Source organism: Clupea harengus, chromosome 19 (assembly GCF_900700415.2).
Source record: "Clupea harengus chromosome 19, Ch_v2.0.2, whole genome shotgun sequence".
In the NCBI taxonomy this organism is placed as follows: domain Eukaryota; kingdom Metazoa; phylum Chordata; class Actinopteri; order Clupeiformes; family Clupeidae; genus Clupea; species Clupea harengus.
Genome location: NC_045170.1, coordinates 16,612,216 through 16,684,304, shown reverse-complemented (window position 1 = coordinate 16,684,304; position 72,089 = coordinate 16,612,216). Strand labels below are relative to the sequence as shown.

The window sequence follows — 72,089 nt, the reverse complement described above, 5'->3', positions numbered from 1 at the left end:
TGGGTTGCTAATGTGAGGTGCTGATAAGGAACGCATTCAGAGTGGAGGCGTTCAGCAAGCAGGCACACACACACACACAGACAGACAGACACACACACAGACACACACACACACACACACACACACACACATAGGCAATACAATAGTCTTTAATTAACAAGAGAACCATAAATGTTTGAAACAGACTTGGGCAAAATATCTTTCTACTTTTTCAGAGAAGCCACCCTCATATAGTAATGATGGACGATAGACGGACAAAGGCCCTGGCAATGCCTCAAGAGTCCCTGACATGATCCAGCCATGCCTGCAGCACCTGTGTCTGCTTAAGGTCGGACACTATGATTCAGAGGTAGCACCCTCATGATTTATCCAATATTATCATTATTTTTCTAGGTTTACAGCGTATGAGAGCTTGGAATGTGGGCCAAAGAGTGAAAATTTGCAGATAAGAGAAGCAGACTTTACCCTGAACTGATTAGTTGGTTTGTGTGAACAGGAAGGCCTCTCTCAGCCAACGATACATCACGTACCACAGGGTCTCTTACTCCTGGCAGCAACACCTGTCATTTCAGGACAGTGAAGAAGAAGTTTCTGGAAGCAGCCAACCATGGCACCATTTCTACCACCACACCTAACGTTGAATAGACTTTGACTGCGTTGTTGTGATGTTGAAATAAATGGTTGATTTGAGATTAACATTAACATTTGAGATACTCCATATGCTTTACACATGCTTTTTCCCCCATGAACAAATCTTAAAAAAAAATTCTCTAATCTGTATTGCATAGCCAGCACTGGGATAGTTTAGTCAAAGGTGATCTCTGGCTTGCACTGTCCTACAAGCGCAAATACCACCCAGTTCTGTTTTTTCCAGCGCAAACACTGACATCAAAGTTTTGTGGTTGCACAGAGGGGTTCCCAAAGATAGGAGATAAACACCGACCTTTCCCTCTTGTAAAGACGTAATTTCCTAGACCAATAAGGGAATAGGCGTCTGGAAGGTTTGGGTGGATGCGTCTCTCTCCTCGCTTTGCTGGAAACGTAACATTTATTAAAACATTTCTTAGTACAACCATATTTAATCTGACTCCATTTTCTTTGTCTGACTCCACTCTATTAGGAACACAGCCTTAGCTCCTAGCTTTTAATGTAAATTGCTACCGGGTTGTGCAGGCTGATCTCCAACTCATTATTTTGTACACCTATCGTCTGTAATATGAATTCCTCCCTTACTTTTTAATAACCTGTTTTGTCTTGGAATAGTGTCGCTTAGGATATTGCCACGGCCGATTTACATCTTGACACATTCTCCGACACAGGCTGAAACTATTCTGGATCTAACTCAGAGGTCTTACAGTCCTGTTACGGGACCTTGCAGCTTGTTAGTTCGACTTGGTTCAGTGACGGGCGCCAGGCTTCAGTACGATTCCGTATAACCATTCGATCCAGTGCAGAGGCTGGTTGGCAAACCACCGCTATATAATACAATTAAAAGTTCTCTGTAGCATGTCTAGTCCAGTTGAGATAGCCAGTACCCTCAAAGTTTTACGCTTGTGGCCACTTTGGGCATGAAACTACCTGAAGCCCGGGATCCTATACAAACAGTCCAGAAACACATTGACTAAGGAGATCAGAGTAGCAAAGAGAAGCTACTCTGAACAGCTGATAAACAGGTTTTCAGCTAATGACCCTGCGTCAGTGTGGAGAGGCCTGCAGGACATCACTAACAATAGGAAAACCTCCCCCCACTCCATGGAGAACCCTCAACTGGCTGACAATCTGAATGTGTTTTACTGCATGTTTGGTCACCCCACATTCACACCCCTCACCCGCTCCAACTCAGACTTCACACAATCATCTGCACCTCCTGTTATCACCTCCCCCCTGCCTCCCCACAGGCATTGACGGTCTGTGAAGAGGATGTGTGCCAGCTCTTTCAGAGACAGAAGACAAACTTCCTGATAGATAAGAAGCAGCAGGTGAGGCTGGGTGAAATAACATCCAGCACCTGGTCAGTCTCCCTCAGGGATGCGTGCTCTCCCACTGCTCTTCTCCCTCTACACAAAGGACTGCTTCTCAGTAGACCCATCTGTTAAACTCCTAAAATTTGCAGACGACACATCAGTCATCGGCCTCATCCGTGATGATGACAAGACTGCATATAGGCGGGAAGTTGGTCCTGTGGTGCGGTCGCAACAATCTAGAGCTGAACACGCTTAAAACCATGGAGATGACAGTAGATTTCAGGAGGAGTCACCCAGCACTGCCCCCCCTCACCATACTCAACAGCACTGTGTTGGCTGTGGAATCCTTCAGGTTTCTGGGATCCACAATCTCCCGGAACTTGAAGTGAGAACCCAACATCAACACTATCATCAAGAAGGCCCAGCAGAGGATGTACTTCCTGCGTCTGCGTCTGAAGGACAACCTGCCTCAGGAGCTGCTGATCCAGTTCTACACTGCAGTCATCAAGTCTGTTCTCTGCACTTCAATAACTGTCTGGTTTGGATCGGCCACCAAACTGGATAGGAATAGACTCTAACGGACAGTCAGGTCTGCAGGATAGATCATCGGTGCCAACCTGCCCACCATCCAAGACCTGTACACCTCCAGAGTCAGGAAACGGGCAGGAAAAATCACTGCACACCCTGAACACAACCTATTCAAACTTCTCCCCTCTGGTAGACACTACAGATCACTGTTCGCCAAAACCTCCAGACACAAAAACAGTTTCTTCCCCCTCTCCGTCTCACTACTGAACAGCTAACCCACTGTAGCATATACAGTATATTTATCCCTGCACTTCTTGCACTCTCCACTTCTTTGCACTATTGTTGTGTTACAATTCACAGCTCCTGTATATAGCCATTCCGCCTTGTATATACTTTCTTAAACTTCTTAGACCGTTGCACTGTTTGTTTTGTATTGTGTTGTAATGTATATTTTGTGTAAGCACACTGAGAGCCACTTTACCAAGTCAAATTCCTTGTTTGTGCAAACTTATTTGGCCAATAAAACCTGATTCTGATCTGTGGAAATACCAGAACCTAAGAGTACTTCTCTAGTTAAGAATTTCTTAAGAGGGCACAGTGGGTCAGAATTACTAGTGTATTAAGTCAGGTACAAGTGACTACTACAGTTTACAATCCAACAAGTCTAAAGTGAAGAATGTAAGTCTAAAACACCACATGAAACATAAAAACACTTAAAGAACATGAACATACCTGGCTGCTTAGAAGTGACTACTGGATACAGAATCTGGATACAGAATGTTCCTGGTTCTATGAATATCTTCCCCTTAAGTACCCATTTATTGCTCCATCTGGCCTAATAATTACCCCCATAGATAAGGGGTTTCTCAAGATGAGAATCACACATTAACAACCAAATGGAGGGAGTTCTCACACAAAGTTGGGGTGTACCCCCTCCAAAGAGAAATACCTTTGCACTCTCACAGAGACCAGAATTATCAGGTCTCTGATATCCATGTTTTAATTAATATATACAGCTGTAGAACTGAGACAATTTTCTCACTCAGATTGAGACCATTAAAATGAGTTCAAACATTATACAGAAATCATCTTCCAATGTAACATTTCAGTTTCACACTCTTACATTAATTTCTCTGTCCTTAGTTTCACCTCAGCACGGAAAAGTACGGAGAGAGAACCAGAGACAGAGGTCTGAGATAAGAGTCTCTGCAGGGGGGTGAGAATTTAAACAATTGCGACAGCCTCTGGGCCATGTGTATTGGGGGCACAATAAACTAGCACCTAACCCCCGACAAATGAGTAGTTAACCAGAGGAGATAGCCCTCTGGGTTTTTTCCGTTCCAAAAGGTCCATTCCTGACACCTGTGATTTTTCATCAGGAATCCATTCCTGCCTTACACTCTTCCACTGGTTTTTGACAAATTACAAAAAAACTGGAAGTGCAAATCATGGGACAGTCCCCAGAACCCATTACCTTAGACTTAGCTGTTTTGAATTGCATGACAATAGACATGAATTAGCATGCTAGAAAGACTTTTATCAGTGCCAACTGTTTTTGTATGCCTTTCTCTTTCTCTTTTCCTTATGGCAAGTTTATTTGTTTGTGTGCTCTAATCTTGTTGGTCTGGTTTTTCCAAATTGAATACCCTTTACCGCTTTGTTTCTCACGTATTAGCTGGTGGCTGAGAAGTGGTAAGAACTGGCTTAATCTGCTTGAGTTCAGAAGAAATGTGATGTAATGTAGGAGTAACATCCTGAGCTCTAGTGATTCAGACACACATGACTTCAGTGAGACTGGATGGATAAAGCACTTAATGGGCGAGCCTTGGCCGTGGTACGTCACTGATAGGTAAATACCTCTTGTGATTTTCAGCACGTGCCATTTCATCTGGCTGTCGTCAGAATATTTTGCATGGGAAAGCCCCGCCATGAGTTTACACGTCAAGAGTTAGACTGACAGAAAGTGATTTTCTGATGTTCCTGAAGCATCCAGTGATAAACAGAGTTTCAGAAAGTATGACCTTTAATGAGGAACCATATTAAGGCCTATATTAATGCCTGTACAACTACCTTTACAAAAAACTGTGAATGGTTCTCCATTCTCCAATTTAGAACCACCAACCAGAATTACATGGTATTCTATCTAATGAAAAATTGGTTGAAGAGACATCAAAAACATGTTGTATGGCATGGAGAAAAGCAATAAGTTGTTGTTATCTTTTTGGAGCCAGACAGGGTTGAAAATGTTGTTGGATCAAGGGCATTGTCAAATAGCTGAAGGAAGGTGAATAATAAACTAGAGAATGAAAAGCCAAAACCGCGTTCTGTTTTTTTCTTGACGTCCTCAGGATGTTTAGATAATCTATTAACGCCTCACCAGAAAATTTAGGGCAAGCTGTGTGAAAATCAGCAGACTGTCACTTGACACACATTTGCTGGTCAACATAGCTGGTGCAATGTAATGAGTTATGCTAACATTTTGCAACAGTTCGAAACTGTCACCACCTCACGTCCACAATTCTTGCCATGAGTCATTCTCAGAAGGAGCTACAAGGGCCTCTCTGTGTTTTCAATATTGGTGGGGAGACAGGGACAGGTCCATTAAGTGACTGAGTCAAATACTTCACCTCACATCATCCTGTATGACCTTGCATATTGTTCCTATGTATAGGCTAGCCGTCCGTTTCAATATTGTCTGTATATATTTTGTTAATCAGGCCAACAAAAAGTCTGTCCGTTTGGATCAAGAGCAGTGTTTGAATTAGACCAAGGCTGGCTTGGGGGTTGCTTCTAGATACGTAAGTGTTACTGTATGTTGCATGGCACTGCATGTTACATGTATATTTGCATGTTTATAGGCTAAAGGATGATTGCAAAGGTATGTACAAAAATACATTTTAATGAAAAGGTATCAGGGCAGTCTCCTGACATGAATTTTGTTTTTCATTAAGATTGGCCATTCACACAGGCATGTATTGGCTGCTGAATTCTGACTGGCCGTTGGTGGCCATTTTGTTGAGCAAGCCGAATTGAAGTTTAGGAGATGCAAATGTAGCATACAAAAGGTATAAGCATACAACATTTTTAAATTAGCTGGTGAAGTGCTAGACTTTTTATTTGAACATTATTCACTAGGTGGCACCCCTTCACAAATGAATTGTAATGAGCTATAGGGTAATGTGCCTCCAAAAGTTGAGCTTGCCTTTGACATTTTATAATTTTTGGCTGAACGGTTTCCAAGCTGTTTCCGAGCCCAAAAAGTGTTTTGACCCTTCCCCACTTCTGGGGGCGCTAGCACCAAGGGAAAAACACACCTAAGGTCGCAAACCTTATATTCCGTATAAAACATGTGGGGTTACGGGCATATCAAATTTCATGTGGATTAGAAGTCTAAGTATATGATACTGTCGACCAGCAATTGGTGACAACATTCGTGTGGATGGTTCTAATAGTTTGGCCATGGGTCATGTATAATAAAGATTTTATTGATGCAATACCTGTAATTAGGTTGGCTGTCTAAGAAGACAAGGCTGTTTCAAGATCATAACATAATCTTGCCAACCCAGCTACAACAACAATTGGCCCTCTTTGTTGGTGTAAAAACATCTGTGATAACATGGAAAAATAATTGCTATCTTGCTATCACTTTCATGTTTATTCACTTAGTTACTGAATTACTAGTTGCACTTGGCAGTCAATGTTTTTATAGTTCATCAGCTTAGTTATAAACAAAATGGTTTTGAAACTGTAAATCATGTTGCTCTGACTAATGAATAATTTACATTGTATGTATGAAAATGTGAAACTATTGCAGGTCTTTTTAGTTCAATGTGAGTTTAACCTAAAATACAATGTCTTTGCACAGTCACAATGGAACGACTTCACATTTTAAATGCAAAAGTACCTAGAAATTACAAGATCAGAAATACTACCTGCAATTCCTCGACAATGGTAAGCATGGGGAGCAAGTGGAGTTTGGACATAGGGCTCCCAAGCAGAATCAATAATACTCTGAACTCTGAACAAACTTACTTTTCAGAAAATCTACTCAGTTTTGTGGCTGAGAGTTGTGGGCTCCCATTCCCACCCATAACTTCTGCTGCTCATAATTTGAGTTTCATGGCACGCTGCCATCAGTTCAGTCCCAAGGGCTGTGGTTACCCACACTTGGTTTTACAAGTGCTTTTACATATGATGGTTGGATGTCTCTCTCTCCAGCCATTCTGGGTTACGGTGCAAAGAATAAAAAAAAAACATTATGGAGTTTTGGTCTAAAACAAGTAAGCTAACTACCTAAAACGCTTCCAAAAACCTTCCATACACGAGCAACAGCCCATTTGGCACTAATAAAAGCTTGCTAACATGCTAACCGGTGTCTTTTGGTAATATAGTTAGCAATGTTGCGCTGTGAAAAATGTTCTTACATTTTGGTGGGGTGTTCTATCTGGCACCACAGAACTAGATAGCGCATAGCCTGGAGGGCTATTGGAAACATCAGGTCTATTTATCTGCCCTTCACATGACCAGGTATCATCAAAATACATTTGAAGATGATATCAAAAGCAATTGCTTATAAAAACATACCTCAAAAACTGGCAAATTCCTGCATAATGTTACTTTTAGGGAGAACACTAAGCCAGGAACACAGCCCCCCTTCACCCACTGACAAACCTGGCCTGGCTGCTAGTAATGCATCCTTACTACAGGTCATTGTGTTGCTGGATAAGACACTACCATTTACTGAAATGGAAAATGCACCTTACCTAGCTGTGTTGTTATCTAGTGTTATGACCTTTAACAGGAGGCCTGTATGTGATTTTCCAAGTGTGGCCTACCTCCTCACCAGAAAGAGGGGGCTCTGTGACAACTGGCCGCATCCGTAACTCCATAGCCACAAGAAGGGTTTCGCCGCACAAAGCTGACATCAATGCAAACTGAGATCTTACATAACAGCCACAATCCCATCAGATGGAGATAGGAAACAACATCAAGTAAAAGCCTTTTAAAATGTTTGGAAAAAGTACACCAAAAAAAAAAGTCTGTAAAAAAAGATATCTGTAGATTAAAGCAGAAAAACTGTCTGAAACTTTCTGAAAGTGTGCCTAATCAACGAAATAAGGTTTAAAAAAAAATGAGGAGTGCCTTGAACTTGCTCGTGTATCTTGGCTTATTATTGGAGAATTTACCATCAAGTCCTTGTGGTTTGTGCCACATGATAGTCACTAGCAAGGAGAAAACCAGGAATCAATTGTTCATCTGTCCCCTAGACCATCATGTATCAATTAAAGGGGGATGCCCTTGAGGAGGAAGCTGGACTGAAAGAGAGAGAAAAAAAGAATTGCTTCCCCACTGTGTCACAGGTGGTTCTATCGTTGTTATTCCTCACACAGGAAAATTAGGCCGGAATCTCAGATGAAAACAAGCACATGTGTAAACACCACGTCTTCTCCAGCACAGCTGGACCAAGAGCCATTGCAGGTCTCTCTGCTCTAGCAGGGGGCATCAGGGTCCAGGGCTTGTAGAACTACCCCCAGAAGAAGGGTCAGTGAGGGGACAATTATGCAACCACCAGGGCCTGGTCTGGTCAAACGGCCACTCACCTCCCACATCAAGGGGGAGGGGGAGTCTATCAAAAAAGATGATGTCCTCTATAGCCTGCAGGGATGGATGGGTGGAAAGAGATCTAAAGGCTTAAGACAGCAGTGGGTAGGGTCTCTTATTTCATGAAGGCCATACAGAGAATAAGAAATTGCTTAGTATCTCACAACAAGTCTTGTGCAGCATCAGAGCTGCCATTGACCGGGATAACACGGCTGTTGCTAATGTTAAGTCCAGAAACTAGCGTTATGTATAACAAAACACCAGAGACTTAACAAAGATGCCCTATAAAAAAGGGTTAGAGTCTGTTAATCATTCTGTTGATATCTTAGCTGATACTCATGTGATGTTTGGGTGATTTCTCCCCCTTACTCCACCTCAGGAAACAAGGTCATATCATCATTACATTACAGGCACCAAGGTTGTAAATCAAATGTTACTCATTGTCAGAGGTGCGCCATTAGCCTAGTTAATCTAATCATAAAGAGCCAGGCAATATTTTGTATTCATTATATTTGTATTAATAATTTCTTATTATTTTATTATTTATTTGACCTTTATTTAACCTGGAGAAACTCAGTAATGACAGACATGACATCAAAGTTGTAGGTCTATGTAACACATAAAGGTGATTTTTAAAGAAATTAAAAAAATGGGATCACAAATTGGTATATTGATAATGAGAGAATATCCAATGTCAGGTTACAGAATTTTCAAAATAGTGTCAAACGAGTGTCAACAATCAATAATGAGTCAAATGACAACCACAATCACAATATTAAACCAAGATACAATCAGTTATCATGAGTAAATCAGAGTCAGAAGTCATTTTGGTCACACTTTATTTGAATGGTCCTCTATAGACCATCTACAGATGCTCAGTTTATAAACAAACTGTTGTTTGGATCTGTTGAAACTCTGTTAACTACAATGTATGATTAAGGTTAGGGTTAGGGATTGGGTTTGTGATGTTCATTGAACAATTAGAAATACTGAGCTTGAATTTCAACAAGACGTCTGTGAAGTATCTGTGGGTTGACTATCCAAATAAAGTGTTACCATACATTCTTCAAATACATTATAAAAGTTGTTACATAATTTTTTTTTAATAACATGTACCTACTACAGTACAGATGTGCCCAGAAATCAAAAGAGGGCATGAATTTAACAGAGCATGAGACTTACAGGGAAAAAAATGTTCCTGACTTTGTGCAGTGTGAAAATTACAGGACCGCAGTTGAGGGTGACTCATTTGACTATATCGCACAATCACATTCCTCAGTGGCTTGGAACTCGATGCTCTCTGCACTCAGGGACGAGCAAAAATGCACAGCAACATAAGGTCTTTCACAGGCGACCATACATGGAATTCTAAAAAAAAAATTCAAAAGATAAACTGAAGTACAATGTATTGGATTAACCAATACTACAGACATATTGGTGGAACACACCGACACTGATAACACAGCAATGGTCCAATATGAAGTGTGTATGCATGAGTGTGGGTTAGAGAGATAATTTAGAATGGCCAAGTCATACAATATTAAAAAAAAAAAAAATCCAAATATGTGGCCTATTATTGAAGTGAAGTGACGCGAAGTTTCCCAGCCTAATTCAAATTATTTCATTTACAGTTTCAAACGTAGCATCATGTCAAATATGACGAGGAAGTTATTTTGAATGCATCTGACACTGATCTGAACAGGGACGACGACAACACAAACTTTAAGTAAGAATTACAACGAACGTTTCTTCTGAAATGGTCCCTACCCACGCTTGTTATTGTCATCTTCCTCGTACTACGGTCATATGCTAAAGGCGTCTCCCGGACATGACTTTCTACACGTCGTAGCTTGATGAAGACGTGCAGAACGTGACTGTAGTGTTATGGGGCGGGGCAGACTTCAACTATCCGTCTTGCTCCAGGGGCAGTGTGTGAAGAACAGTTTATCATTTTACGATGCGGTCTGTCTGGTTTTTGTCCCTTTTTTGACCTTCCCGACTTTGTGGGTTTGGTGTTGAAGTGGATACGTGTAACACACCTCGTGCACAAGTGCGAATTTGAAGACCACTTTTTCGTTGATGGTGTTTTGATCGTGTTGTTGTGGCATACTACAGTACCCACCGGTCATGGTTGTCATTATGTTAGCAACATTCTGTAGCCATGACGTTGAAATGTATGTTGGCATTGCAGTGAAGGTTTAAACAATACAATGCATACAGTTTGGTTAATGCCCTGGTACTTTGGCAAGGAAACTAAACTCATGCGGAACTGTAAGTTGGATGTTGAGAGAGCTGTGATAACAGTACACAAGCCGGAGTTAAATGCAATAAGTGAATGATGAAAGTGTCACAGGCTCATAATTTGACACTTGTCATTAACTTGCAACAGTGTCTACATATTACCTGGTTTTCTCAAAGCTGGACACATTCGTACAGGTTGCCCACCATCAGGCGCAGACGCACCCGGGCTCAGTCTTAAAGTGGGCCCAAAAATGAATAATATCGCATCGTGATCGAGTCGTGACACGCACAACAGACAAATTCAGTTTGTTCCTGCTTGAATAAGGTGGCCTGGTGTCCCGCTTTGCGTTGTTCTGCATAACATTTTGGCCCTTTGTCCCGCATCCCGCATATGGAGAGGTTTTTAATTGTCAGAAATTAGAACTCACGGATGCGTTCTTTTATCCGTTGCATTGATTTTGAGATAGAGATAACTTCTACTCTATTCAATTCAAAAGCAGCAACCTGGCTCATACAAATGTAACATAGTCAAGCTTTTCTAAAAGACTGGCTTTAATCTAATGACTGAGAAGGGAATCGACTCGAGGACACACTATTGGTGTTTACCAACCGAGAGGCAGAATGGAAAAGTTTCTTATTTAGTTTAGTACAGAAATTATATAAAAATGTTCGGTTACCTCTCAGCGTTGGTAACATGTCCCACACAAACAAACTACTCGTCCCACATTTGGTCTTTTTTTCTGGCCACCCTCTGCTTGGACAAGCTAAAAGCGTTGTCAATGGTTTCTTGCACCTATTCCAGTGGCTCAATCGGTTAAGGGCGCATTCTCATCAAAATACGAATTGCCATTGGACACTTTACTATATGCCCTGCCCCCGTTAGAGCGCTATCCTCTCTCAATTCTAAAATAATTTTGGTTTAGAGTGTTTTTGCGTGTGACAAACACGTCCTAAAACAAAATGTCCCTTTTCGAATAACGGAAAGAACATAAACGGCACCTGAAGGACACAAGAAGAGATGTGGAAAACACCAAGAGTGTCCTCCCTCTCTCTTATCTAACATTTTCGTCGCTTAAAGTACAGTCTTCTGTACATTCTGAGGCTAGCAACACCCATGTCAGCACATCCATCGTCTGATGATCATCTTTTGCCATATCTGGCACCCTTGCACAGGAGGGTCACGCTGGCCCTGCCCACCATGATGAGAAATTTGAAAAACTGTGGTGACAACAGCCATAGCGAAGGGGTGCTATAGGAAATAGATCAATATCAATCACATTAGTCTGTATGTCTTCCAGAAAGTATTAAAACATGAAAGTAACTTATCACTCATGTGTATAATACAAATACAAAAATACAAATATCACACCAACCTTCACCTACCAGAAATGTCATGTATATGGGAAAACATGCTGTCAAATTTAAAGGTTTCTTTTCCCTTGGAAAAAACAAAAGTGTTGTTTAAGTGTGATATCCCAGATGTATGTCCTTCCTGTTTATGCTGGAAGCAGAGTGAAACTAAAGTGTTACAATCCAAATGGACAGTGGCACTCGTGTCAACCATGCATAATACTGTATAGCCTACTATTGTGAAGACAGCAACAGAATCTCACAAAACGGTTTCGTTCCCGTTGCCTTGGGGCACATGGCCTACTTTCGGGTCGGTTTAGCTTTTGATAGTTTGTGTCTGGCTACGCATTGACACCACTGTTGAAGGGGAGTCTGTGCATGTCTCAGACAGTCCTTCTGGCTGGAGTAGCTCTGATGCAGCTGTGTTGACATTAGCCTGAGCCATTCCCATGGGTTGGCGAAGGCATGTGTACAGCACTGCAAGATTAGGATATTTTCTGCAGGTTTACTACATAGATCCTTTTCCATGTATCTGTTTAGTTATAATGATCATTTGTTTACTGTTTACAGGCTTGCCTCTCATTTCAGAATTACAGGAGATTAGCTGGTGAACTTGTGAATTTGTCTACTCATGCATTATAAGATTATCCTTTAAAGTGAGATAATGGAGACACTACCCAGAACTGCAGTCACTGTAATGCTTAGGAATTTCTTTGTTATGGATTATGAAAGTCAAATAAATGAATCAGTTTTACAGGAATACACATGAGCATATTACATATGAGTTACGTTATTTCATGTAATTCATTTCTCAGGGTCTGTAAACATTTGAGGCCAAAAAAAACCCCCTGTTTGATGCCCCCATCTGGCAACAACAGAAATGTAATCAGTAATACCATGCTTTTTTTACTCAAAAACATACCACACACTTATATTGCATGCCTGTGATACAATAGACTGTACCACATCATGTGCAAGAGGGGGAACAATACAATAATTATCTATTGTAAAAGCTGTAGATCAGCACCAAGAATGGAGAATGCAGGATGAGGAATTGTGTGGTCTGTGTTGCTCCCCCGTCAAAGAGTCTCATGGGCCAGGCTATCTGAATGTTTGCCAGGCTGGCTCTTTCTGTAATCTCTACTGATCAGTCAGTGTGTGTTTGTGTGTGTGTGGGGGGGGGGGGGGGGGGGGGGGGGGGGGGGGGGGGTGGAGGGGTGTCTTAATCTAGGGCAGTCGTCAGTAATCCTGTCCAATGCAAGAATGCTGTAGGCAGTGAATGCTGACAACGGCAGCCTGAGCTCCCACACATGTCTCCTGACGAGCTCTGCACTAAGACTGTTGCTGCCCTGGGGGCCCCTTAGGTCCAATAGCCTGGCGATCATATCACAACAGTGGCACAACGACAGACACGCGACTGTGGTACTTCTTGCACAGGATCTCAAAACTGCAAAAACTATTTGAAATGAACAAGTGGTTGGCATGGAATGTCTGACTGAATTATTTTAGTATTGTCAACACATGCAGAGGCCTGCTTCAGTATGCAGTGACAGTTGGATTCTGAAGAACAAGCACTGCCTGATGCTTTTGTGTGGCATTCAGTCAGTTACATTACTCAAACAGCTTGTACATTAGTTGATTATATGTTGTTGCCAAAGACAGGCACAAACACATTCAGCAAATGGCATTTCAGCATTTCTTGCCAGCTACTTTTTGCATCTTTATGAATCTGAATCTCTGAGAACTAAAAGTGCTACAAATCACCCCGAGACAATAAATCCTCCACTTCAAAATGATCAGTTTCTCTGGATTTACTATTTATTGGTATGTGTTTGAGTAAAATTAACATTTTTGAACAGTTTTATTCTATTAACTACTGACAACATTTCTACCTAATTTCAAATAAAAATATTGTCATTTAGATTATTTATTTGCAGAAATATGACTACTGGTCAAAATAACAAAAAAGATGAAGTATTTTCAGATCTCGAATAATATAAAGAAAGTTCATATTCATTTTTAAACAACACAATACTAAGTTTTTAATTTAGGAAGAGTTCAGAAATCAATATTTGGTGGAATAACCTTGATTTACAATCACAGCTTTCATGCGTCTTGACATGCTCTCCACCAGTCTTTCACATTGCCGTTGGGTGATGCCACTCCTGGTGCAAAAATTCAAACAGCTCGGCTTTGTTTGAATGCTTGTGAACATCCCTCTTCCTCTTGATCCCATTCCAGAGGTTTTCAATGGGATTCAGGTCTGGAGATTGGGCTGGCCATGACAGGATCCTGATCTGGTGGTCCTTCACCCACACCTTCACTGACCTGGCAGTGTGGCATGGATCATTGTCCTGCTGGAAAAAACACTCCTCAGAGTTGGGGAACATTGTCAGAGCAAAAGGAAGCAAGTTTTTTTCCAGGACAGTTGGCAAGGTGTCATGAACCATTTTTTGCTCTGTGAATAGTGCATTTTCTGCCATCTAGTGTTCACTAGCTGACAGTGCCATATCTGAATTTGAGAAGCAATGGTTTCGTGTCCTATGACGTGGGCGCCATCTTGTGGTTTACTGTTTTACAACCTCATAACTGGGATACAATAGTTCACCCTGTGTCAAGTGATAGTCTATTGGCTTACTTAAGCAACCTGACTTTACAGTTTGATTACATCAGCACAGATGCTCTGACAAACAAATGTGCCTCTGGGACTTTCCTAGGCTGTGAACCTAACAAGAGATGTACCACCCTGTTGTTATATTCAGGCAATACAAAGAAAAATAAAAGGTATTCTACTGTATATGTTGCTTAGTGTGTCAATCAGTTATCCGTTATGCAATTAAGGTAACCTGAGGAACCCATCGGAAAACAGGACTGGCCAGTTTCCTGAGGCCAGATTATTATTATTAGGCTAGTTAAGGTGTGCCAACACACATATATAAAGGTGCATCTCAAAAAATTTGAATATCGTGGAAAAGTTAATTTTTTTCTGTAATTTAATTCAAAAAGTGACTCCTTCAATATTCTAGAATCCTTTCACATAAAGTGGCATGTTTCAAGCCTTTTTTGTTTTAATGTTGATGATTACCGCTTATAGCTCATGGAAATCAAAAATCCAGTATCTCAAAATATTAGAATAAAACATTCACTATACAGAAAAGCCGACCTGAGTAGAGCTCTGATCAGCTAATTAACTAAAAACACAAAAAAACATGTTAATTTATGCACTCAATACTTGGTCAGGTCTCCTTTTGCACAAATTACTGAATCAATGCGGCGTGACAGGGAGGCAATCAGCCTGTGGCACTGCTGAGGTGTTATCGAAGCCCAGGTTGCTTTGATAGCGGCCTTCAGCTTGTCTGTACTGTTGGGTCTGGTGGATCTCATTTTCCTCTTGACAATACCCCATAGATTCTGTATCAGGTTCAGGTCAGGCCAGTTGGCTGGCCAATCAAGCACAGTAATACCATGGGCAGAAAATCAGTTACCAGTCGTTTTGGCACTGTGGGCAGGTGCCAAGTCCTGCTGGAAAAGGAAATCAGCCTCTCCATAAAGCTTGTCAGCAGACGGAAGCATGAAGTGCTCTAAAATCTCCTGGTAGACGGCTGCCTTGAATATGGACTTGATAAAACACAGTGGACCAACACCAGCAGATGACATGGTACCGCAAATCATCACTGACTGTGGAAACTTCACACTGGACTTCAAGCAACTTGGATTCTGTGCCTCTCCACTCTTCCTTCAGACTATGGGACCTTGATTTCCAAATGAAATGCATAATTTCCACTGAGCAAATGTCCAGTTCTTTTTCTCCTTTGATCAGGTAAGGCGCTTCTGACGTTGTCTCTGGTTCAGGAGTGGCTTGACACTAGGAATGTGACACTTGTAGTCCATTTCCTGGACACGTCTGTGTGTGGTGGCTCTTGATGCACTGACTCCAGCCTCAGTCCACTCCTTGCGAAGCTCCCCCAAGTTCTTGAATTGGCTTTTCCTGACAATCCTCTCAAGGCTGCAGTCATCCCTGTTGCTTGGGCACCTTTTCCTACCACACTTTCCCCCTTCCAGTCAACTTTCCATGAATATGCTTTGATACAGCACTCTGTGAACAACCAGCCCTTTCAGCAATTACTTTCTGTGGCTTACCCTCCTCATGGAGGGTGTCAATGAGTGTCTTTTGGACAGCAGTTTTCTCCATGACTGTGGTTGTGTGTACTGAACCAGACTGAGACAATGAAGCTTCAGAAAACCTTTGCAGGTATTTTTAGTTAATTAGCTGATTAGAGCTCCTCTCAGGTTGACATTTCTGTGTTTTAAATTCTTTATTCTAATGTTTTGAGATACTGGGTTTTTGATTTCCATGAGCTGTAAGCCGTTATCATCAAGATTAAAACAAAAAAGGCTTAAAACATGCCACTTTATATGTAATGATTTTAGAATACATGAAGGTGTCACTTTTTGAATTAAATTACAGATATTTCTATACAATATTCTACATTTTTGAGATGCACCTGTACACACAATTTCTGACCATGCAAGACTTTATGTCTTTGAGACATTTTTCTTGAAGGTTTTGTGGGCCCCTGATAACATACCCAGAAGTGTATTTGGAATGATATATATAAAAAAAGGTGTGCATATATCCTCATTTCATTTGATATCTTGAACAAACAAGAAGCCTGTGATTTAACACAAACAAATTGAAAGAAACATTCTAAAGTTGACACATATGCGCAGCATTTTTTTAAATGCACTGCCAATGCGGACACCACAACACATTAGCATGTACATACATGCGTTTACTCGTGTTTTGTCCATGTGAATATTAAGAAACATTAGCTTAGCTAACTTTACAATTAATTCATTATTGCGATTACAAGGAACAACATTTCTAACCTTTAATTTAGCTGATCCTACCCTATTATGTCTAGGCAAACTGTGGCATTTTAAGAGGTGGATTGATTAAACCTTTGGGACGGATGAACCTAATAATCTTGATTGAGTTCATGTGAATTCCTAACATTGCACAGAAGTTGTCTTGTGAATTGCAAACACAAGTTTAATGTAAATGTAAATGCCTATGTGAACTTTGCGTGAAGTGATAATGATTGATGCAGCTTGTTGAAAGAAAGGGGGCAGTCTTATCCTGAGTACAAGCCATGGGACCGCCTCTATACAATTAGAGCAAGAACTTCTATCATTGTAGATAGTTGTTTAATCTCAAACAATGAGCATCAACTTTTTTTTGAAGGAATTAATGGTAGGGAACATAAGGGATCAGAGTTGCACCAGTTTGTGGTTTAAAAATGGCACTTACAAATGCCACCTTATTGCTTTTATAAAAATGATAAACACAGAATTTATATGTAATAAAAATATGTAATCATAAGAAAATAATAGTTTCCAGCATAATGTAAAATATGACTTCCAGGATATTTGTATATTGCTAAACATTTAATCAGCTGCTCCTGTTCATCTCAGTACCAACTCTCATCACTTACTCCCTCTTATCTAGTCCTTACAGAGAAAAAGGATAAAAAAATAAAAAATAAAAAAAAGACCAGATGGAACAAAATGTAGCAGGGGAAAAATCTATATATTTGGCAGTAAAATACTCACATCAAAACAACTCACACACACATATCTATTCATTCATTCATTCATTCATTCATTCATTCACTGAAGAACAGTAATGAGTGTCAAGAGCATGCAGACACAAATACAATTTGAAATGGCCTGTTAAAAAGAGTCATCTTACCCAGTCCCCTCTTGGTACCACACAAGGTCTTGCATCATTTAGATTAATTTGCCGTGCAAAAACACAGGGCTCCGAGATATGTATGGAGTGTTCATCGTGTACATCTAACTGTTCTTACTATTTTACTTGATCAGCACCATGCAACGAGTAATTTTCCTAAATGTTCTTGTTCTGTATTGTGGGACCCAGCATTTGATCTCCAACATTTTGAAATATGAATAACTAAAAATCAATGACCAAGACAAACGGCAGTACGACGATAGAAGGGGTACATTTCGTTGCGACAAAATCACACACACAAAAAAAACTTGTAAGGCATTCATTCAAGCTAAATTCGAGTATAATAAAGTTATGGTCACGCATTTGAACTGGATGTCGTAGCATTGGACCTAGAAATTAATTTGCTACGGAGTGCATTGTTATACATTGAAACAAAGCTCAATCAAAAATTCCTGGAATCAAATGTATTCGCACTGAGAGACCATCTCTTCAGGGCAAACATGTGCTCGTGATTAAAATAGGGAGATATACCTGCCGTGGGATACACAACGATAGGAGGAGACAGGCGCGCCCTTTTGCAGAGTTTGTCGGCGTCCGGCGTGTATACATCACGTTTCGTGTCATATGGGTCGTGGTACGTCAGACAACCACACTGTGGGTAGCTGTGAATGTCATTCTCTGGAAAGTCTCCAAATGAAGCCGTGGGTTTGATACCCCATCCAAACTTCTCTTTCGGAGAATAGACACATCCCTTGCGTAAAAAGTTGACATCTTCGGTTGCATCAGTGTCTAGAGTGCTCGTAGAGCGAATTTCAGGGTCTTTCCTAAGAAGCGATTCAATAGAAAACGAGCTGTTGAACTTTGCAGAGCGTTTGTCCTCCAACACAGGTGGCGTTTCTGTCGACTTGACTCTGGTCTCCACGGCATCTGACTCGGCTCGAATTCTGGAAGACAATCCTGTCCAAATATCCCGCGTACCGCTGAAATGGCGGCGAAGCATCTTTGGCGTGATCCGACTTTCGTCGACTTTCCAGTAGTTCCGTCTTGCATTTGGGTACTCGGGGTTCACCGGAACCTGCGTCAGATAATATATTGGGCACTGTAGATTACGTTATTTCAAGTGAACCAATTCTAATAATAATACAAAATGTGATTAAGTTAGTCAAGTAGCCTACACACCTTCACAAAGCAGTCGTTGGATGACAAACAAACACGGACGTTATTTTCCAGACCCTTTCTTTCACCGGAGACAAATGCGGTCAAACTCTCCATCAGCTGTTAAGATAAAATACAGCTAATTGTAAGTACCAGTGTGAGAGGGAGAGCAACATGTTTCCATTTTACCACAGTTTGCGAACATCGTAAACTTACCTGTCCAAATGTCAGCATCTTGTTCGGAGAGTTTTGAATGACATGCGCAATTAAACCAAGATAGGTGCTATACTTCTTTGAATAGCGTTTGTATTTCCTCTGTGGTGTCCAGGTGGATTCCTTTTTCAGAACTGGTGGTCTGTATGTCTGTTCCATGACGTGGTGGATCCAACAAACAACGGCAGAAGCAGTGTCACAAGTTTGAACCTCGTCAAAAAGTGGACTGAATCAGTGTGTAACCTTTGGGTTTATATTCAGCCATATAGCCTAGATCAGACCAATCAAAGGTGTGCATTCCATGCCAAGCGAAAGCTTTTCAGGCAACAAAAGGTGTTAAACGTCGGTGGCCAGGTGGGCATGCCCAATAGGTAAGCTAAATAGTTATTTTGCGTATAAGTGCTCTTTAAGGAACACCTTAGTTAACATTTGCATGTGCAGAAGTAACGTTAATGTTTTAGTGTGGAAATATTTGAATTTGAAATGATTGCATTTAGCCTAGTGAGAACCAGTGCATATACGAGAGCATCGAAGTCTGATCAAAGTACCATCTACCACCCCTTGTGGTTGCGTAAAATGAGGTTCCTTGGCGCCTGGTGCTTCCAATTAACACTATTACGTGATTCAGTTTACTATGAAACATAGACTGCAGAAAACTGAAACGGTTCATGAGCATTGAGCAATGTAGGTCCATATCATTTGCAGTTTTAGACAAATGTACAACAGTAACTTTCAGCAATGTGTTATTTAATTCAACAATCAACATATATTTACATTTTTTCTTGCAACAGCTGTATTTTAAGTTAAACTAATTATACAACCTTCAGAAGTTTTTAGTCCTTGGCTGGTAAGTCTGTAAATGTAAATGTCCAACACTCCACATAAATTGGTCGTTGCTGATTGCTAATTGCTAATAAAATACATTTTGAAGAAATGTTAGCTGTTGCTGAGCATAATTTCAGATTATATTACTCCTGTGTAACCAGTACTCTTGGTTGTTTCGAGAGTATTATATGGACTGCACTGCAGCAGCCATAGTGTCATACCTATGAAGCCATGTGAAAGGTTTTCACTATTGGAAGAAAACAACTGACATATGTGTATCTAAGAAGTATACTTAACTTGCACTTACAGTAGTTACATTCCTGCACTTTTTTCTATTTCTTATGTAAAATAGTATTTATTGTTACACTAGGTCTCTATTGCTTATAGCTTGACTGTTCTCTCCCTTGTACGTCACTTTGGATAAAAGCGTCTGCTAAATGACAAAATGTAAATGTATGTGGACAACAATCTGACAGAATCAGGGGAACACACTATAGCAAAATGTAATATAATAATAAAAATGCCCTCATCAGCAGGCGATTTTCAGAATTATACACTAAGAAAGAATTCAACCACATGAAAGACTTGGCTAATGAAAACAATCAATCTAAGTCATTTTTGTTATACAGGATTTCTCCCCATTTCTGTTTATGTAGCCTACTTTCATACATTAATGTACTTTTATTTATCTATCCTTTATTAAAGCTAACACATGGTTATGATGATAAAGTTAGCCTAATACATTTAGAATCTATTTCCTGTTTACGCACTTTTACATGCCATTTTGATGAAATTACTGCATGCTGTTAATTCCTAACATTCCTCACTAATTGTCATGAGAGGTCCTATTTAGTGTATGCATTGTCCGCTCTAAAGAGGTGAAAATGGGCACCATTGAAGGTCTGTCTGAATACCTTTAAGAGTTAAAGGGGCTAGCATGTCAATACCCCACTGGGGGCAGGGGCTGGAGCTTAAACTGGCTTACATTTCGCTGCAGCTACCCCTACTGGTGGTTCTGTTTGGCACTAATTAGTGCAGTTTTACAAGCCTTCTAAGGACAGTAATGAACTGATAGTTATTCTTGCTCCAGAACAGCTGATCATCTTTAGGACATCAATACAAACATTAAAAGTGCAAGCATAATGTTCCACAGGGATCATCCATACTCTGGGCTTCTACTCTAGGGACAGTAACCTATCCTATAAAATCCTATAAAAAATCTCTTGTAACATATTTTCACATTCATTAACTGGTTAACTTGTAGGTGATGATGCTGGATGACATAGGGCCTACTTCAATTGGTGTAAATTTCCTTAAAAATCATAAGATCATCAAACCCCTCAAAAATGGAGCTTCTTGACATCCATCAGTTAGGCTACATGGTAAGGCTCTCACGGCTACCATAAGCATGAATTACAAATGAATAAAACCTTGATAAATCTATTTTAATTAATTGTAATATAATATTTGATTATAAAAGTTTGCAGTTTCTTGTCATTTTGAGGTTCAACCAGTGTCCGCGTTCTCTCGATCCCCACAAGGCGGCGCTCCAACGTAGAATAGCCTTTCAGGGGGAGGAACCGCATTTTCACCAAGACTAGTCTGCCAGAGCAATCACATGGGAAGAAGCTTAGATATTGTATTTGACAGCAGTTGTTTCAGTTGTCTGAGGAAACACAGCGCCGGTAAGTTCTGTTTTTTCAGAATGGCATCAAAGTGAAGATAGGTCACTGTCTTGTAGTGTTATCCTAAATGTAACATGTACCTTGTGCTATTCTTAGATGAGCGTCAATCGTAGGAGTTTGCTGTCTCGCTGAAACCGGTTTCACTGACAATTTCATCGACAGTTGTGTTGTTAATCTGAGATGCCTCACCCGTGGGAAGGCTTTATCCCAAGCAGTCGACTGAAATATACAGAGGTATCTTAGCTCTTTTGGTTAGCCACCAAAAAATAGGCCTAACGACAAAAGTAGCCAGATTGTTGTCAAAATCAAGAAGTAAGCTTATTCTGCTTTCTGTCTGACATTTCCCCTCTGGTACAAGGCTGCGCTAAATCTTGCTTGATGCACAGACGTAAAATAGCCAGGTCTAATGAGGGGATTAGGAATGTCTGGGAAATGATATTTCTCAACAGGAAACGTTACTGGGTTAGTGTTTCAAGCAGGGTTTCCTTTGCTGAAATACTGCAAGGATTTTCACAACTTTTCATGAACATAACAACAGTGGTTACAAACGTCAGATTCCGGGTTTGTTTGCAGCGTCAGGTTTTTAGAGTCTGTATTCATGCTCACTTCAGTGTGATGGGGTATTTGAAGTGTGGCCAGGTGTGAGACCGCATTTAAGGTCATGGACCCTTGTGGCAGCTACATTCAAGGACTTAGTTTCTTTTTAAAAAGGTTTTGATTTTACACATGCAGTGCCGTTCCTCTGGTTTAAAGAACACCCTTCTGTGTATACATTTGAGATCTGTTTTGCAGCTACAGTGGGTGGTGGCGTTCGGAAAAGTGTGATGTGTACATTTGGAATGAAATAGTGGTGTATGAAGGTGGTATCTAACAGAAATTGCATGTTTTTTTGTGTGTAAATATGGGTATGAGTTCTCAAATGCACAGTTATTCTGAGCAAAATTACATACTGGTCATACTTAATTTGCTAGGTTTAGACAATTAAAAAGTAAATGAGTTTTGATGAAAATATGACTAACGGCTTGTGTTCACTGCCGTGTAAACTGATTGGTGAGAGGTGCTGAAAGAAAAACATTGTAATCACTGTAATCAGAAAGTTTTTTTTTAAGGAACAGAAACCATTGTAATTTAAAAATGGTCCGGCTTTCATAGATGATTGAGATCTACAAAGCCTGAGTGTGCTGACTGATTGCTTGGGCGTATTGTTTGCAGAGTGACATACCTGCAAAAGCAGCATCTTGCATGATGGAAATACTAACTTCATGTCAAGACCGCATATAGTTGCTATTACAGTGTTTGTTTGTGACAGCCTTTTGGAAAAAAGAGGTTCAAAAGAGCCCATTTTTCCCTTTGTTGACACACAGCAGTTTATGAGAAGGCTTGCATGAAAATTTTGATATACTTTCACCACAAGAGGGGTCTTAGAGCATTCCTCCTTTTTTGTGGGGAACTGGGGGGAAAAAAGCGAGTGCATTCTCAGGGCTGATGTGAATTCGACAGAGCTTCCCTCAAGAGGACCCCCAAATAAATACTTCCACATGACCTCTTGTTCCCGTGCCAGAAAAAGCTCTCTCCCTCCCTCTCTCTCTCTCTCCCTCTTCTCTCTCTCTGTGCTCAGAGTGATGTGCTGGACTTTGACACAACTTGCGATGGTTCAGTTTGCAGACTGACCCTGACTTTGGGGCTCCCGCTTGGTCAAACAGGTCTGTCATTGGGCCTCCCCGTAAGGAAAGAATCATAGCTAGCATGAAGATTAGGATTTGACATGAGAAAATGAAAGCTCCAGTGCTAGACATGACAGCAAGAGGTCATTTCAAAACATATACTGCCCGCTGCTCCACTCTCATAGCAACATCCGCAGTTCTGTTCCCCCAATGACTCAGAACCAGCTAAGTAGCATCCTTCTTCTCAACGCTTTAAAGCTCTCTATCCAGAAGTGACTTTTTTTTACAATTTTAATATGTTTAATAACATCTCCCATGTTATTTTAGATTTACTGTGCCTCATTGTGCACTCTGTGAACATTCAATGAGAACTTTTTCAGACACATACAATCTGTACTTCCCTGTATCGTGTGAATGGCATATGTAGACAGGACATTGAGTGAGTTCCTCCATTTCCTTATTACGGCACAGTCCATTACTTGTCAGCACATTACATGTGGAATGGTTGTTTAATTAGAGTTGATATAGGCTATATAGTTTGCAGAGTAAAAACAACATTACTGAATGGGATAATGTCAACATCTGAAAAGAATAGTCTGTCTAATTAGGCTCAGTATATTTCTACTGATAGGGTCACCGAAGGCCCTGCAATGAAATTAAGTATTATCAAATGACTACCTATGGAGAACGATGACAGTGCTGTATAGTGTGGAGTTTTGGTTTGGACGAATCATTTTTTTTCACGAGAGTTCGGAAGCCACTGGAGATGTAAAATTGTGTAAACATGAGTAATGGCATCCCCCTTTCCCCCTCCTCCACCTCTCCTCTCCTCCCCACTCTTCTTCGTGCCCAGGATCCTTATCCACCTCCATGGAGAGAGATTAAATAAACACACTCCCATCGCTGCCTTTTGAAGGCCTTGCCAGAACTGATGAGCATCTCAACAACACTTGACCCGAGACTGGTTTGAGGTCACATGATGGGATGTTGATAAACAGTTGTTAGCCACACACAGAGAGTGATGGGGTAGGTAGCTGCGGTGGTAGTGGCGGTTCTTTGCCCCTTGAATGTGCTTTGATCAAACTGCCAGTGCGGAGTTGCACGTAGTCCATAACCCGCCATGCGTTAATGAGGGATTCGGTGAAATGCATTCTCCATGTTCTTTCCTCAGACTCATAGATGTGTTTATAAATCAATAGCCCTGAAGGGACATGGTGGTTAAACAAACAAACAAACAAACTTGAATAACATACAAGCCCAGCAGATTGAGACAGTCTATGATTAATGCTACTCTGATCTGAGTTTGGTCCCTGCATAAGAAGGCCCCAATGCAAACTCCTATTTGTTGGGATAGTATCCAAGTGATGCAAGAGAATAACTTTATATTTTGCTGTTGTTTTTAAATACCCTTGGGCAGGAAGTGAGATGTTAATGAAACATTACTTGATGCATATAGCTTGAAATAGGTTTCTTGACCTATATGTGCATGCATGTGGCTAAATGTATAGCCAAAAGGCATCCTGATGTGAGTATACTGAGGAAGACGGCAGAGTAGTAAACAAATTTGTCCACACTCATACAAAAACATTAATGTCAGTATGAGGTAGGCTATTCAGATATAATGCATTTTGTATGACAAACCGGCAATGGCTGTATGAATGTCCATTGATTCTGCCGACGATATTTCCCACTTAACTGACGGGTTGGATACGATGAACTGAAGGGATTGGTGTAGGTTTGCTTGCAGGGTCTATCCAACCGGCATTTATGTTTCTGTTCTGGGAGACAAACATGGTATTTCCGTATAGACATGAAAGAGTTAATCCCTCACGCACTTGTATAAGACAGCGGTTATTCCCCCTTCCCAGCACTGCTTTAGGCGAACGTCTCAAGGCGGTAGTGTTCATAGTAACCGCGCTGGCTCTTGAGGTTTAGCTTCAGTCATACACCAGTGGGCTGAACAGTGGTTGCTGTTCACAGAGAAGAATCCACCCCGGCAACCCTAATTTGCTAAAATCTTACCGATGACAATTCTGGGTATCGTCTCCCTGAGAGAGTGCCTCTCCCTTCAGGAGAAAAGCTATTATTTGAGTGGAACATATTCTAAGAACTTCAATTCTGGAGTTCCAGAATTAGCAACTATCCGGGAAACAATCAGCATCCTATTTTACATACTGCAGCCCAGTGTACTGCCTACTTATCCACACCATCCACCAGCACCCCTTTTCTACCTTGACTGGCATTAAAACAAATAGTCTTCCTGGTGTGGTTCAAAGGATGTGTGCACGCAGATATGCATGCCACGGAGTCGTCTCTTCGAGTAAAATGTGTTGCTGATTTTTCTTCCTTTTTTTTTTTTATGGTGAGGTCCGTGTTAAGCTCTACAACTCCCTGATCCTGTGCTAATCATTTCCACCAGTGGAGATGTTTAATCTGTGCCCCACCTCAGCCGGGTTGATGTGCTTTGTTGAAGCTGGGTGGTCTTTGCCCGTAAAGGGCAACGGGTGCGAGAAGATATACCTCACTTCACTGCTTCTCCAAGTTACATATGAAAATGGCTCCTGAGTTGTCCCAGTACACATGCACAGAAATCCCCGGCAATATGCGTGCAACTGGTCGAGCCAGATAGAAGTATTTAGAGCAGGAGATCAGGTAAGTAGGTCAGAATTTTTTTCCCTTTTGTTTCTTAGCAGAGGCAAGAACCTACAGTGTCAGCTCCACTGCTGAGGTTTTTTTTTTACTGGAGATATTTGATCATGCCTTGGCTGTGTTTGCGACTGTCATAACAGGTTACGTAGGAGTGGGGGGGCCTACAGGGAACATACATGGTGTCAAAGTTGGAGAAGTAGTCAGGGCGATGAGACTTGTGGGTTAGGTAAGAGGCTGTTATGTAAAAGAGGGTCCCCCTGGAGCATCGGGCATCAACTCCCCCAACTACATTTAACCCCTCACCTGCCTTTCCACCTGCAGAGCTGTAACAGTTTAGTTAAGCGGTGGTGGTTGTTCTCTAAAGCGGCCAGAGTATTGAAATGACGATGACACGCGGATGTGGTTATGGTGGCCTGCTTGGGGGAATCGACACAGACTGCTCATGCTGAAAAACAAGCAATCCAATGTTGCCAAGGGGGAAAAAGTGATCTTGCTTTTGTTTTCGGATTTATTGAGGAACACGTCAAGAACTTTGGCACCCGTAACAGAAAACTGCTCCCTTTGTTGAGTTTTCCAGATTAAAGCAGGGGGAATGCGTTTTTCGCTGCACCCTGTACACTGTTGCTGGGATACTGTAGCATCATAAGAAGTAGCAAACAATGAATGGCTAGTATGTTATATCCTGTCAAATCGGACGTTATTTAGACAGGTTTTGAATAGGAGACTGTTTGCAAAACAATTGGCTACTCTAAGACCCTGGAGCTGTTGTGTTTTATGTGGCTGTTCAATGTTCCCGTCTCATGAAGTGTTTATAATAAAAATCCCTCTAATTAATCCATTTGGGGGCCATGGCTGGCTGCCCGATCTTGCTGTGACGCAAGTCTGTGATTAAATCATGAGGAGAAAAAGGGGGAAAAATGGGTGGAAGCGTTCGAGGAGGCTGGATTCATTTACTGTACCTCCCCCCCCCCCCCCCTCCTCTCATTCTCTCGTTCTCTCCCTCACTTCGAAGCTTGCGTGGGAGATTGCATTTTTTTGTCAGACATGGTGGCACTGAAGACAAGAATGCTGAATCTCATTGGTAAAGTTGTCAATTCTATGGTCATGGGTTCCGGTTCCCGAGTGCTCAAGCACTAATATGTCGTAGACATAAGTGTCTGCTGTCAGCAGTCACATTGCAGCGGTTCTTACCTTATTTTGGACTCGCCATCTGAAATGGCCAGCATCAGATCACCCCATTGAGATATTGAGATTGGTTCTGCTAGAGCTTTCTTCCTGTTAAAAGGGCGTTTTCTACAGCTACCCTGTTAAAGGGAGTTTTCCACAGCCACCATCACTTATGTGCTTGCTCTAGGGGGTGCAGGCTTCATACTCTGTAAAGCAAAACTATGCTCATCATAAACAAACAAGATTGAAATTGAATGAAGTGTAACATCTAGCCGACCTCTTAGCTTTCATCTGCCTTACCTCTTCAGGGTACGAACGTGTGCCCAATGAGAAAGTGGCTGATGGAGCAAATTGTGTTTAAGTTTATGAGGAAGGGGGTTCTGTGAAAATGTCACAACACTGTAAAGTCATTTGGCTCTGCAGGGGGGTTAAACAACAACAGTGAAGATAGCATGCGTTGAGCGGAAAAGTCCTGCTAAAGCGAAGATGCAAGATTTGAGCTGCGGCCAATTAAACTACCCCAGCAGAGAGTCCCTGTGGAGGCCCTTTTTTTTTTTTTTTTTTTTTTCACGCTGGCATTCTAGGTCACTAATTGAACACAGACATGATTGTGGCAGTGGAGTTCACTGTGGCAGTCCTGGAGAGATGCACAGACTCTCACCCCGAAGCTGGGTTCACTGGGGAGAATAGTGGCAGCGGAGAACATGACTGTTTGTGGTGAAGTGACCCACACACTCAGGGGAGACTGCGTGTTGACTGAGGAAAGGGCTTTGTGTGTGTGTGTCTGTGTGTGTGTGTGTGTGTGTGTGTGTGTGTGTGTGTGTGTGTGTGTGTTTCTCTCAGGAATCAGTATCGAGGTATACCCCACCCCCCCTTCCTCTTATTTTTTCACAAGACTGAAGGTCCAGCTGTGAGTCTTAGACAGGAAAACCTCTGACATCGGAATAACATTTGTGTGGCGTTTGAAACCTCCCAGCTGCAGATCAGGGGAATGTCCCAATAGAAAAAAAAACGTACGACAGGAATGCACTACATACCACCCAGTTCCGTATCACAGCTTAAATATGTGGGATTCTTTTAGGCCGGGAGTTTTATAGACTTTATAAAAGGCATGTTCAGCAAGGTTCCAAATTTAAGACAAACTTTGTTCGTACACAGACACACACAAATATGTGTATGATGATTCACTGAAAGATAAAGTTGCACAAATGTCGCAATCCCCAATTCTATATTGCAATCAGGGAGTGTGTACCACCGCAAAGGGTCTGTCCTTTCACCAGTAGGTCAAAGCAAAGGGTCAGGCTCTCATTGTGACCGAATGAGCCAAGTTTTAGGGTTGATATGGAAGACCTTATTTCACAGCAGATGTTGGTCCAGCGCGGGTGACTCCTCCGGGGAACGGAGCCATTGGCCGTGACAGATGACGTGTCACTGACCCCTTCTGCTGTCAGGGCCGTCCCCACAGGTTTGAGCACGCTCAGTGAGTGTCAGCGATGGGGCCCTGGAGATCGGATACGGGATTTCCTGTGGCGGAATTCTCCATCGTCCATCCGCCACATTTCGGCATTCCTGACCTTTTGATTACTGTGGGAATTCACATTCTGTGAAGTCTGATGACGGAGAAACAAAATAGCAAGAAAGAGAGAGGGGATAGAAAGGTTAATTTGCAGATTGTTCAGAGCAGTGGGACTGATCAGGATGTGATTTGCTCTTTACATTTGCTTGCATACTAATGCAATTCTCTAATGGTGTCTGTGTGAATAAGAGAGAATGAATAAGAGTCGTGTCATCTGAGGAAGCCATTGCTGGGCTGCTCTGCACCTGTACAGGCAGTGCTCACATCCTCCAAACACACAAAACGGTTCAGTGATCCCAAGGTTAAAAACAAATTCAGTACAAAAACAAGCTTTGTGTTATTTTTCAAGGCTGACTCATGTCGTTTTTTATATTCACTTCTGCTTATACAAAAGGCAAAGTGCAATAAGAAGCGTCTGGTTAGTAATTGCTAGCTAATGGGTGTTTCTTGTGTGACCCCCTAAAAACATCTTATTTGCGTAGAGTGAAATTATATGTCTCGCACCTGGGTGTTTAAGTGTTGGGCCTTGGCGGTTTTTTTTTGATCTGTGATGGACGTGACCACTCCTCTTCCATCACTGTTTCAACTAGTCTGGAAACGCTCTTTTGACTCGACTCATGGCTTTGAGGTCACGGATTAAGACTTCTTTGATGGGAAATCTGCAGAGTTGTACGAAGGCCAAATGCAAAGTGAAGGGTATGCAAGAGGAGACAGTTTTCACTGGAACCAGCCAAAAGCCATCTTGAAAGTGACCCGTTTTTATAAACAATCAGACGTGCCTCACTGTAAGTTTCACATCGGCCATGGCATTGTGGGATGTTTCTCGAGGACTTCCAGAATGGAACATCTGGGAGGCCACTAAGAAGTGCACGTTTTAGGGGGGGCCCGGTTGCGGTACACTGTGATTGCATCTGACCTGCTTATTTCAAGCTCAGGCTGTGCAGGCAGTTTGTCATGTTGCTGAGATGGAAGAACCCAGCTCAAAACAACCGCTCATTGTGTGGCGTTTTCCTACCAGGTCACACCCAGGTGAAAATGCCAAGTGCAAAGCTTCAGCCCAGTTATTATGCTGACCAACAGTGAGCTGACATGAACCTCTGTATTTTCAACTGGGGCAACACTTTGTAACTCCACGGCAATCATTTAGTGACTTGCGTTTTGCAGGGCATAATTTCTTTTAATCTGGCCCTGAGGTGTGGACCACATATGGCGTCAACAGCTGCGTTTCCCAGAGTACAAACAAGGACAAAGTGAATGCATTTCAAATCTTACATTGGCACCATACACATTATGTTAGTACCAAGTCTAACCAAAAGTGAGCTGTTTCCTGTAAGGGCACATAAGATGGTCAATGTCTTTCTTCCCTTGCGCAGGGAATAATGGCCACTGTGTGACTTAAGGAAAGTTGGCTATTGTAGACTATTGCCCTATACCATACAAGGGTGTTTTTGCTTTGACCGAATAGATTGCTGTGAGTGTTAGCAGCTGCAGCTGTGACACCTGTCATATGTACAGTATTATTAGGAAGTTAAATGCCAAGCTGTTCAATAACAAAGATGGAAGAAAAACACCATTTGAGTTCCTCCCATTGGTTCGAAGCGGGGTTGCAACACTCCCTCCAAATAAGTTACTTCATCACAACAGAGCCACATGAAACCTGAAGACCACAAGGCCTTTTAGGGAGCGCACACACGCACGCGCACACACACGCGCGCACACACACACACTCACATGCACACGCACACACATGCACATGCACATGCACATGCACACATGGCACCAACACAGTCCTATTTTCCACTGGCGGGAACTGAACTTAGAAGGTTATTAAAAGCCAATCTAATGTGCAGCTGTTCAACAGCCCAAGTATTTTAGGAGTAATGAGATTATGGCTTTTGGTGGCTTGTAAAGCAAGTGCACCTCCCCATTACTGCTTTTATATCTGAAGACAAGTGCTTTAAGCCACGTTGGTGGGTAAAAGAGGTTGACTTGCACAATGACTTGGAAAAGAAATTCCTCTGCCTAATTACAAGTCGAGGTGATGAATTGCTCTGCAAATTCTCAAGATCCCCATCCTTCAGAGAAACATGTTTACATGCTGTACATAAGGGGGTGCATCCGCTTGCTAACAGCATGTCTGACGTAAACCTTGACATGCACACTGATGTTGCAGTGCTTGCATTCGTTTGAAATTGCTCAGAGGCCAGCCGCATTCCCGCGGACCGGTGTGTATGTCGGGGCCTAAAAGGACAGGGTAGGGTAGAGTTCCTCCAACGATAGCACACCGGGCCATAACCTTTCACCCCAAATGTTTCACAGTTTGCCACCATCGAGGGAGTTTGCTGTGTTTATGCAACTCTGTCTCCATGGGGATTTTCCAACTCCATTGCACCACAAAAGTGCGCTGTAGCACTTGGTCCTAGAAATGTAGCACCTCCTTAATTGGAGCCAAGAGGACTTTTATTTTAGAATAGTGAAGACACTTTGATCAAGGTGGCAAATTATTGCTTCAACCACACTTCAAGAGTACAATACAGCCATTTTAATTTAGTCACATATTTTAAGTCCATCAACTTTTGTCAATATGAGTGGAATGGCGAGATGAGCTGCAAACATCTTATCAGTCACAACAGCAGTAGACGTCTCATTTGAGTATCACTGGGCCTACATGAATTCAAAACAAGACCCTCCTATGTCCCTACGTCTTGGCCCAGCTAAATGCATCAGAGGGCAGCTGCTGGAGCTATTTTTAGAATGCAAGTGCCAGAGAGCACACCAGGTCCACCCTCATCACCACCATGAAGTGTTTGCGAGAGCCTCCTGTCAAAACAGACTTTCCAGGCCTGGCCATCATGTGCAGGGCCGAGCAACCTGACACATAGGTTAAAGGCAAGCGTCTGCCTGGATTGGACCAGTCCGCATCCAGCTAAGCTGAGCTGAGTTACTACCTAGCCCTCAGGACCTTAATGTAACAGTGTTGGAACTTCATGTACTTGTCTCTTCCTGAAATGGACTGAGTTCATAATTTTTAAGAGGTCCATCAATATCAACAAAGTCTAACATTTAAAGGTCAGTCACAGTTTGTAGTGCAGTCAGTTGACTTGACATGAAAATAGCAACACGACCTATCGGTTCCACCATGTGGGCCAGAGGCATGCCGTTGTTGAGGTGCCAGATCCTGAGATCTTGGTGTCGTCTGGAGCAGGAATAAACCCCTGGGGGGCCCCTTGGAACCGCTCCGCTAGGGTCCGCAACGTGACCTGAGGGGCCACGTGTACCGGGAGCGGCTGGCTCAGCGCACAGGTGACCCTCCGAGACCAAGTTTGTTTTGCACACTTTCTCCTTGCACACTCTATCGCATTGGCAGCTGGTGAAGATGAGGCGGTGCGTGTGGCGAAGCGGAACCATTCCTTTGGGTGGCCTGAAGTAAACCCAACCCTCCAAAATCCTGGCTGTCAGTTAAACTCTACTGCTTCACTACTTGCTCTGCTACTTTAATCAGTCTTATTTATTTAATGTACAACAGCACAGTAAGGGGACCAGTGCTTTTTTTTTTTTTTTTTTAAGATTGTCAGTGGAAATGTTCCTATTGTTTTATGGGGGAAGAAGCTGCGTAATTGATCTTGACTTTGGTGCGGTAGTATATCTGAAGACTCACCATATGTAGTTGACTACGTCTGTTGCTGTTTACAGATCCAGTGCAACTCCAGTGTATTACCTGAGTACAGCTTCTCTAGCACAGTGTCACCCAATTAACTTCTCACAACACCTCTGTCAGCATACTATAACCTACAGGGATTTGTCCTGTCCCCCACCACCTCCAAAGGATCACACCCTCTGATGATGGTGTCTTTTGAAGACCTATCTGTGTTTGTTTACCTGTTTGCACTCACATGCTCATTACAATTGCACAGGTTGCTGAGTTATATTTTACCTCATTTTAGGTGATGAATAACGGCTTGTCTGCTTTCTTAACAAGGCTGGGAAACAGAATGATTTGGGGGGGGGGGGATTGAGCTGCAAAGACAGAACATTCTCCATCGTGACATCCATTTAAAGTGAAATGCGGTTACAGGAGAGATTGGAAACCAATTGTCCACTGGCTATAATGACAAGTCATATGCTACAGGTGGCATTGGTGTCTTACAGCTGTCTTTAACAAAGAAGTGACTAGTGGGCATTATTCCTGTCGACCTCATTAAATTTGCTTTTTACTTATGTCTGTGAAATGTCTCTTTATTGTGCAGTGACTTTCTCAGGCACAGTAAATAATTGTTGTAGGGAAAAGGCAGTTGTTTATTTCTTCTTGTTTTTACCTAGGTATTTCGGCAAAAGGGTTTAATATCCCTTACTTCCCAACTAATACGCAGCGACAACTAGTTTACGAGATTAAAATCTAGACCATTACACCCCTTCCAGGCAAGATTTACCCCTACTGTCGTCATTACTTCTGCAGGACAAAAGAGGAACATGTATGTGGACACGTAGCCAACATAGGCTACTACATTTTAAATATGGTCGCATGTAACCAGGCTACTCAATATTAAACTGCTTCAGTGAGCAATGGGTGTGCGATGGGTGGTCCTGTGCGTTCTTACAGGGTAAGGTAGACACCCCATGCATGACACGAGCAGATTCCTGTTAGCTTAGCCCCGTGTGGTGGAGCGGGCAGCCTCGACAGGATTTGTTTGTATTAGAGACTGCTGCTGTTTAGTCCCTATGGTTTCCCGTAGACAAGGCATGATCCCGCTTGGGAGGCTGCGTTACAATAGCCGAATGTAATTTACGGGAAAGGATTATCAAAAGACAGAGCACACTGCATGCAGCAAAAGACCCTGGTTTGGCCACGTCTGCCGTAAAGCCAAGCGTGCCTCCGAGCCTCCGAGCCCCGAGCCGGATGGTGTGTCTCGCCTACAGCTACGCCGCTGCACCGAGAACAGTAGCCCGCCAAGCGAACAAGTTGTTTTATTATATCTGTGGAGATATTTTCAGAAAGATTTTTTTTGTGTGTTCGAATGATTAACCAGGACAAGAAGGCAGAGAGAAGTATCACATTTTCATGCATGGTTTCTGGAAAGTCAAAAGAGGTGAGGATGTGAGTGGTGCCTGGGTTTCCGTCTGCACCGGGTTTTCTGTTGCACGGATTTCAAGTTCTATACCAGATGGTTACCGCACCCGAAAACCCGAGTTCCATGTGGGCATGAATTGTCTTGGCACTTTAAGCGAACCCTAAGAACGCTGAACAATGCTAAATAACTTGATTAATTACATTTTGAAAATGTGAACGATATGGCAACAATGTAGCCCATCTAACTCGTTGAAAATAGCCTAGTTCTTGCATAAGAGGGCTGCATCGCTAATAAAGGATATTTTGTTGCAATAACGGTTTCATAAAATTGTCTTTGCAGTGTTAGCTGGATGTGTGCTAATAAAATTAGTTAACTAGTTAGTAATCAGTTATTTTGTTTGTTTTAGCCGTCTTTAGAGTATGAATTGTGCAAACAATTGAGGCATACAAATTCCATAAAACGAAATAGATTGTGTCTTAGTTTTAAATCTCACACTGATTGGTGACAGAAATCATAGGTTTTGCTGCGTTTGTTACAAAATACTTTTAAAATGTTTCTTAAAACCCCAGTGGTAAGGATTGTGTTATTTGTTTCCTTGCACATCTGTACATTTTAGAAGTATACCACTTGTCTAATTCCCCTCCCCCTTTCTCTCACCCCAAACTCCTCTTTCCTCTACGCCCATGCTGTCCGGCAGCCCCATCCTCCTGTCAGTCTGTCGTAGATGGCGTTCCTGCAGAGGGCTGGAGACTACTGTCACGCGCAACATCCCCGGGTGTGACTCTGTGGGCTTTGTGACACGTCTGGCACCCCCCTGCACCCCAAATCTGTGGATTTGAAAACCAGCGTCAACCTCCCAGGCCCCTGAGGAAGCTCTCTTCACACCCTCAGTGCCCTGCCTTCTCCCCGGATGGGGCCACTGTCCTTGCTGCCTTTTCAGCAGAGGGACAAGAGTCTCTAGGATCTTAAGGACTTCGATAAGATTGTGTTTTTACCAGACGAAGAGAACCAGAAAGGCGATAAAAAGATATTGAAGATCCTGAGGCGTGGAAAAGCCTTTTTTTTTGTCAGCCAACAGAGGACTTGCTCTGGCCAAACAGTGTCATCTGTGTTTTAAATTTTTTTGGACGCTTTTGTAAATACATAGATCTTGTTGCCACTGAAGCAAGCATGGCTCCGATGAACAGGCCAGCTCCCGTGGAGGTGTGCTACAAGAACATGCGCTTCCTCATCACCCATAACCCCACCAACTCCACCTTAAACAGCTTCATCGAGGTGAGGCGCTTCTCCTCGCTCTCCTTTGCCCTCTGTCCATTGCCTTCTTCTTCCTCCTCCTCCTCCTCCTGCTGCCCGTCCTCCTGTTGTCGTTATGATTTTGTCTCCATCTCTTCGTCCATTATTTGTTTGTTTTTTCTTCCTTCTGGTCCCCTCCATTCACTCCTCTATCCTCTCTGCCTTGTCGTAGCTATCTCACTCTTTTTCTTTTTTCTTCTTCTTCATTCCTCTGTTTCGGTCTCGCCCTCTTTCTCTCTTTGTCCCTGTCCCTGTCCATCCTGCTTCTTGTGCTTTGGCTTCACACTTCTCCGTATTTGGCTGTACATCTGCGCTCACGCACCAACCATCCCCTAAGAAAAGGCGAGCTGCTGCTGCCGCCGCCATCGCGTGGCCCTCTGCCTTTCCCTGTCCCTACTCCCCATACGCGTATTGCTCAGTGGAGAAGCCAGCGAGCGAGTTAACGCAGACGGCCACAGAAGGCCCAGCTCTATAACAAACACGCTGCATCCACAAAGCCCAGGCTGTTGCCATGGAGACCCTTCCCAGTGCTGCCTCGGTCACATGGCACGGACAGGGAGAGGAGTGTGCAGCGGACAATGGGACCCCCCCCCTCCGCCAACACACACACACTCTCTCCCTCTCTCACACACACACACACACACACACACACACCACCCTCCTCCTCTTCACACCAGCATAGTTCAGCACAGCAGGGCAGTACAACTCGACTCTCCACAGCCAAGCACAGCAGAGGCACAATGGAGTTCAGCACAGTTCAGTCCTTTACATGGTCCTTCCCCTCTTCAGCAGTTCCCATAAAGAGCAACACATCATAATAACCCCGCTTCCTAGAAGCACTTCACTGAGCAGCGCCCAATATCTATTTGTCTATCCGCACACAGCTATTTTCTTGCCGATATGTCAATGACATTCTTATCCACTCAACACTGGTGTGAACTCTCATATCTCTCTCTCTCTCTGTTGCTCCTCTCCCTCCTTTCTTCCCCTCCTCTTCCCACTTCTCTCTCTCACTCTCTCCAGGACCTAAAGAAGTACGGCGCCACCACGGTGGTTCGAGTGTGTGAGGTGACCTATGACAAGACCCCGCTGGAGAAGGACGGCATCACAGTGGTGGTGAGTGGCTTGCTGCTGCGCCATGTGGCTCTCGATCGGCGCCACTGAGGACGTGCAGCTCGGGGGGGGCAAGGGTGCTCTTGTCAAAAACACAGGAGGGAGGGGAGGGGGGGGGGAGAGGAGAGGAGAGGAGAGGAGAGGAGAGAGAGAGAGAGAGAGAGAGAGTGAAAGAGAGTGAAAGAGAGAGAGTGAGTGAAAGAGTGATACGGGGAGGAGGGAGGACAGAGAGTGGTTGGGTTTGTTCACAGCAGTCCAGGGGGGGGGGGGGGGGGGAGGGAGGGAGGGAGGGAGAGGAGAGGAGAGGAGAGGAGAGGAGAGGAGAGGAGAGAGAGAGAGAGAGAGAGAGAGAGTGAAAGAGAGTGAAAGAGAGAGAGTGAGTGAAAGAGTGATACGGGGAGGAGGGAGGACAGAGAGTGGTTGGGTTTGTTCACAGCAGTCCAGACATGCATGTTGAAGAGCAGTAAGAAAGGAATGGAGGGAGAAATGGCATGAGAAGCAGGGGAATGTGTAAAGAAGGTGTTAGGGAAAGGAAAAGCAAGGACAACACAGACATGAGAGAACAACGCGAGGCCTGGCATAATAAGCCGGGGGGGAGGCACGAATGCAGCACGCTTGTTAAGTATGACCACAGTGGGAATGCAAAAGAGTTGAAATGATCAGCAGAGAGGCGAAGGCGAGGCGAACTTGGAGGTCACAGAAATGAGAGTTTGTAACACCACGCCTGGAGATGCCCCCTTCACCCATCACCCTCCGTCACCTTTCTGTCAGCCTGTAGCATTTCGTGAACAGATTTTGGGGGAGATGAAAGGAATGGAAGTAGACAAATTTGTTGGCTAACATCTTGTTGTTGCAGTCGATGTGTTTGTAGTGTACCACATCACAGGGATGCTAGTGATGTCTTTCATCAGATGAACACTGGTGGTGTGTCTTTGGTGTGTGTGTGTGTGTGTGTGTGTGTGTGTGTGTCTACATACTGTCTGCTGGGTCTTCTCAATGGCTTTTGAAACGCTTTTTAATCCTTCGATGAAAACAGAAAAATAGAAATGCTTTGTAAACAATGTAGCCATTTTGTCTTGTATGAGGTAATGTGTTGCGTGAAAATGTTTAGAGATTTTGCTTGAAGTGGTGTCCACCTGTGGATGTTTGAGCTTATGAAACACAAGCATCAGAGATGACACGCGGAAGGTCTGTTCTGTATTGTCTTGTGAGAGGAAAGAGACTGATAAAGGAGCAAACAGAGACAGAGGGTCTTTAAAACTCTTCAGCACATGCAAACACACGTGTGAAAACATTAACTGTGTGTGTGTGCGTGCGTGCGTGTGTGTGTCCTGCTCTCCCCGCCACTCTTCTCGTTTCATCACAGGTTCGCAGGTTCTTGTGAGTCACATATCTGTGCTTGATGCTTCAGCATCAAGAGCCTCTTCTCTTCTCTGTCTCTTCTCTTCTCTTCTCTATTCTCCTCCCTTCCCCTCACCACATTTCTGCTGTTCCTATCTCTTCTCTTCTCCTCTCTTCTCTTCCTCTTTTCTCCTTTCTTCCCCTCCTCTCCTTTCTTCTCCTCTCCAGTCAGTCACACGTGTTACTTATTACCCCTTCGCAACGTTTCGAGGTTGCCATGGTAGCCGTGGAGCAGAGCCCGCTCTCTCCGTGTGGCCTCCACTTCAATAATTTTTTTTTCTCTCTCTCTCTCTCTCCCTTCCCTCCCTTGTCCTTGCTTTTTCATCTCACTCTCTTTTCTGCAGACATGTTTTCTCCCAGTGTGTGCATGTGTAGTGTGAAAAGGATAGAGAGAGCAAATGAGAGAGAGAGAGCGGGCATACGAAAAGAAAGAACGAGTGAAAGGGAGGGAGATTGAAGGGCATGCTGTTGCATAAGCAACATGGAGTCATTGCCACTGTGTTTATCAGTGGAAGGGGAGGAACTGCGAAGTGCACTGGCCAGGCCTTGGCTGCTGGAGGAAGACCTCATCCTACACCCTCCCAGGGTTACGTACATATTAAAGAGAACTGTGGGAAACGTCTGAAAGCTTCATTCCATTAAGACGAGGAAGGAAGTCAAACTAATCAGAATCTCCAAGAATAACTGAAAAAAAGAAGAAAAAAAAAAGCTAAAATGAGCACGACTCTGTCGTCGCTCGCCCCCTGTAGCTTAATTGTGGGTGTGTTTTTGTTTGTTTGTGCTTCCAGTATAGCTAACCCAAACGGTGGGGTATTTCTGGACAAATTGAGACAGAGTCTCACAAAAACATGTTATGTGGCAGAGACGGCAACTCACGACTCACTTTTGAGACACACTTAGCGTCTCAAAACAACAGTTTCCAGCTCTTGAGAACTGACAGACGCACACGCACAAACACACACACACACACTTTATCCCCCTCTCTCTGCTCCAACACCTGATTGAGCTCATCAGGTGGTTCTAAAGGCCCTGGTGAAGCGAATCAGGTGTTTGCAGCTGATTAAGACCATTGAGAGGGAGAGAGGGAGTGTGTGATCTAATGTGTGGGGAGTTGGGTATGGAGAAGCATGGCTCTGAGTGCTAAGACTCACAGGAACATTTGGACACTGCTTTGTTTAGTGCGTGACAGCAGTTGGTGGAGTGTGTGTGTGTGTGTGTGTGTGTGTGTGTGTGTGTGTGTGTGTGTGTGTGTCTGTGCCTAGCCCTTTCCTCGTGAGCTCCACACGTGCCTTTTAATAGTGTGCAGGATTCACGAGGCCACCAGCGCCGACGCGTCCCGCTGCTTTTGGAGGCGAATGTGACCCCCCCCCCCCCCCCCCACCCCCACATACATCACCTCCCCACCCCCACTCCCCCCACACAGACACACACACACACACCCACCTCTTCAGATTCCTAAGTAGGCCACGGCTGTTTTCCTGTCCTGATTTACGTCACAGCAGACACCCACCCACCCACTCCAGCATGCCCAGGAAAAGAGCAGAAAGGAGATCCACCTTTTGCATCCCTGATCTCTACACGCTGTCTGTCTGTCCGAAGCTGTCTCCTTCCCTCCCAGATCTCTACATGCTGTCTGTCTGTCCAAAGCTGTCTCCTTCCCTCCCAGATCTCTACACGCTGTCTGTCTGTCTGGAGCTGTCTCCTTCCCTCGCTGCCATCAAAGGCCCTTTGTCTAAGGCTCCACACACCTTCAGGAGGTGTGACTGTAGCAATTAAACTGGTTTACAGTAAATTACTTGCATCTGTTTGATGCTTGTGGCTGCTTTAGGTTGTAAAGTGTGTGTGTGTGTGTTTTGCCCTTGAGCTTTTGCCTAGCTTTCTGCTGTCCATCAGTAAGCAGCCACTGGCGATGAGTAATCTGCATGTAGCGTTATCTCTGTTGCCGGTGCCATGAGTAAGCCCCTTTAATCAGAGCAGGCCTGCGTCAGAGCTACAAGTGGGTGTGTGTGTTTGTACATGTTGGTTATTGTGCGGTTTCTGTGTATGTGCCACTTCAAAGACGGTGCTGTGTGTGTGTGTGTGTGTGTGTGTGTGTGTGTGTGTGTGTGTGTGTGTGTGTGTGTGTGTGTGGGGTGTAGGGTCAATGGTGTGGAATTCCCCCCACCTCATAAATGAAACCGCGTGACTCACCCTTCACCTTAGGGTCATAATAGCAAAGGTACAATGCAGGAAGATGCTCTCTCTGTGTGTGTGTGTGTGTGTGTGTGTGTAAAACGCATGTACATATACAACCCCCCCCCCCCCTCCATACGAACAGACACAAACAAACATACGAGCACACACAACTCTATGGTGTTGTCCCCTTCCTGACTGCTGGTCTCCGTCTCCTGTGTCAGGACTGGTCCTTTGATGACGGCGCGCCCCCTCCCTCCAAGATCGTGGAGGACTGGCTGAGTCTGCTCAGGAGCCGCTTCCTGGAGGAGCCCGGCTGCTGTGTGGCAGTGCACTGCGTAGCGGGACTGGGGAGGTCAGTAACACTCACACTCGCTCATACACCTGAATCGCTCTCAAAAACACACATTAGGTCTTGAGCAGACAGTCACTTATGCATATAAACTGACATAGTAACTCAGTTGCACATGAAGCTCACACACTGACACACTCATGAAAGCTTTGTAGGGTATGTATGTCAGAGGGTATTGACATTCACTCAGCATGCAGAACACAATCAAAATGAGTCGCGGCTCTGCCATGCACCGTGGAACTGCTAAGCACAGAGCATTGCTGACCTGTAGGGTGGCATCTGCTATCAAGGGTATAGGCGAATGAGAATGCATTTGAAGGCCTACATTAACACAAATACACACACACACGCACGCACTCACGCACGCATGCACGCGCACACACACACACTCTGTCACACTCTCTCACAACTTGATATTTTTTTTCAGCATGTCTATGCAGTGTACTATTACCCTACGTTCACACAGTATACACCGTGTCGCTGGCCGCTTATGGGCGGTCCTGACTTGTGGTTACCAAGTAACGGAAGCAAACAACTAGGCTAGACATCAGTTGGCTCAGGGAAAGCTTGTCTGTAAGCTAGCTACAATGACTGACAACATGCATGTATCATTTGTTTTCGGGAACATGTGTCACGCTGGCTTCTCTCTCATTGGTAGTCAGCCTGTGGCCTTGCTCAGTATTCGCATCGAATGGACCTCTAGACCCGTCCCGCTTAGTTAGCTTTGCAGCGGCCACTTGACTCTTAATTGTCGCTGCAAATCGCTAACTCTCATTGAAGGTGAGTGGCAGCCGGTGGCTTTGTCTCTCTCCTGTGTCCTATTAACTCTTCCAAAGGAGATTGATTAGATTATGGCCTCTACTCTGCTAGCCGCTGCCGCCGTTGACGGCCATTAGGTGCCTGCGCCGGACCCCTCGGCCGTGGCTGCCAGCGCCATGCCAAAGTCAACAGCCCCCGAAGTGCCCCCTCTGGGGCAGTAATCCCACTGTATTATTAGCAGGAGCAAGGGGTGAGGCCTGAAGACGAAACAGGAAGAGACTTTCTTTTCTTAAAAAAATAAAAAAGAGCGTTTGTTTTTACTGTCCCTCTTAAACACGTATGGCCTTTCTGTGACCTTTTCGCAGGGGGAGTGGGGGCAGTCGGGGGTGGGCGGCAGAGGTTGGGTGGGAGGGGACTGGCCTACACTGACTGGAGCTAATACTCTTTAATTGAATTTGGTGTTCCCAACCCATGTGGGTGTAATATATATTTCTGTGTGTGTGTGTATATGTGTGTATATATATATATATATATTTTACACACTCACACACACACACTGACCCCTCCCCAGTCTCCTGCCAGAGTGTGGTTGTGCTTGTGGTGTGTCCTATGCGTATTGTGAGGGCCATGTGAAAAACAAACGACAATGCAGAAATCAAACTCAGCCAAGAGGAGATGAAGACCTGAAAGGCCATCTCTCTCTCTCCCTCTATTCCCCCCCCCTCCACATTCACTCAGCGTGGTATTGCATCAGAGCGCCTCTCCACACGCCTCCCACCGCTCTCAAAGAACACTCTTTTACGATCATTTTGCAACGCAGGGAAAAAAAAGAGAGAGCGATAGAAGGAATGAGAGAGAGGGAGCGCGAGGACGGAGGGAGAGAAGCACAGTGACGTTGGAAGGGGAGGAGGACTGCCCAGTGCTGTTCTCATCTTTTTTCGGGGCGGTAAACCTCCAGTCCTCTGACGCACTTGAGCCCCCTCCTCTGGGATTCGGGCCTCGGTTCTTGAAAGAGTGCCAATGTTTTCTTGGCCCGGCTTGTTTATTTTCATATTATTCAGATGGGAAACGATCTGCCGTCTCTCCCCGCGTGTTGAGGTGAAGTCCTGTTGCGGGCTTGTGAGATCCACAGAGGAGGAGGAGGAGGAGGAGGAGGAGGAGGAGGAGGAGGAGGAGGAGGAGGAGGGGGAGGGGGAGGGGGAGGGGAAGACCCCACCACCACCCAAAAAACTGCTTTTTGAGGGTTCTTAGAATTCTGTTAATTAATGTTCTTTTACGTATTCTCAGCATCTATTTTGGATCCTGTTCTTTTTTTTTTTTTACCTGCCCAGAAACGATAGATGATGAAAAACCATCTTCGTCATCCCCCTTGGTAGATCGTGACTGTGGTGGCAAAAAAAAAGTTGGATTTGCAAAAGCGAGTTCACAATGCTTCATCTAGTTTTCCAGCTCCTTTTCTATTTGCAAGCGTAAGCTGTGTCCAGAGAAAAAGAGAGCGAGAGTGAGTGGGTGGGAGAGGGCCAAAAAACACACACACACACACACACACACACACACACACACACACACACACACACACACACACACAGAGAAAAGTTGGCATTCAAGTCTGCATCCCTTTTTCTCCATCTTTTCTTAAACCTTTCACCAGGGCTCCAGTCCTTGTGGCCTTGGCATTGATTGAGAGCGGAATGAAATACGAAGATGCCATCCAGTTCATTCGACAGTGAGTATTTTGTAACCCCCGCTCCCTCTCTAGCTCCTCTCCATGGGAACAGTCCTCTGCGTCTGGTTGTGACAGGGACTTTTTTGAGTGTTCCTCAGTCCACCGCACTCATATCTTGAATAGTAAGTTAGCAGGTCCATAATAATGACATTGACTGCTGCTGCTGCTGTTGCTGTCACTGCCATTGAGTTTCTAAGTTGTCATCTCTTGTTTTTCTAGAAAGCGCAGAGGAGCCATTAACAGCAAGCAGCTCACCTACCTGGAGAAATATCGGCCCAAACAGAGACTCCGTTATAAGCACCCACACATTTTCAAGAACAAATGCTGTATCATGTGACCCGGTGGGCCGCAAGAGCCCCCCCCCCCCCCCCCCTCCGACAGACAATACGGATCTGAACCGATGTGGAAAAAAAAATGACTTGACAGCCTCCCGATGCACTTTGCTGTTCTACAATGACAACGCGAACTGGTATAGGGTCTAGTTGAGCTTCCATGGGGTCTGAGCTTACTTCTGGAGAAAGGGGGAAGCAGTTGTGCTTGTGCTCCCAGAAATTGGACTGCAGCCAAGAGGTTGGAGATGATGGCGCTTCTGCCTTAAGCCATCCTGGGTCTTAGACATGCACCAACAGGTTGACCCCCCCCCAACACACACAAAAACCTTACTTTGATCTTCTGTGATTGGCTGCATTTGAGTCAACCAACATCCCTCTTCCTGAACAACACAAATCATAGAAGGGGAAAAAATTGACTTTTGCCTTTGATGAGTGTCAGTAAGAGTGAGAGCTAGCTGTGTGACAACAAAATGTGAATCGTGGGACATATGGGAAATGTATTCTATTGTGCCTCTCTCTCTCTCTCTCTCTCTCTCTCTCTCTCTATCTCTCATTTTGTCTATGAATTGTAAACAGTTGGGAAAGAAAACCCCTTTTTGCTCACCTGCTGTGGAGATGCTACGATGCTGCTTTGTGCTGGTATACTTCATGATGCTTCAGTGCTTCGTTTGTGAGCGTGTTCAGTACAGCCAGTTTAGCACTTGAAGAGGATAAGCCCTGTGTCACATGACTGCAGTGAGGGAATTCTATGTGGGATGTAGTGCAACAACTTTTTTTTTTTTTAATGTTGATGAAACCAAATGTCAGGGTTCTCAAAGTGAGGGTGTGTGTGTGTGTGTGTGTGTGTGTGTGTGTGAGAAAGTTTCAGGCAGAGTGCTGACAGGTGTGCTTATCCATGTGGGGGTGCCTCTGAATTTATCCTTTCTGCTCTGAGCTTGGGTCCATGGGGAACTCAGGTTTTCTTGTTTGGTTTGTGCCTCCGTTGCATTATGGTGTGTGAATGAAGCCAAACATAAAAAGTAACTGAAAAGCACCCACATGGAAGAGACGCACACACAGTACACACACCACACACACCCTCCACGGAGGCCTTCGCACCCATGAGCCAGCCAGTTTGAAGCCGGCTGTTGCTCCTCAACAGCACAGATTTCTCCACTGGAGAGGTAGGACGTCGCTCATGTCTTCCTCTTGCCTCTTTTTCTGCCTTTATTTTGTTGTCCTTGAAGGATCTGCCTTCACTTGTATAGAATTAATAAAATAATAAAAGGATGCGCACCCTCCCTTTGCCAGCAGCACTCTTTTACTGTTTATGAGGAGGAGGAGGATGACCACACCAGGAGCGGGCAAGGACTGACTCATAGGCGGACCATGAGTGTCAGCTCAACGGTTTCTCCGCGACGGTCTGCTCCACTACACCGAAATACGCAGACATTGTCGCCATCTGCTGGAGGAATGCTAGTATTAAGTTGCCACGCAGCCATATAGGTCATTAGTGACTTGCTGAGGACAGGGAGATGTTTTCTCCTACGTTCACATTCACATGTCTTGCCAGGTGTCACCATACCCTCTGCGCTATGAGGAATCTAGGTCTAGTAGTATTGCGTTACCAAGTAAAGGTCTTCCATATCATATTAAGAAGAACCCTTATTGTAACGCAATCCCTCTGGACAAGATGTTACCATCGACAGAAAAATCCCCTCGGTGTGGTCAGCGAGACAGCAAATTGGTCCGCTGCCGCAGCATTCCATACAAACATTTTTCGTCGCTGTTGATAAAAGGGTTGTTTAAGTTCAACGATGAAGGAGTGTTCTCTTCCTTTGGCCCTCCTCCAACTAGTGGTGTATCTGAGGAATGTGGACCGGAGGAAGGTTGCGATTGCTGAGCTCGTCATGACCTTCCCACGTGGGTGAGAGGAGTGACAGACGTCACTTAAACGAACATTAATTAAACGTCAGAGCTAGTTTGTCCCAATGCTTCTCACAACCCCAATCCTAGTAAAGGCTATAAGGACCAAAGGCCTGATTAAGAATAATAAACCTTCCATTTAGAAAGACCCACTAAGATTACACTTTTGATTGAAAAAAGAAACAGAAAAGTTAAACACAAAACTATATTTCGAGAGCTGTAGACAAACCTTTCCGAGCTTGCTTAAAAACGATTTAATCATTTGAGTATGACACTGGACAGGTCAAGTGGTTAACGATGCAATTTCTTAGTATCCTCTTTACGACTCTCATTGAAAGAAAAAAATGCAACCTATTGACCTATATTGGTTCATAGTGGCTTAAACTAACAATGTATTAAGATGCTGCTAAAATGACTCAGCTCAATTACAATACAACTATACATCTTTACCAGAGGAATATAGGACAAGGATAATCTGTTATGGAGTCCCACCTAATTATAGCAGCCCAAGAAACTAGCAGAGGAAGCAAAACAAATGGAATCAAGTCATTCCCCCTAAACACAAGTCACAAGCAAAAATGAAAAGGACTTTAGGGACATATAAAATAAATTTTATTATCCATTTTTCATTTTCTACATTGTAGTTGCATTTCTAGACACTGTCATCATCAAAGAACGCAGCTACACTCGTTTCAATCCGGACACAGACGCAACACCATCTGCTTTTTGTGCCCGAATTTCAATATATAATTATTGTATGGAAAATAAAACAAAACAAAAAAAGGAACCTAATTTTGTCTGTTCTCTTCTCTTGGTTCGGTATACTCGACGTAAAAATGTGGCCGGGGGGGGGTTAGGTAGGGGGAGGGCGGGGAGTTGACGACGACAGCAGCATCGACACAGCGGCTCAGGGCTGCGCCCCCGTTGCCGCGGGAACCTGTGTGGCCAGAGCGCTGGGGGACGAGATGACCGGGGAGCCAGCCATGTTGCCCAGCGGCTGCTGAGAGGATGACATGGACGTGATGCCTGCAACACAAACCAAGGACGGGGGGGGGGGGGGGTTATCCAGCAGTTTTAACATAACTGGCGATAACAGTCTTCCCTTCCCTATGTACCTGCAAAACTAGCAGATACTTGAGCTTGGTCAAGGGAAATAGAGAGCTATAGGCCTGAACCACTGGCTGTTTAAGAGCCTATACACAGAAATGTATGGCATGAGGGCAAGTACATGTGCACTTTTCCCAGTTCCACTTTATGTCAAAAACAGGAACTCAAGCTATGGCTGACCAGTAACTGTAATCATGTGGCTGTGAGTGTGTGTGTTTGTTGTACCAGTCATCATACTGGACGAGCTGACAGGGGTGGAGCCCGTTGACAGTCCTGATGTGGAGCCCATCCTGGCCTGGTCTTTCACTATGGGATCTGATAGGAGACACACACAACTCAGAACATCAGCGCGAGCAGCATCACCCAATGACATGACAGCTGTAGGCATGTACTAGGATAATGAAGATCAAAAAGAAGAAAATGGGCCAAATTCATCTGTTCATTTTTGTAGTGCTTCCATGGAAAATACTTTTGCAATAAACTACCAGGACTACATTAACTCAGGTCCCGCTCCTAGGGCCAGCCTGCACGGAATATCTTTGAAATACTGCTCTTGAACCTCTCGCAGGAACACAACACAGTCAGTTGTGTTCAGCTGATTAAGAGTGACCCCGAAAGTTGGAAAGCACACAGATCAGGGATGTGAAGGGTTGGCCACAGGAGCAGGAAATAAGAACCCTTAAGGCGCTGGAATGTTGGTGATTGCGTGCACCAACGGTGACGTCAACACGGCGCCAAAACCTTTGATGCTGACACGCAGTAAAGAGACGTAATGTGCGTAATCAAGCACAGTGAAATAGGCTAGGCTGAATGACACGACAGGTAAACCATAATATTTTTTGATTAAACTGAACCGCATGGGTCCTAAAAGTGTCTGGTTAGTACTTATACCTAACTGTAGGTACCCAACGCAAGTTGTTATGGAAACAAAAGATGGTCTCAACTGCATTATGGAACAGTTTTTTATGTGTTTGTTTAGTCTAGGGTGAGTGGGGTCACAGGCCAGGGGGTAAGAGAGAGGGAGACTCACAGAAGTATGGATGCTCCATGGCTTCTCGGGCCGTGAGGCGCGCCTGGTGGTCGTAACGCAGCAGCTTGTCGAGGAAATCCAAGGCCTCAGTGCTCACCAGGTGCTGGTTCTCACTGTGCACAAAGCGCTCCCACCTCTTTCGAGAATGTCTGCACACAGAGAGAGAGAGAGAGAGAGATGAGCACACGTGACAGAGGAGGCTATGCCAAGTTTCAACTGTGCAACTGCATTTTCTTTTTTTATTCTTCGGTACACAAAACTTCCAAATGTAAGTCACTGCAATGGTCTGATCAGAGAGACGCCTTACATTACAGATTCATTTCTTAGTACTGTTGCAGAGTACTGGCACAAGGTGAAAAATACACTCCATGTTAGTGACATTTCTGAAAGTATCTATACGTTACTGGCCTGGCACCTAACAAACTTTTATTGGTCAATCTGTGTTCTGGCAGAAGACTCACCCACAGTCATTTAAAAATGTAGTTCTCACATGTCATGTGAAAAGGACTAGAGACAAACCCACCTGCCCAAGATGTCATTAAAACGGGGGTCTAGTTCAATGTTGTACTTGTCAATGTAGTCGTACAAGTCTTCTGTGCCCAAGACCTTTGCGATTCGTACAAGCTGGTGGAGAGACATGGAAGAAGAGAAGGTGAAGGATGAGACTCCGACAGCAGGTGGCAGTAACACTGGTTCTACCTGTTCCACTGAGGGAAAACCACTTGGTGGCCAGGCATGTTTGTAAGCAAAACGAACAGAACCAGTGGCGGAATACATAAAACGTTCTATAGAATGTCTGAAAATAAAACCAGTACAAAACAAAAGCTCTGCATGGAATAGGGTGGGTGTGTGTGTGTGTGTGTGTGTGTGTGTGTTTGCACCAGTGCACATGTGAATAGGCGTACCTGGTCATAGTTGTCATGTCCGTGGAAGAAGGGCTCTTTCCTGAAGATCATACTGGCCAGCATGCATCCTAAGCTCCACATGTCTAAACTATAGTCATACATCTGTACAAAACACAAAAGAGAAACAAATTAAAAACTCACAAGTGTATTCAGTGTTTCCCACACTTAAGACTTCACTAGGGCGAGCCACCCAGGTATATTAACGGCAGTCAAAGCATATATGGCGGGACATCATATATTTTTTTTATCTGTCCAAGAGAACGAAGCCATCTGCGATTAACTAGTGCACAATCTCACCTTCTCTACCACACCCACACCTGTTCGTTCTGCCATCACGAGAATGGTCTACTGACAATCGCACATGCTTGGAACACAGAGAGAGGTTCCCTGGTATTACGTTCGAAGTTGTGGACACGATAGATATTTTACAAGCACGGACTTGAGAAAGCAACTGCTTTTCTCAAAGAAAGCTGCAACTATGCTGCGTTGGCAGCGACAAGACTCAAGAGTGTATTCTGCACACGTAACATGACCATTGTGCCACATGCAGCTAAATTGTCCTGGCTAAATCCCAGAAAGATTATAATTTAGTTATTTAGTCTTTGGGCTATGGCAGTTAGAAAGACTAACTTAACCTAAGGTTATTAAACATTATTAAATTAAACATAATATTTCATGCATTTATTCAGCAGCAATGAGTATTTAAAAATATTTTTTAAAGAGGATTTTAAGAGGATACGGTGTGAGGAGAGGATGAGGAAGAGCGCTGCACCACACCTCCGGTAACTTGCCCAACGTTAGCATTTAGTGTGAAAAATGGCAATAAATAAATGCATACGCCTCAATCATTAAATGCGTCAGTTAATTTCACGTGAAATTATAATAGCATTCAACAGAGACACGAAATGAAGAGGCCAAATTAGGTTCAAGCTTCTTCTCAAATCCAGCCAGTCAGTCAGTGAAGCTGCTGGCACAAGTGGTGAGATGCTGAGGGAGAGGTAGAAGCAGCAGCAGCATCAGCAGCAGCAGGTCCAAGTGTGCTAGAAACAGCAGCAGGTGACCAAGCAGCATAGTTCCAAACAGTGGCATCTTTGTTTTTATTCTTTGTCTTACTCTTCCTATGTGGGTAGATGGAAGGAGGGTTGGTACTGTGAATTATTACGTGAAATTAATAGAAATATTCGATAAATCAAAATATTGCGTCACGCATTTGTCTTTTGTCGCATGCAGTTGACCATTTTTGTGCCAGCAGGTAATGCCGGCCCTTTCAAACAGCTACCATCACAAGTATATTTCATACCCGAGGGAAACACTGCTATTTATCTACATTTTGTATTTGGACAATGAGCACCCCCTCAAGGCATTTTAAAGACCTCAAAGACAAAACATCCAGATGCAGACAAGGATATAGTGGCAAGGAAAACCATTTAGTTTATAGGAAGATATATGAGCACAACCTGGCTCAGAGAGAGGGCCCATCTACCTAAGGATGAACAGTGAGTAGAAGAGAAAGGTGGCAGTAAGATGTTTTTTTTTTTTTTTTTTTTTTTAGTGTTTGTGAAAAGGAGAAGCTGTGTGTGTCTGACCTGGTAGTCTACCAGCAGTTCCGGGCCCTTGAAGTATCGGGAAGCCACTCGCACGTTGTACTCCTGGGCAGGGTGGTAGAACTCTGCAAGACCCCAGTCTATCAGACGGAGCTGCGACCAAAGAACAGGGATCAGTTAGGTCATTGAACCATTAAAGGAATCATTCCATCCACATATGCTTCGTCAAACCTGAACCCATGGCGTTCTGGTGGAGTCGCTATATGACCCTTTATTGCCAGTCTTAATAAACTTAATAAACCAATTACACTGCTGCTGAAAAAGTATTACGGTCGGTGTGTTACATTCACTGTAACAGAAGCATGTCAATCTTCCAATACGTGTATATCTATATGCATGTATGAGAAAGGGGAGTATTTAATTCAGATAAAAAGAATACAAAACCAAAAATAATTTAAAGGAACTTTTTGGCTAGGTCATGTTACCTCATGATTAAAACCACACTGTCAGTCAAGGGTGCAAAATGGCAAAATGGTTTTTGCCAGCAAATTAATGTGTTATTGGTTCCCTGGGCCATTTAAGGATGGATTAGGGAAACAAACTTTGCCTCTAAATTAGTCTTACCTGAATGAAACATGATTACCCTAACAACTGAATGAAAAGTTACAATTAAACCCTCAGAAATGGTACCAACTAGGGATGTCACCAGAACCAATGCTTTGGTACCAAGTCGATGCCAAAATTCTAAAAACTGACTACTTGTTTTTCTACAGTACCGTAGGTACCGGAGATGCAATTCTTCCAGACCTGACGGGGGCAGCATATACTCCTACAAGTGTTTGTAGTACGCTGTTAAATGCTAAGGAAGAAGAACGCCTACCAGCACAAAACACAGATCTTTTTTTTTTTTTTTTAAGATCACTGGTGCAGCTGGAGTGATAGTGCTTGCACTTAGTATAAGGAGGCATGTGTGTGCGCGTTTGTGTGTGTGTGTGTGTGTGTGTGTTAGTATACTGTGTATGCGGCCTATGCCGTTTCCTTAGTCAGTGATGACTGAAATGTCATTTTACCTTTAGTCCCATTTACATATTTTTTTTATTAGGTACCACAACTGACATGCTGCGCCATCATAACACGTTGATCGTAATTAAGCCCAGTAATGTTCGTTTTAAATACATGAAGGCTACACGCCACTATTCTTTTTTTGTAATGTTAGTCGTTTCTTTTTCTTTGTTACCTGAAGGCTACTTGGCACTGTTGTTTTTTTGACATCCCTAGTACCAACACGAAGCGCTGAACAAGAGGATATGTAGAGAATCTTCACCACTGACAAATCAGGGCTATGGGTGCACAGATAACAGGTACTAGACTTAAGCCAATCAGGAAAGAAAATTACCTTTCTGTGTTCGTGGTCGATCATGACGTTGTGTGGCTTAACATCTCTGTGCATGATTCCCATACTGTGGCAATAGTCCAGGGCCTATGAACACAGAGGGCAAAAAGATGGATTTCAACTGTTCTTTGCCAAAGACTGTAAACTTAGAAATGCTCCTCCCATCAACATTAAACTTTTTGTAAAAGACACTGACAAACTGCTCAAGTCACATTCTGCACAAGAGAAGTCAACTGAACACACTAAGGGGGGGCGGCACTCCATTTGCCATCTGCCAACATGGCACATCAAGTTCCATGTCTAACCTTAGCAACCATTGCTACATCACATATTCAGGTGACAGAGTAACTGTACACCAATAGGTGTGGATGGAGGAGGGGCTGACCGACTGCCTTGACCCCGTTTCCCTGGGCTTTCAGTGATCCAGCTTAACACACCTGAGTCTGGCAGAAGTCATCATCGCCCCCCCATTCACCTCCCAACCCCCACATGACCAATTAACCGGCCTATCAATAGAGGTGGGGGCCTATTTTGGCATCCGTCCCAGCCAATGAGATTACAAAAAAAAAGCCCATTGGAGCAGAGCAGGAGACTACTGGAGAAATGAGAGTAGTGAGGGCCTTGTTTCTTTATACGCTGCGATACTGGAGTGTCACACAAACTGGAGCCTTTGACACGCGCCGGCGAAACCAAGAAGAGTAAATGGCTGGCCAACATGAAGGCAGCTGGGGAAAAAAGGAGTGTGTATGTATGTGTATGTGTATGTGTGTGTGTGTATGTGTGTGTGGGTGTGGGTGTATGTGTGTGTGGGTGTATGTGGGTGTGGGTGTACGTGGGTGTGTGTGTATGTGTGTGTATATATATATGTGTGACCGTGGGTGTGTGTGTGTTCGGGGTATAAATATAAAGATGACCAGTGGTGCCGTTTTCGAGCACTTCATAACAAAGAGCAGCTGAGGCTGGAATCACGAGCGGTGGGGCCCCAGAGTGAGGGAGAGAAAAGGGGAGAGGCGAGGTTGAGGAGAAGAGGCGACCAGGCGGGCCTCCGTCCACAAATAAATCCTCACGACTTTAACACATGTCGGCTCCATATGGGGCTAGCAGGCCTCTGCGAAGCCCTCGCCATACGGCTAAATCCCTGTGGCTACCACTAAGCTAAAGCCAGGGGGGGACGCCGGTCCCTAGCACCCATGCACAGCATCCAAGGCCTCTTAGCCGTAACCAGAGTGACTATTCATATAGGCACGCCTTCATGTGTACAAAGATCTGCAAGTCTTTCAAGACTTTATCTCTACTCTTAACACTCTCTCAAGTCCTTCTGCTCTTCCAAGCGTGCATGAGTCTTATAACTCAGTTTAGTACTATGCTCATATTATAAAGAGGGGTGGGGTGGCTGTGTGGGAGGGAAGACGGAAAATAAGATAAAAAACATAATATACAACTGATCGTTTTCATTGGGACTATTCGGACACGTATCTAATCGTATTTTGGCGTCCTGGTCATCTAAAGGGACAAAGAGGCTGGTAAAGCAGACACAGAAAGTGAGCGCTTACCTTTAATATCTCGTACATGTAGAACCGTATGTCGTAGTCTGATAGCGTTTGATACAATTGCTGGGGGAAAAAAAGGGAAAAGGTTTGGTTATTTCACTCACGTGTTGGGAGTATAGAGTACAAAAAGAGCACAGGCACACAATAGAGAATGTAGCATTTACCTTGAAGTCTGTGTTGTTAACGTGTTCAAAAACCAGCGCTGGCGTCCGAGACTACAAAGTTCAGGCACAGACAGAGAGAGAGGTGGCAAGAAGGGAGGTAGATTAAAATCACTCATTTCAGCCGACTGCCACCGGGTGACCTGATTACTGATAGTAATGTTTATTTGGAGGAGACTGCCGGGGCACTCACCACAGGGTCCTTGACGATGTCTAAGAGTGTGATGATGTTGGGGCCCCCTCGCAGGTTTTCTAGAATTTTAATTTCTCGCTTGATTTTCTTCTTCTTTACTGGCTGCGTAGCGAAAGAAACAAAACAACAAATTCAAATCAAAGGGACAAGCTTAGCCTATCCATTTGATGATCCTGGATAAAACAGCAAATATGTTTTTTCTTCGTCCATAAAATTTGACAAGGGTTAGAAACAATCATTGGGCTCAAAAAAGCTCTGCCTTAATTCATAGTGCTAAAAAAAAATGTTTTAGTCAGGCGTAGACACACATCCAGCACATGTTTGACTGAAACAGCTTTGAGAAAAAGCCAAGCAAAAACACAAAAAAAAATCTCTGGCATTTAGCAAAAGGCTAAAGAAAACCCCCTTCGTCCTTAAAACGTTAAAATAAGCATGTACAATGGGGTAGATTAGGCAGGAATGGGAAAAGAGCTTCATTAGGTTGCTAACAGTTGGACTTCATCCAGAAGGATTTTCTCTCTGTAGACATCTACCCCCCCCCCAAAAGCCTGCAGTCACTAATAAATCAAAATAACAGATTTTTCTCCATTTCCTGCTCCTCCATGTCAGAGGGAATAGGAACAGGAATAGGATAACAATTTTGTTTCTGTTTTTGACCAGGAGGGGAGTTGAAAAGGGTATAAAAAGCCTCCAGCCATGGTCAGGCATGGAGGCCATGCAGTGCTTTTGTTGTTTTCACCTTTAGTATTTTGACAACGACTTTCTCATTGTTTGTGATGTTGATGGCCTCAAACACCTCGCTGTATTTGCCTCGGCCGAGCTTTCGCACCAGCTGGTAGTCATCCTGATTCCTGAAGTCATGGAAAAAAAAATGGGAGACACAGAAACAGAGAAAGAGAGAGAGGGACACAGAGAAACAGAAAGTGGTAGGAAAGAGAGGGGGAAATAAACAGATAGGCAGAGATATACCGATAGGAAAAAAAAGAGAAGTGGGAGAGAAATGGAGAGAGAAAGTAAATGTCAGTGCGTGATCTGCGGCTGTTCGAATGCAAGCCCTGCTGCAGTGAAGAGGCCAGTGCATTCCAGCAGATCCCTGGGTTAGAGACGGGCCATAAAACAAGCACACATGGAAGCAAATACCTGCAGCAGTCTCAGCCTCAGTGGCAGGCAGTGGGGAGGGTGTGGGAAGGAGGACAGGCCTGGCTGGGGAAAGCACTGCCTAACAGCACAGGCCAAACCACACCCTATACCATCTCTGCAACCGTCCCCATCAACCACTTCATCCTCTCAATTCACCAAACCAATACTGCCCTCTACACACACCACCACACCCCACATGGTATCTGTATCCCCCAATCTCCTACTGTACAACCCCCTTCTGTTTCCATTCTGTACATCCCCAAATAAGATGTGATTTCAGGGCTTGTTGGGAGAGATTGAATAGGAAATGACCCGAATCCATAACCCCCACTGCTGGGGCTGCGTCAAATGGAGGTGTGCCCCATGTTGTGTCCCAGCCTTGGCATCAACACACCTCTTACTGAATACACACTCATAGCATTTCTGAAACATCTCCATCTGAACACGCACCACCCACTCATCCCCTCAGCCACCTTCATTCAACATCCACCCACCCACCCACCCACCCACCCACCCACCCACCCACCCACCCATCCATCCATCCATCCATCCATCCATCCATCCATCCATCCATCCATCCATCCATCCATCCATCCATCCATCCATCCATCCATCCATCCATCCATCCATCCATCCATCCATACTCACCCCCATTCCACCACGTGCGACTCATAGTCCCAGTACTCGCGCGGCCTCTGTGTGTTGACGTCGGGGTAGACCCGGGATCGGCTGGTGACCGGACCAGACATGACCAGGAGGACGTGGTGACTCTGTGCTCAAGGCTGGATGCAGAAAAAGAGCAAAAGAGAAAGAAAGAAAGCAAGAAAGGGGTATAAAAAAACCCCAACATCAGTTAGTTTAGAGTTGTGCCTGGCGATGCACGTCATCGTCCCATGGAGCACCACGCTACGGCAACATCGCTGAAGGCATGAAACCCATGACCTACTTTGCATGCGGCCTCCTCGCACTCACAAAAGCCACCGTTGCATATGTCGTGCACAAACTAAAAATACGGGCTTACAAATAAAAGACTCACTTTAAAAGGGGATGGTGAAAAAAAGAGAAAGAAAAGTATTCCACGCCTCAGATGAAACCATTTCCTGTTTTCAATAGTTCTGAGACTGCAGAGGTGGAACCAATGCGAACCCTGCTCTTGTTGCTGGACCACGGGGCTCCAGCTCGCACAGCTTTTCACAACTTGAACTTAAACTACACCTTAGGCTGTGTTGCATGTTTCAGAGAATAAGTTCTCATACACTGCAGGAACTCGCGGGCCGTATTAAGAGGGCCAGCACCTTTCCACTGCAGGAACCGCCCCTGTAGGACTTCTTTCAGGGCAGTTTTCTGGGGCAATATTAGTGCCCACTGCAGGGTAGGTACTCCCGTGCGGTCCTGAATCAGCTGGGTGGAGCTCGCAGTGATGGTTAATGCTTATTGGTTAAGCACAACGTGAGGGGAAGACAGCAGGTGCCATTTTTAAAACCGAGCTAGATTTACCAGGTTACACACGGCATACAGATCAAGAAATTGTAGCATACATAGGTAGCTTGTTGAGGTTACGGCAACTGAATGAACACCAGCTGAAATATAGGCTTTAATTAATAATTGTGGCGCTGGTATATTCATTTACCAAGTAATTACAGCTGCCCTGAAGCAATTTAATTGAGCTTTAGCAACTTTATGGCAGAATTCTTCTTGACCTTGAGGTAATCGTAACGCTGTCTAAAAAAATAAATCTCTTGTCTAACGTTCCTGCAAAGGAAAAGCGCCTTATAACAGAGAGATAACCAACAGTTCCAGAGTTAGACAAAAGAGGTCTCCTGATCTACTTTCATACAGGCAGGACTCATAAATAAATGTCACTGCATGCTGTGATCGGTCACAAGGTCTGTGCCACCTCCAGGGCAGAGCAGCTTTATTTACCTGGAGCTTAGGGGGGATGTGAGGTGGGAGGTGGCACTCAGCATAAGAGTAGGCTACATCCAATTACTCTACATACAGGAATCAGAAGCCACTGCATACGGAGGCCTAGGAAGAGCCGTACTCAACAGCCGTATCTGAACCTGAGCTGAGCAACAGAAGGGAGGCGGCCAAATGTTTTCCTTCCCCATTTAGTCATCTTCCCAAGCTCATCAATTAAGGATGTTTCCAGAATCACAAAACGGAGATTCGACCCCCCCCCGCCCCAATCTCGTTATCTTTGGTTTGCTTGCCGCTCTGAACCACTATGCTAGTGATCTTTAGGGGGCTGAATGCTAACAATCTGGCAGCAGCATGGAATATTAGCCCAAGACAAGGGAGCAGAGCATCTGTGATGGTCAAGTGAAAGTAGAACACACGCCAATGGCAGGCTGGTCGGTGTATGGTGACACCCATCCTCACTCTAGCAGTAAGCACTGGCCTGCAGGTGGGGTGGGACAGATGGGAACTAACTAACTCAGTGTATAACTAACTAAATGTTTATTACAGAAACTTTGAACAGGCTACATAGGCCTTATATAACATAGCCTTATTCATCTTCGCTGAAACGTGGGTGGGGGAGATTTGATCATTTCTGAAAACCATCAAATCCAATGCTTTAAGAGGAGAAGGGAGGCAAACATGGAAGCCGAAATACACTCTGGTCAAGATTGGTCGTAAACGGTATGGGTGGAACCTTTGGTTTATTTCCCATCCAATACCCAGAACAAGTTGTCTACAGATATGTACTCTCGTAAACAAAGTCACAGCTCGCCCAGTGACACCATGCACTCTACCTCCTCAACTCACTGATTCAAATCTAGGAAATGTGAAGACCATGACAAAAAGGCAAACTACCCCTTCCTTGCCCATCTTTTGAGAGTTGGGTGGATCGATCAGTGCTCCTGATGTACACTCGAGTTCATGGCTGGCATGATCAATACCTGGCCTCACTCTGGGCCTCAGTGGAGTGTCATCACGTACGCCAGAGCTGAATGAGTTGGCTCAACAGGAGTCATCGGCAGAGAAACAGGGGTGGGCGGGCGGAGGTGTAGATTGGGAGGACACAACAGAGGAAAGAAGGGTCATCATAATTATCATTATGCTGAGCAGAATTGGGTTATGCAAACCATGAATCAGCTAAAAAGTTAGAAGGGGCGCATATAATATTAGTCGTCAGAAGATTTGAGAAGCTGGTGAGTGATAAATAGGGTGCACAGCCCAGACTGTGTATCAATATTGCCCAAAAGCATCACCAGAGGCAAAAATGTGTGGAGTGAACATGAACATTAATTATATCATGCATGTGTTAGACGCACAATACATGTGGTGGATTACATTTGCCATAAAGATAATGGCCTAGATCTTCTGCGGCCTGGTGTTTTTTTTTTTTTTTTTATCTGTTCATTCAGCATGAGCAATGTTGGATGGTCTTAAAGAACACAAGCCTAAATATATACACAGAAACAACCACTTATTGCGGCTCCTGGCACATAATCCTGGAGGGCAGATCGGTGAAAAAATGGTCACGCAGAGTTAGAGGTAGATTTGCAATAAATTGACCAGGGTGATGAATGGTTGAACTAATTTCACCCACTACATGAAGGAGGGTAACCAAACACTCACTCTTCCACAAGTGGCTTTTTTTTTTTTTTGCTTCAACACAACTGGCTTGTTGGGTCACTGTGCCTGCTGTTGCTAACCACCATTACCTACCTTACTAACCAGTAACGCGTCGGCACTGCCAAAGATGCACTTGCATGTTTCGTATCGAGGAGTTAGCGCCAGCTCACACTGACTTCAAGAGGATACAGCTGGCTAACGTAGTCGCCTCTTTACCGTGTTAATTGCTCGGCGTAACCTACGTTAGCTAGCATAACTAAAATGCATCAAAATACACTGGAACCATCGACAATGAGCGAGACGTTATTAACTCTCCACTTAGACCAAGCTGGCCTTAAAGCTAGGCGAGCAATTTAGCTTGCTCAGTAAGGTGACTAGCCATCCAACAACCAAGTGAGCTACAGATAAGTTAGATAGGATAGCTAGGCTAGCTACTAGATGCCTAACGTTAGCTAGTTAACGTTAATGTTACCAGTTGTAGCCGGACCGTCTCTCGACGAACGATACGACAATACTAGTTAATGTTTTAAGAAATTATTCGTTCAACAAAAACGACCCACATGCATTTAACCAACTTGTCAACATTACCGACTGACCAAGAGAAAATTGCAACGTTATCGCTGCTTGTGAAGAACATGATTGACTGGAGGATCTGGCTTTGGGGGATGCAGCCATCTTCAGATGATGAAAATCGGTTAAAGTCTAGGATAATGTGTAGGCAGTTTACACGCCATTGCTACACAATAATCATTTGAACTATCACTAAGTTAACACGATGTATTACTTTAACTAGTGCTGGTTCTTCAAAAGATTGCTCGTGCTATCCAGAATGTAGAGGCACAATCTAGAAATTCCAGGCTACGAGTAAAGCTCTAACGCCTAGCTGACTGTATAGCTTGCTAAAAGCGCCACCGCGGTAGCTTGCTAGTTAGCGCACTAGCTGGATGCCCACTAATTTTAAACGTTCGGAAATTCGCACGCACCGAGTACTGATACTAGCGACGCTTCACACATCAATAACATCATTCATATAGTGCTAGGCAGGGGGGAACATGTATTACAAGTCTGAAAGACACAGTGAATTACCTCTCGTTTCTTCAGGGATGACAATATGGCGGCTCCCGCAGACTAGACCATAGACTAGACTCCGGCAAACAAGTTTTATAATGAAAGAGATGAATGCACTTGTGTTGAATTGCCTCCCTACCTCATGGTGGCGCAAGCACAAAAAAACACCGTAAGTTGTACTTGGGTGGAGCTTTGTGTAAAATAAGCATACATTGTAAATCAGGGTCCACTGCAATTAGGTTGCACATTGTGTATATCATTTTAATATATGTTTTATGAACAATACGAAATGTTTTAGAAGTTTCTTATGTTAGAAAAAAACGCAGCCTATATCATTTTGCAAGTTTTACACTGAAATGTGAAATATCTTAAGAACAACTCCACATTGATGGGGAATGGGACCGCATCCTCACTACAAAAAACAAACTAAAAGTAAAAATAAAGCTTTATAAGTCACAGCTTAGATACAACCAATGCCTCTACAATGAAACAAGTACTCTACATGAAAATCATAATTAATTGAAAGGAATTCAAATAGCGATTCATTTAGGCTACTTGTATTGCATACTGTATAAGAGATTTAACCTATTGAATATACTTGTCTAAACAGTTTAAACTCGGCATGAAATATCAAGTGAGTTCACCTAGGTAAGAAATTGTCTCAAGACTCACAAAAGATCTTTCACTTGTTATCATTGGGCATTGTTTAAGAATCTTGGCCAAAGAACGTTTATGTAGTCAAGTGTAGCAGATGTCCTGCTGTAGATTCCAAGAGTGCATGGGCTGAGAAAGCCTCTTATCTGACTTGGCAGTGCCACACTGCCTCACATGGAGAGCTCTGCGGTTTGATATAGGAAGTCTCCAAAACACTGAGTTCATCAGCCAGTGAAGCTTGACAGATCAGCTGTCTAGCATCAGATCTGACAGCACCTTGAGTGCCTGTCCATAGATTATTCCTCCCATCTACTGGAAACACAAAGGCATCATGTGTGATAATTTATATTAAAAAGCCATCCAATACCATCGGTGCTTTAATAAATCCTGTCTGGTATGTGCCGGTTATGGGGTGTCATTTTTCATGATGATGGAAAGTGAGGGAAATTGCCTCTAAATTATTACGGTTAATTTACTAGGTTGGCATCAATCCTTAGATCAAGTGCTGGCTCTGACAGACTGCCTTCTTCTCAGACCTTGACAGTGTTATGCATTTATGTCATCACACTACAAAATGTAACACAACTCTGAATCGAATGTGGAATTTGAGCATGGGAGAAATAGTGATGGCTAGCTGTCTGGAAAACATCAGCCTTTAAAATTAAATTTAGGACAAATGTACATCAGCTTTCTTTTTTTTTCTTCTTCAAACAAACTATTCTGGGGCTTTCTCAAGATGATAAGAATCTGTAATTTTGTCATTGTAATAAGTTTCTATTCAAAGTGGGGTGCTCTGTTTACAGCAAATATTAAGAACTAGACAAGGTCAGTCTGATGTTTATAAACCCGTGAACTTTTCCCAAGTGGTTAAACGCTATGATGTACAGGCTGGAGTCATGGCATTTCTTATTTTTTTTTCTTCTTCACTGAATAAGAATCCTGCCAATAACGTTGAAATTCACTTCCTTTCAAAAGTGCTGCTTAAGTTGGAACTTTAGGAGGCCAACCTACTCATGCAGATGTATATCTGACATTACCAGCTTTCAAAGGCTCTCCTCCCGACTATTTTGTGTGAAAAGACCCCTAAACGGCTCGGTTAGCCACACCACAATGTGACAGAGGGAAGGATCCTCAATGGTTAATTATCCTTTTACACTTACAGAGAGAAATCCTTTTAGTGCACAGACAGAGGGCTCCTTTGATACGAGGCAAAAAGCAAAGCCTAAATACCAGCCGCACTGGACGTGTGAGATGTAACTCTATTACAGAGGACCACTTTCTCCTATTATCACCACCCTCACCCTGGTCTACTCCAGAGAAGACCTCTCCATTTTTGCTCCAGGTCTCCATACAAACCAGGGAAAGGTAAAACCCAGATGGGTAGACTTCCTGTCTTGTCTAAAGACAGCCCATTCATTTTTTCCATTGGCATTTGTTCCGTCTGATAAAGAGCAAAAAGACCCGGCAGATCGGGTGACTAGTGCGGATGAGGTTCTGGAGGAGACTGTACACTACAAGGGCATTAGTCTTAGCTGCGTGAGCCTGTGAAATCGACCATGTCTGCGAAGACAGTGCTGGATTTCTCCTGCCTCTTTTCCAAATGCGAAATCTCAAATGAGGCCGGCCACCAGGTTCAAAATTAAAGTCACATTCCCCTCCGTCTGCCAAGTTTTTTTAATGAGTTCCCAAATTAGGTTCAGTGGTTTCAGATGTATACCATCACATGTAAATGATAGATTGGCAGTGCACTGCTAAAAAGTGTATAGATTATCTGACATTTCCCCAAAACTTTCCATACAACCTTTTTGGTCTTATGATCGTACTGTATTGTACAAAGCCTACAATACTCAAAATGAGTTCAGGACATAACACTTTTTAGATAGCATGAGTGATGGAGTATACTCAGTTTTTTTTATAGCTCTTCATGCTGGCTAAGACACCTGAAAGTTTCCTTCTTGAAGTAGCTATCACATTATATGTTAACCCTCCTATTATGTTTGGGGTCAATTTGACCCCATTCAGTGTTTAACGTCTCTAAATAAATGTTTGACATAATTTGTTTTGCTTCATATTTAATGACTTTTCCTAATTTAATGGGGACAACTGGGTAAACACAAAATTAACATGATGATATGTTCAATGTCCTGTACACATACTTTACGCATAGGTGTTGTTTGGGGTCAATTTGACCCCAGGCTGTTTTAATTGTATTCAAGTGGAGTTGTATTCTATTCAAGTGGAGTTGAAATTAACCAAGTATTTGTCTGTCAACCAATTTAAGAGCCTTTTAGATAATAAGGATGTGCCTCAATGCTGTTGTTTTGAATGATTCTCTGATTTAATTTTTTTTACTTTATGTTATTTTATTTATTTATTTTTTATGCTTAATTTCTGAGTTGTTTGGTGTTTTTTAAAAAAAAAAATTTTTATTTATTTTGTCTGTTTTGTTTTGTTGTGGTTTGTTTGTGTATTGTTCTTCTGTACTATGTGCCCTCAATCAGGGCATTGCTGCAAAAGAGCCCTGTGCTCAGTCAATTTCTCCCTGAATAAACAATGATGATGATGATGAATTGTATAAAATATGTAAGAAATATAAACTTTTTTCATCACATTGTTACTTTTCTTGATAAAAGAAATAGTTTTTTATTCCAAATGTTATAGATAACAACAATATGTACTTAGAAATAATATGAAGCCATAAAAACACCATAAGGATATCTCTTTCCAATTTTAGGTCAATCAGTGAGATTTTATGGGGATCTGCATATTTCTCCATAGTCGCGTAACATGTATTCTGGATGTATAAAGGGAGTGGGTGGGGATATTGTTTTAATTTTAAGGGCTATTTAGGTAGTCAACAAACAAACCTAAAGTACCTGACACATAAACATGAGTAAAAAAAAATAATTATAATAATTTTTTGGAGGTTTAAATTGCTGGGGTCAAATTGACCCCAAGCATAATAGATGTGGGTAAAATTTGAACATAATAGGAGGGTTAATGAAGTTAGCATTTAGCAGCACAATTGCAGTGGTGATCTGGGGATTCCCCCTCTCTCTCATGAGACTGTCCCACTTTGATGAGAAGTGCTTGAAAGTACACCCAATCCCCAAATGGGACCTGGGGGCATTCACGTCAGTCCAGCTGGTGCAGACCTCATCTCAGGGTTCAGAGACTGCCGTCATCAGCCACCACCATCAGCCCAGTGTGGAGCTATGACCTTGTTACCTGGCACCAGCTCTTAGCAACGCTTTAGCCACTGTAGCGTAAAAGGGTGAACTTTCAAGAGTTTCCCCACCCTCCTTTCCCCCCTGCTCTGAAACAAATAGGGTATCAGAAGTCACATAAAATATAAGATAGTCACATAAAGCAAGCAAAAAATTAAGTGACAGCCACTTTCCCTGGCTTTGATATGCCCTTTGGGATAAGAGAAATTCCTCTGAGAGAAAAATGTATACTAGCGACATATGAATCGTTACATTAAGGCTAGCAATTAATGAAATCTTAGATGAGGTTGTGTGTGTGTAGTTGTGTGTTTTTTTCTCTCTCTCCTCCTCTTTCAAAAGCCCTCCACAATAAGAGGGCCTCCCCCTCCCACGTCCCCGATGGCCTTTGGAAAGGTATAAAAGCTACAGGATCGGCCCATGCCTCACGACCAGCCCAGGTGCAATATTCAACCCCGTACTGTAACCATTCAGGACCTGGATCTCCCAACATGTTGTCCAGGTGAGCACAGGAAATCTTCTCTCATTTAGAACTCAGATACCACAAAATAATGTAATTTACAACCTGCTAGTGGGGTACCATGATGACTGTCAGTGATTTCTGCTTTTGCATCATATTTCATATTTCATAGTAGCGTGATGAACAATGCTTAAGTATTGCCTGTTACAGCATCCAAAATAACTTAGCCGGGGAGTGACTACTAACATAATTCCACCTTTGGCAGAAATGGGTTTGTACGGTTTTGACATAACATAAAAGGCAGTATCCATGAAACCACATCAGGATAATAATTGTATGAATGTCATAAGTTGCAATTTTGTGTGTATGATATAAAAATAAATACTTACATGATAATGTAATGATATGGACTATCCTAACAACTTTGAAATGGCTCTTTGCCATGGTGTAGGGGCCACGGAAGGCATTTGGCTGGGGAAAGGCAGGACTGTTAAAGTCTCTTTAGACCTGGGTTCTGACCCTCAACATAAATCACTGTCTTTGGTTACCACATGGGAATATGAACTCAGAGTAAACTCAGGCTATTTATGTGCTTCCTGGTCTGCAATGTTGCCTCTCATTGACCAGCTCAAATTAAATATGGTCCTTATGGGTTCTGTGCCTTATCACAAACATTCAGCATCCATCCATATTTCATTTTCTGTTTGCCTCAGGAATATTCTCATCTTCTGTTCTCTGGGAGTCCTACTGGTGAAGGCCGACCTTGAAGCAGGTACAGTGAGTGCCCTTGGGTGACTAGATACTGATTTAGCATGACCTGCCTTCCAAAAATCACAAGCATTGAATGGAACATGCAGGGGGTGAGGAATGGACAGGAGGAGCTTGACAAGGAGAGAGTTAAAATGAGCTAAACGTCAGAGGCCAGCAGGAATGAACACTTTAAGAGCTCTTTGAAGCATGTTTTAAGTGTCTTTTGAAACTAATATGCTTATTTTATGTCTGCCCTAGGCACTGATCAACAAGCCATGTCCACAGGTAAATATAAAGGGTTGAAAATTGTCCAAAGCATTTGACAATGTTACTAATGAGTTACTAATTTAGCAAGAATTCCAATAATTTTTGAAAACAGCACAACAAAAAGTGTAGGCAGATACTACATAATCATATATAACAATCAGACATAAACCCAATTAAATATAGCAAGACATACTGTGTCATGTGCTGTGACTGCGAAATAAAGGCCTTGGCTTTCCTCTCCCACAGACCAGGACTCCACCTCAGATGAGGCCCCCACTGGTAAGTGGTTTTCTACAGTCGCACAGCATCTGTTAATGTCGCTGCTTGTGGTACAGTGAGTTCATGCCAGTCACAGCCATGTTGTATCCCTTTTCTATAGAGAGCATGCATGCCGTCTCCCCCAATCTGCCTAACGGTGAGTAGAGATCCAGAATGCCAGGCCCAGAGTCATGATTAAATAAAAAAAAAAGATCTAAAGGGCACAGGCTGATCCCTCTGGACGTATCAAAGCTTCTTTTGTGTGTGTGTGTGTGTGTGTGTGTGTGTGTGTGTGTGTGTGTGTGTGTGTGTGTGTGTTTGTGTGTGTGTCTGGGAGTGGCCCCCACTTGACCCACATGAAACCTTTAATGCGAACGCATCATCCACACCCTCCTGTAGAATGACTAGGAGTGGGGGCCTTTATCGTTGTCACCATGGTCAAGTCCAAACAGGTTTGAAGAAAACCCAAACAGGGGTAAGCCTCTTTACCTCCAGCATAACTGTTGTTTGTTTTAATACACGCCTGTTTGCCTGTGAGAAAAAAGAAACGGAAGAAAACAATTAACCTGACTCACACTTTGGCAACGTGACGTGTGGATCTCCACACTGCCTGATACTTGATAATTCTCGGGAGAGAGAGAATGGGCCGTGCTGGCTCTTGCTCGGTCGCATTCCTGGCGGTGTGAGTAGCTCTTCATTCATTTCATGCTGTAGGGCGGCACGCTGGTTCTTGAGTGGCTCCCGCTAGCAGCGGGGTGTCTCCGTATCCCGCCATGTGTGCAGGCAGGCAGGCAGGCAGGCAGGCAGAATACTTTTATTGGGCTCAGAGTGGCACATTCCTCAGGCGGGACGGTGGCCAGCGACACTCGGTCCTACGGCGCCATCTGGAGGCCCATAGAGGGAATGTACAGTAAAACAGAAATGGAAGTGGATTTTTTGGGTTGGAAGAATGGCTGTGCACTTTGATTGTTTGAGAGCTAAACATTAGCATGTACTCTTCAGCTGTGTCTATGTAAACCAAACCTGTCAGAACATAAAATAATACATGACGCTCTGCAATAATCCCACATCCGGTTCCCCCCCCCCCAGATGAGCCACAGTATTACAATGGAGCCACTGCAGGTAAGGACTTCACCCTGCCCTTAATTAGCATGTAGCATTGCAAGAAATGATCTTGATGTCTTACAGTGTTACTGTTATTACATTTAGACACAAGCAGCACAAGTGCAGAGGCAGGGAACAATGGTGAGTCTTACATTATCTACGGTTGTTTACAGGGATGAGAAGGGTATGAATCAATGGGAGGATTAAGTGAATAAACATACAAATAAATGCCCTCTGTTTTCTTTACCAAAGGTGCACAGCTCAATGACGTGATTGCAGCTGGTGAGCATGAATTCAGTTGATCACCTACTGTTCAGAAAATTGTAAAATGTGGGCCACAGCATTACAGTGTGGTGGGCTAGGTGAATTGTGTTGCCAGCAGCTTTTGCATATGTCTAACCCGTAGCAGGTAAATGTAGAAGAGTTAGTTATTCCACATATGAATTGTCACTATAACATGTAAAGTATCACATACAAAACAGTACGTATAACCTTTCAAGGCCTTAGAAGCAATATCTTTTAGTTTATGTTTGTTTCATATCTGATTTGAAGTGAGCACTCAGTTTCATTTGATCACTTTCTTTTGCCCCCAGATTCCACTAAAACCAGCACTGAGGAACAAGACGGTAAAGAGAAATCGAGACCCACCGCTGGTTGAGATTGCTTGCTTAGGTAGTGCATGACTGTGTGTTACCGTAAGACAAACACTGACAAAAAACTGCCCCCCCCCCCTTCTTTTCCCATTACAGAAGACGAGAGTGCAGACTCTGACGAAGCTGTGAAAAACGTCCCAGTTCAACGTTCGACAAAGTCTCAAAAGACAGCAGCAGTCGGCAAACGGCGCAAGCCTGCCGCCACAAAGAGAAGATCCCGGCCCCGGCGTGAGATATGAGGGGTCTGAGGCAGGTGTAGGCTTGAATGGCTTTGGCTAAGGCAGTCAAATAGGGAAGATGATCATGTACCGTACGCTCAGAGGCATTTGTGTCTGAGGAACCTTGAATTAGAGAACCGACTGTGTGATATTTTGTAGTCATCGAAGGGAACACTGAAGTATGCACATGCACGCGCGCACACACACACACACACACACACACACACACACACACACACGCACACATGCACGCACGCACGCACACGGACACGGACACACACACACACACACACACACACACACACACACACACACACACACAGTCTGTTCTCACAGTCACTCCTTTCTCTCTCAGTCTCTTACAATATATCTATATATTTCAGAAGGCTCAAAAGCATTTCCAAAGATCTGTTTCATCTCAGAGGGTCAAGGCTGTTCTTTCTGAACATTAGCCTGAACAGTGAACGGTTTCCTTCTGAGCAGTAACTGCAATTCCGATTTGAAACCAAATGGTGGCATTATCGAGTTGTGAGCCTACGGCACTTTAACACCCTGGTGAACAAAGCAAGTGCTTCCTTAATGTTTCCAAAGCTGATACAGTCATTAAGCTTTCACTTGCACACACACACTCTCTTTTACAAGCAGTACACTAAACACTAAATCTCATTATATTCAGAGTTGACTAACTTTCATTGGTGCTGGCAACCTGGAGATCCTTATGCTCAGCTTTAAAATATACATCTATGTGTTTAATATATAGCCGGTAGACTAAATATTGCTTTCGACACAGATACAGTGTTTCAATGAAAAGTGTTTCTCTCTTTTATTGAAAATCATTTTTATACAGAAAGTATTTAACATTTTAAATAATGTTTTCAAAGAAATCACAATGTTAAATGGTTTTCTTTCTTACATTGTACCTCTTTTCAATAAACTTCTCTAAGCAATTGAATGACCAGTGATGTTTTGTATATTTCTTCTTTTGTTATTATATTGTTATGAATATTGTTATTATATAAATAGTTATAGAAGTTTAGAGATGATGAAACAACAAGACTGCTTAAGTTACTCTTATGAAAAGAAAGTATCCATTTTAAATTCTAAATCAATAAATGTCAATTTAAAGCATTTTGGACAATCCCTGAATGCAATACTGTTACCTGTCACCATATATGCACCATGGGTTGTTCACAAGGAAATATTTACCAAGCAAATTCATGGTGCCAAACTTTTATGAAATGTTTGTTTTTACTTAACAGATTCGGTTCTGTTGTGTCCTTTTCTACATTATTACTTTTTTAGTTTTACCTTACTTTGGATTACACCATTAAGTATATTAGCTTATATTAACAAAACAAAACCTGTGCATCTTTCCATCTGACCATGAATCCATAGGGATCTTCATGGTCCCATTTAGGCACTCAGTTGTAAGGTGTACTCTCTATCTCTAGACCTGCAAACTATTTCCACTTCTCTATTCACACCTGCACAGCAGTAAAGGTCACCTCATTCTCCATACTAGGTGCCCTTTGAATTCACCGTGACGTCTGCAGAGACATTAAACCCTTGGTACCAGGGGGCTCCTGTAGTATCGAAGGGATAAGCTCTTGGGTCTGATTCTTTGTGGAAAAGGTGTGGTGATCTTATTACTATCTCAGCCCCCACAATCCCACTCCAGCGGAAGGTTAAAGAGCTAAAATCCACCACAACTCATGAGGCTTTGTTTTTTTTCTCGCCTCCGCCCGTAATCCACGATGGTCGTCTGTTTTTTTGGGCAACTGCGAGTGCCCAACGTCTTGTGTGACACCCCAGCCACCACACACACACACACACACACACACACACACAAAGGCGGGAGAAAACAACACTCGGCCTCGTCTCGATCAACCTTTTTATGGTTCAGCAGGCCCCGGTGTCAACTTCCCCTCGGCTCCCCTCTTATCCCACTACAAATGCTCCTCTGTTGAGACAACGCACCACCCAGGATCCTTTGCCCCTGTCCTGAGTCTTGATCAGCATCTGAAACGGTTAAATACAGGGTTTGGTTTCAAATGCCAACCAACTGAAGGCCAATCTGTGGAAGAAAGGTTAAACAATGCTACAATGCTATTAAAATATCACAAGCAATGTGATGCAGTGTACTGGAGATGTGGTTATTCAGGTCTCCCTGGTCTCACCAGGTGTGGAGTTCATGGGATCACAGATGCGTTTTTATGCACATTTCACATTTTTCTTGTTCAGCAGCTTTCAATAGATCAGAGACCACACACACCTTTTCCCAAGTCTAACACCACTCATGGTAATGGACGAATGGTCATTTAGATCAATCTGTACCTAAAGTACCTATATCAAATTGCATCCTGCTTGGCAAGAGAGCTAAATGTCCCAAATATAAGTCACTCTTGGAGGGGGAGGAGAGGAGGGGGGCCGTGTCTGTAGGAATGGGGTCAGGTACCCCTCACGTGGGCCCTCTTAGTAACTAAAGTGTGAGTGGACCCAAGCAATCTCATATGTGTAGAACGCACAACTCCATCCCTCATTCTTAAATCCTTAATCTGCACTTGAGGCATTCATATGACCCACAAGAAACTCAGCTTAAGCCAGTGGTTGAATTGGTATCAGTTGGACCCAGAACACTGACAGAAAATGGAACCCCCACCCCTATGGGGCGCCGTTTGTAAAATGTTGCACGTTCGAAAATCCTGCTCAGTTTTGGTACATTTAGCATTATCATATGGAAAAAAAAGCATGACAATATTCAAATGTCACTTTTTCAAGCATTTAGAGATAAATTCATGTAAATTCATACGATAACTTTTCCAAGGATAATTTTTGGCAGTAACACAAAGTTGTTAAATGATATAAATCTTTCATCTAAATGTTAATGTTAAATGTTAAATGTAAATGTTAAATATAAATGTAAATGTTAAATGTAAATACAAATATCAAATGCTAAATGTAAATGTTAATTGTAAATGTTAAATGTAAATGTAAATGTAAATGTTAAATGTAAATGTAAATGTTCAGTCTACATGTCAGACTTGACGACAGAACATTACAATATTTACGGTAATTCATAGCTTTCAGTCACACTACAAAAGCGAAGATGTCGACTAACAGTCGACATCGTCGAGCAGTGCAGCCTACTCAATTACGATCGCCATCAAACACAGATCATACCACAATAGCCAGACAGAGATATCTAGAAAAAAAATACATTTTGGGAACCTGTGATCCCTTTACTGCACCCGCTGATATTTGTATTTCTATAACGTCGTAGAAGTCCCTGCCTGAGCTCCAGTTTGGAGATATTTACATCTATCTAATAGAAAATCCGTCCCCCTACACACCTCAAAAAAAAAACTGAAAGCCCACCAAAAGCACAGATAGTAATTTAATTTTCAGAAGGGGATGGGTTCATAACGATGTCGTCTGGAAGTTGAAAACTAATAAACATCTTCATTATCAGAGCAAAGATGATTGCCATTTAATAGTTACATACCAGCTAGCGAGCTACATGCTGTTAGCTAGCAGCCTTTAGCCTACCCAACACTGTTCTTTATCATTTGACACAATTTCCTGGTTAACACAAGTACAACCACCTGGTCTGGCGAATGACACCTGAAGTCTTCCCAAGTATTTTCTACTGGCATTGTAGTATTACCAGTTGGATGACAAAATACAGTAGCCTAGCCTACTTGCTTAGGTACTTGTCGCAATCTCAGAGCAGAAACCGGGTAATCCAATTTTAATCGTGTTTATGCTTTGTTTCTTGACTTTATTTCTTGATCTATTCCCGTTTTAGGTAGTTATTCTGATAAATGAGGCGACCAAAACAGGGTTACTGCTTTTATTGCAAGCTCCAAAAATAAGGCTACTTTACTGCCAGCCTGAGAAAAGTTGACCCAGAAGACGTCTACAATCAGCTGGAAACAGCCGGGCTTGTCTCCTCGCCGATTTGAACAGCCAACCGAGCAACAACTGTCTGGCATTTTACTACCTATGTCAGACAATTTTAAAGCGGATATATTAAATAATCTTGAATGAAAGATGGTCAGTTCCTGTATAAATTCCAGTGGTAGACAGCTGTGGAGTGTATTTCTTGCCCGCAAGCTGGTAATTCTGACGTGACGTGAAAACTATGAAAGCCAATTACCGTAAATATTGTAAAGTTCAGTCTTCAAATCTGACATGTAGACTGAACATTTAACATTTAACATTTACATTTAACATTTACATTTAGCATTTACATTTAACATTTACATTTAACACTTATATTTCACATTTATATATAACATTGCACATTTACGTTTATATTTAACATTTACATTTACATTTACATTTATATTTAACATTTACATTTAGATGAAACATTTATATTATTCAACAACTTTGTGTTACTCCCAAACATTATCCTTACATGAATATCTCTCTAAATGTTTGAAAAAGTGACATTTGAATATTGTTGTGCTTTTTTTCCCATATGATAATGCTAAATGTACCAAAACTGAGCAGGGTTTTAGAACGTGCAACATTTTACAAACGGCGCCCCATACACCCCAACCACTAAAACTGCCTCATATAGCACCATCAAGTTAGAAACTTGCTCAGGGGTGCCTCCTGAGGGCGACAAGACAGAGAGGACAAGGCCTCAGTATTATGTCATGATATAGCAAGGCCTTGCCATCAATGTGAATTCTGCTACAATCTGACTTTGGATCAGAATAATCTAAATTCATTTGTTTACTTGTCCTGATGAAGATGTTCAAAAACTGGGAAGACTGAGATGAAGATGTTTTGATTCTTTTGATGCTTACTCTTTTAAATAATGATGTGATTAACATTACATGCCAATGCTGCAGCCTACTGTTCAGAGGTGGCATTGCAGGGAGAAGGGTACACACGTGTGTCGTGCCCATGTGAGCACATTGCTCTTTAAGCTGGGGCACACTCGCACACCATGAGGGGGGAACAAAGGAAAAAGGGGGGAAGAAGAAAAGAGAGGAAAAAAGAGAAAAAAGGGAAAAGGAGGGGAAAAAAGAAGGAAGGGATTTTGTATGGCCTAATCCTCCATGAGTAAAGTTTTTTAATGTTGATGTACATCATAAATTATTTTTAAAAGATTTAACTTCTGATTTTGTATGCATTACTATGAGAGCAGAGGTTTCAGGTTCGAGTCCCACCGTTGGCAGAAATTGAGGTTTGCATTATTTCATGCAAAGCTCATTTTCATTATTGGAAATCACAATTTGTTTGCATATTACATTTTATTAACCTTATATTAGTGAGATATGGATAATTCTACATTGAATATTTCAATATGCATTTATGAGAGAAGAGTTGACCCCAAAGTTACCGGTTCGAGTCCCACCGTTAGCAGAAATTTAGCTGTGCATTATTTACTGCAAAGTAAAATTTTTACTGGAAATCACAATTTGTTTGCAAATTACTTTTTATTTACCTTATATTAGTGAGATATTTATAAATCTACATTGAATATTTCAATGCAAGTTCATGTACAGTTATGTGTGAGGTACTTTAATTGTTTCACAAAATATTTGTGTTCCAATTAATACGTCCTTCTATTCACAAAAGAACAATGTATAAATCTTTGTTGTAAACAAACTTTTATTTGCAATAACAAATTCAACAACAACAACTATAGCATAATATATATATACAATATAATAATATATATCAGAAAACATATACAGAACTATATACAGAAAGTGTGAAACTGGGAGGGAAAGGGGTTGAGGGGCACTAAGCCAGTGTCCATGCCTCTGGGGGGGGGGGACAATTCATTCATTTATTTTTCATGCATTTTTTTTTTATACTCCAACCACTGCTCCTTGGGAACAGCCTCTACAGAGGGGCAGTATATAATGTCCTTGTACTGGCTGTGTCCAGTCTCCGCTGTCCTGAACTGCCCGCATTTCTTGCACGTGTTGCGCAGAACACCGCAGGTCCGTTTTCGGACTGGAGCAGGAGCGGCAGAGGAGAGGCTGGCACCCAGAGCCTGTGGAGCAGCACCCAGCACAGGCCCCTGTGAGGTCACTGGACCCAGCATGAACAGCTGAGGGCCTGAGGGTGGAGCAGGGAAAAGTTCTCGCTGGGGGCACGAGTTCACAGCCGCCGGTGCGACGGCGGACGATACCTTCTTCACCTGTGCCTGGCCCACGGTGCTGCCAGCCTGGGGGTACTGGTGAACTGGGCCTGGTTGGGGGGGGTGCAGATGGTGGGCACACATTAGCAGGGAGGAGAGGGTCAGTCGCCACAGACAAGTGGCTGGGCAGGTCCAGCCTCTACACCCTCTTGTTGTGCCACTGTACCAGG

At 43.3% G+C, this 72,089-nt stretch overlaps 3 protein-coding genes across 3 annotated transcripts; 1 reads left to right on the top strand and 2 right to left on the bottom strand.

Annotated features, from left to right (window-relative positions):
* Positions 1-17,346: 17,346 nt before the first annotated feature.
* Positions 17,347-19,182, bottom strand: si:rp71-45k5.2 (uncharacterized protein LOC560783 homolog). The gene is made up of 3 exons (XM_012829596.2): positions 18,808-19,182; positions 18,616-18,711; positions 17,347-18,511 (listed from the first exon to the last, which is right to left on the bottom strand). Exons 1-3 carry the CDS (start codon positions 18,961-18,963, stop codon positions 17,879-17,881), a joined length of 885 nt encoding a protein of 294 aa, XP_012685050.1. The 5' UTR covers positions 18,964-19,182; the 3' UTR covers positions 17,347-17,878.
* A 2,043-nt stretch (positions 19,183-21,225) lies between these two features.
* ptp4a3a (protein tyrosine phosphatase 4A3a) lies at positions 21,226-43,867 on the top strand. The gene is made up of 6 exons (XM_012829554.2): positions 21,226-21,314; positions 34,137-34,714; positions 35,756-35,848; positions 39,643-39,773; positions 42,181-42,255; positions 42,475-43,867. Exons 2-6 carry the CDS (start codon positions 34,610-34,612, stop codon positions 42,590-42,592), a joined length of 522 nt encoding a protein of 173 aa, XP_012685008.1. The 5' UTR covers positions 21,226-21,314; positions 34,137-34,609; the 3' UTR covers positions 42,593-43,867.
* Positions 43,868-45,081: 1,214 nt separating this feature from the next.
* Positions 45,082-58,308, bottom strand: zgc:86598 (STKc_CK2_alpha domain-containing protein). Its single transcript, XM_031586561.2, has 13 exons — positions 58,184-58,308; positions 54,164-54,297; positions 53,115-53,226; positions 52,376-52,477; positions 52,186-52,236; positions 52,025-52,084; positions 50,475-50,558; positions 49,121-49,231; positions 47,535-47,636; positions 47,153-47,253; positions 46,630-46,778; positions 45,825-45,914; positions 45,082-45,518 (listed from the first exon to the last, which is right to left on the bottom strand). Exons 2-13 carry the CDS (start codon positions 54,262-54,264, stop codon positions 45,400-45,402), a joined length of 1,182 nt encoding a protein of 393 aa, XP_031442421.1. The 5' UTR covers positions 54,265-54,297; positions 58,184-58,308; the 3' UTR covers positions 45,082-45,399.
* Between the last annotated feature and the right edge of the window lie 13,781 nt (positions 58,309-72,089).

Bases quoted from the DNA above. Each gene is read 5' to 3' on its own strand.
- si:rp71-45k5.2 (XM_012829596.2), bottom strand. From the start codon at position 18,963: ATGGAACAGACATACAGACCACCAGTTCTGAAAAAGGAATCCACCTGG. The intron at 18,712-18,807 runs GTAAGTTTACGA...TTATCTTAACAG, and splicing joins AGATGCTGACATTTGGACAG to CTGATGGAGAGTTTGACCGC. The intron at 18,512-18,615 runs GTGTGTAGGCTA...TATCTGACGCAG, and splicing joins CCAACGACTGCTTTGTGAAG to GTTCCGGTGAACCCCGAGTA.
- ptp4a3a (XM_012829554.2), top strand. From the start codon at position 34,610: ATGGCTCCGATGAACAGGCCAGCTCCCGTGGAGGTGTGCTACAAGAAC. The intron at 34,715-35,755 runs GTGAGGCGCTTC...CACTCTCTCCAG, and splicing joins CCTTAAACAGCTTCATCGAG to GACCTAAAGAAGTACGGCGC. The intron at 42,256-42,474 runs GTGAGTATTTTG...TTGTTTTTCTAG, and splicing joins GCCATCCAGTTCATTCGACA to AAAGCGCAGAGGAGCCATTA.
- zgc:86598 (XM_031586561.2), bottom strand. From the start codon at position 54,264: ATGTCTGGTCCGGTCACCAGCCGATCCCGGGTCTACCCCGACGTCAAC. The intron at 52,478-53,114 runs GTGAAAACAACA...TTCGCTACGCAG, and splicing joins TCGTTGTCAAAATACTAAAG to CCAGTAAAGAAGAAGAAAAT. The intron at 50,559-52,024 runs GTAAGCGCTCAC...CTGTGTTCATAG, and splicing joins ACATGTACGAGATATTAAAG to GCCCTGGACTATTGCCACAG.